The 72,089-nt window shown below is 36.0% G+C and overlaps 1 protein-coding gene and 1 long non-coding RNA gene across 3 annotated transcripts; one reads left to right on the top strand and one right to left on the bottom strand.

Annotated features, from left to right (window-relative positions):
* Positions 1–44,170: 44,170 nt before the first annotated feature.
* LOC144376413 (uncharacterized) lies at positions 44,171–59,774 on the top strand. 2 transcript variants are annotated; one of them, XR_013436878.1, is made up of 3 exons: positions 44,171–44,460; positions 53,792–53,946; positions 54,068–59,774. It is a non-coding gene; the product is annotated as an uncharacterized LOC144376413 (long non-coding RNA). The 2 variants fall into 2 exon arrangements; XR_013436877.1 differs by having other exon boundaries at positions 44,175–44,460; positions 53,792–53,941.
* Positions 45,830–70,174, bottom strand: Cd200r1 (CD200 receptor 1). Its single transcript, XM_078044226.1, has 7 exons — positions 68,924–70,174; positions 54,388–54,438; positions 52,437–52,757; positions 52,067–52,315; positions 47,652–47,751; positions 47,082–47,145; positions 45,830–46,359 (listed from the first exon to the last, which is right to left on the bottom strand). The coding sequence occupies exons 1-7, from the start codon at positions 68,988–68,990 to the stop codon at positions 46,234–46,236; spliced, it is 978 nt and encodes a 325-aa protein (XP_077900352.1). The 5' UTR covers positions 68,991–70,174; the 3' UTR covers positions 45,830–46,233.
* Positions 70,175–72,089: the final 1,915 nt, after the last annotated feature.

Below are 72,089 nucleotides of genomic sequence, written 5' to 3'. Positions count from 1 at the left end.
CGAACTCCTTTAAAAATGAGCATCTCAAAAAAATAAAAAACGAGTATCTTATTGGTAAAGATTTTCTTTTCAAAATAGAGGAGGCAATGATCCAAATCCATTGAAGTATATATTTATGAAGATTTCTCTTTCTATTCAACATGGTCTTCTTTTTAGTTCACTGAATGTTTTCCACATTGTTATGGTAAACCATAAGATACTGCTGAAAAGCTCACTTTTCTGAACAGACATAGACTGTCTTTTTATTTTAATTTTTTGTTGTTGTTGTAGATGGACACAATACCTTTATTTTATTTATTTACTTTTATGTGGTGCTGAGGATCAAACTCAGAGCCTCTCACGTATGAGGCAAGCCCTTTACCACTGAGCCACAACCCCAGCCCTATAGACTTTCTTTTTTATAACAGTTTTAGTTCACAGAAAAATTTGAGTGGAAAGTACAAAGCATTCTGTGCTCCTTTCCCACACACAGGTGCAGCCTCCCCCATCATCAGCATTTCCCACCAAAGTGGTATATCTGCTATAACTGATGAGCCTATGTTGATTCTCGATTATTCCTCAGTGTACAGTTTATGTTGGTGTTCACTCTCAGTGTTAAATACTGTGAAGAAATTTGTATCTCCAAATTAGAATTGTTTCAGTTTCACACTTTAAGATCAAGTAACAATACTTCTTATTTAAAATAAGATTTCTAGATAAAAGCATTTTTGTGAAATTGTTTTTTTCTCCTTTTAATATACATCAATAGAAAAGTATGCAGCTGATATTAATATGTTTGTTTATGATTGGTGGAATTGTAAGCACTTAGGTTTTCTGTATTGGTTGAAATATAGGTATGTTTCATTTTCAAAAAAATAAAATGTCATTTTTTTAAATGCTTAAGCAATCCCGATAAATATTCCCTCAATAAATGTTAATGCTGATTTATAACATATTTGGCAAAATTGTCTTAGAAATTTATCTTGAAAACCAGTAAGAAACTTGAAAGACCCCAGAAGAAGATATAGTAAGCTTTGCAATTTGAGAAGATAAGAGCAATAAGAGCAATAAGTAGAAAAATCCAAATGTTTACTAGGGTTAAAATTGGGAAACTATTTTCATCAATCATGGCCACTGTTTAAGGCAGGTTAAACTTGTTCCACAGTGTGCTAGACTGCATAAATAATCACAGTGGCTTACGCACATCATGTGTGTATGCAGAAGGCAGGTTATTAAGGTTGAAGAATGTGCAAATTAATAACAAGAAAAAAATGAGGGCTGGGAATACAGCTCAATTGGTAGAGTACTTTCCTCGCATGCACAAGGCCCTGGGTTCAATATCACGCACCACAAAAAAGAAAGGAAGGAAGGAAGAAAGAAACAACTCACAGGCCCATTCACATAAACCAATTAATGTTGTTGATAAATTTTTATGACTTTCCCACACTTGAAAATATTCTATAAGTTTAAAGCAATGTCTCCAAAGTTAAAATTAATTTAATCTTAGGTGATCATAACATACATGGTGGAGGGGACAGTGCTGGGGATTGAACTCAGGGACATGCAACTACTGAACCATATACCCAGTGCTTTTTTTGTATTTTATTTAAAGACAGGGTCTCCCTGAGTTGCTTAGGTCCTCAATAAGTTGCTAAAGCTGACTTTGGATTCTCCATCCTCCTGCCTCAGCCTCCTGAGCCACTGGGATTACAGGTATGCACCACCATGTCCAGCCATAATATACATTTCTTTTTTTTTTTAAGAGAGAGAGAGAGAGAGAGAGAGATTTTTTTTAATATTTATTTTTTTAGTTCTCAGCGGACACAACATCCCCATTTGCATGTGGCGCTGAGGATGGAACCCAGGCCGGGCGTATGCCAGGAGAGGGCGCCACTGCTTGAGCCACATCTCCAGCCCTCATAATATACATTTCTTATCAACTAAAACAACTGATGAAATTCTCTTTTCCTTTAATTTCAGATTTCTTTAGCATGTATGGAAATTGCACAACAAAACTCATTAATTTTTTCAATCGATAGGTTTAAAAATTAAATTTTAAAATTGAAAAAGTGAGAAAAAGAATTTTGTACTCTTAAAGTATCTTGAAGATCCAAAAAAATGCACCTAGAAAACACAAAATTACACAAGTATGTACTCTATAAGACATTAAAGCAATAATATGAACATGTCATGTAGGATCTAGAAAATGATTGTGCATTCAGAAATAAATTGTTAAAAACAAACAAACCAAACTCTTAGATCTGAAATGTACCAAAATTCAAAACTTTTTGAGAATCGGCATGACACCCCCAAGTGGAAAATTCCACACATGACCTCATGTGACCAGTTGCAGTCAAAACAGGTGCACTAAAAATATTGTATAAAAATAACTGCAGTCCATATGTATGAAGTGTATGCGAAACATAAATTAATTTCATGCTTAGAATTGGATCCCATTGCCAAGATAGATCATTATATATAGGCAAATATTTCATAATCCAAAAAAATCCAAAATCTAAAACACTTCCAGTCACTTCCAGTCACAAGCATTTCACCTGAGAGATGCTCAACCTGTAATAACCATAGTGTGTGTCAGTTGTTCATTCAAGTAAGATGGTATTCCGGAAAACAATAATAAGCAGTTCATTCAACTCAAAACTCAAAAAGTAACACAAGCATTTGTGTTAAATACAACCATCATATTTTGAGAGGTATCACAAGTGTTTTATGTATACTTCACATTTCACCAAATGGAATATTTTAAAACATCCATTAGGAGTTGACATTTAATAAAAATCAATATTTTAAAAAAGACAAACAATATCTTAACATTATTGTGAAAACAGAAACAACCTTAAGGACTGAGATCTCCCAGAGGACCATCTTTGGTCTTTGGATCACATTTTTACTACAGCTAAGCTAAAACAAGCTTGGAAAACCAAAGTTTATTCTTTCCTCTTGAGTGTCAAAGACATTAGAAAGTTGGAAAAGAAAGACCATGTAATCTGATTTTAAATAGTTATTCTCTGCAAAGCAATTGTAAATTAAACTTATTTCCACTTATAAAAGGAAATTCGTTTCTTTTTATATTATGTTCCTCCACAAAGATTACTGACAATTGTAAATTTAATAAATTTCCACTTACAAAGGGAAACATGTTTCTCTATGTTATTTTCTCCCACAAAGATCACTGCTACACCCTAACATATCTCAAAAATTATGCATATAAGACATAAAAACTTTCATACAAATAATCAATTCCCTTCAATCTTTTGTTTCATTATTATCATGAGAAAAAAAAACAGGTGAAATCTATAAGAATTTGGTGGTTCTAAAACAAATTAGTTAAATAGAATAAAAACTTCTTCGGAATGAAAACTGCTCCTTATGATTCTAATTTTTCCTCCTTAATGTTCAAAAGACATTATTGATACACTAAGCCACTCAATGATGACCTAAAGATAAACAATAGCATAGACATAGGTCTCTGCTATCCAAATTTATGAAGAAATCTGAGGTCAATGCCAATCCAAGCTAGGTTAGTCAACTTTGCATTATTGTGACCAAAATACCCCAAGAGAACAATATAGAGGAGGGAAGGTTTGTTTAGCCTCATGGTTCCAGAATTTTAGTCCATGATCGGACCAGTCTGTTGCTTTAAGTCCAAGGTAAGGCAGAAATGCATGGTAGAGGAGAGCAGCTCCATTCTGGGCAGCCAAGAAGCAGAGAGAGGGAAGGGGTTACCCTTCCAGGATACACCCCTAGTGACCCACCTTCTCCGGCCAGTCCCCACCTGTCTACAGTTACCACCCAGTCCATTCAAACTACATTGGACTGATTAAGTCACAGCTCTCATAATCTAATCATTTCACCTCTGAATATTTCTGCATCAACACAGGAGCTTTTGGTGGACACCTCATATTCAAATCATCACACAAGATTAAGGGTCTGTCAAATCTACTTTTTCCCTCATGATCCCACAAATAGTTGATAAATTTAACCAAGAGAGCCAGTCATGGTGGTGCATGTCCGTAATCCCAGCAGCTCCAGAGACTGAGGCAGGAGGATTGCAAGTTCAAGACCAGCCTCAGCAACTAAGTGAAGCCCTGAGCAACTTAGTGAGACCCTGACTCAAAATAAAAAAAGTAAATAAATAAAAAGAAGATGTGGCTAGAAATGTGACTCAGTGGTAAAATGCCTCAGAGATCAATCCCTGGTACCAAAAATAATTAATTAACCAAGAGAGTATGCAGGACATCTGGGTTTGGCATCTCATAGTCTGGAATATCTGTACTTAGTGATTCAATGAGATTTATTCTTCATTTAGTTGACCAAAATCTGTTTGTTTCTAATCCAGATAAATCAAAGACAAGGATAAAAAAAAAAAAACTATAACAAAAATAAGACTACTCATCACTATGTTCATCCCTCTCTATGCAAATGTGTGTGTTTACAGTCACACACAATACAGGGGTTGCACATAAAATCTGCTTACACAAGCTTTGACGGGGAAACTGGCAGCAAGAAGATTAAAGACAATCATGAAACTACACATGTAGAAATAAATGCATGATCTGTTTGCCTTACCAAAAAAAAAAAAGAAAAAGAAAAAGAAAAGAAAAGAAGAAGGAGGAGGAGGAGGAGGAGAGGAGACTAATACAAACACATGAACTATGGCAATATATATTGTTTAAATCTTTGATGTGAATCATTCAAAAAATTTTCTTATTTACCATTTGACATCTGGAGTAGGTTTCCAAGTTTTGAATATATAAACCTTATGAAGAGATCAAAATTAAATCAGTAGCAAAGAATTCATAAACCATTCCTGTGTCGTACTCTTAAAGTTGGTAACCAATAGAGTATAGGATGCAAATTTCTAGTTCAGTTTGAAATAATTTTTAGACAGGTTATTCAACAATGGAATAGATGGCTCTGAAAATGCTGTAATGAAGAATGATAGTTGGGCTGGGGCTGTGGCTCAGTGGTAAAGTGCTCGCCTAGCACATGCAAGGCCTTGGGTTTGATCCTCAGCACCACATAAGAATGAATGAATGATGAAATTCATATGGAAAAATAAAAGACCCAGAATAGCAAAAACAATGCTAAGCAGGAAGTGTGAATCAGGCGGTATAGCGATACCAGACTTCAAACTATACTACAGAGCAATAGTAACAAAAACAGCATGGTACTGGTACCGAAACAGGCGGGGGGACCAATGGTACAGAATAGAGGACACAGAAACCAACCAAAAAACTACAACTTTCTTATATTTGATAAAGGGGCTAAAAGCATGCAATGGAGGAAGGATAGCATCTTCAACAAATGGTGCTGGGAAAACTGGAAATCCATTTGCATCAAAATGAAACTGAACCCCTTTCTCTCGCCATGCACAAAAGTTAACTCAAAATGGATCAAGGAGCTTGATATCAAATCAGAGACACGGCGTCTGATAGAAGAAAAAGTTGGCTATGATCTACATTCTGTGGGGTCGGGCTCCAAATTCCTCAATAGGACACCCATAGCGCAAGAGTTAACAACTAGAATTAACAAATGGGACTTACTCAAACTAAAAACTTTTTTCTCAGCAAAAGAAACAATAAGAGAGGTAAACAGGGAGCCTACATCCTGGGAACAAATCTTTACTCCTCACACTTCAGATAGAGCCCTAATATCCAGAGTATACAAAGAACTCAAAAAATTAGACAATAAGATAACAAATAACCCAATCAACAAATGGGCCAAGGACCTGAACAGACACTTCTCAGAGGAGGACATACAATCAATCAATAAGTACATGAAAAAATGCTCACCATCGCTAGCAGTCAGAGAAATGCAAATCAAAACCACCCTAAGATACCATCTCACTCCAGTAAGATTGGCAGCCATTATGAGGTCAAACAACAACAAGTGCTGGCGAGGATGTGGGGAAAAGGGTACACTTGTTCATTGTTGGTGGGACTGCAAATTGGTGCAGCCAATTTGGAAAGCAGTATGGAGATTTCTTGGAAAGCTGGGAATGGAACCACCATTTGACCCAGCTATTCCCCTTCTCGGTCTATTCCCTAAAGACCTAACAAGAGCATGCTACAGGGACACTGCTACATCGATGTTCATAGCAGCACAATTCACGATAGCAAGATTGTGGAACCAACCTAGATGCCCTTCAATAGATGAATGGATAAAAAAATGTGGCATTTATACAAAATGGAGTATTACTCTGCATTAAGAAATGACAAAATCATAGAATTTGGATGGAAATGGATGGCATTAGAGCAGATTATGCTAAGTGAAGCTAGCCAATCCTTAAAAAACAAATGCCAAATGACTTATTTGATATAAGGGGAGTAACTAAGGACAGAGTAGGGACGAAGAGCATGAGAAGAAGATTAACATTAAATAGGGATGAGAGGTGGGAGGGAAAGGGAGAGAGAAGGGAAATTGCATGAAAATGGAAGGTGATCCTCAGGGTTATACAAAATTACATACAAGAGGAAGTGAGGGGAAAGGGAAGAATAATACAAGTGGAAGAAATGTTTTACAGTAGAGGGGGTAGAGAAAGAAGAGGGGAGGGGAGGGAAGGGGAGGGGGGATAGTAGAGGATAGGATAGACAGCAGAATACATCAGACACTAGAATGGCAATATGTAAATCAATGGAAGTGTAACTGATGTGATTCAGCAATATGTATACGGGGTAAAAATGGGAGTTCATAACCCTCTTGAATCAAACTGTGAAATATGATGTATCAAGAAATATGTAATGTTTTGAACGACCAACAATAAAAAAAGAAAAAAAAAAGAAAAAAAGCTGAGGGCCAGCCTGCCAACTAAAAAAAAAAAGAAAAAAGAAAAAAAAAGAATGAATGAATGAATTAATGGATGAATTTTGAATAAATAAAAATAAATAAAATACATTGTGTCCAACTAAATGTAAAAAATATTTTTTTAAAAAAGAATAATAGTCAAGGAACTAACTATGTTAGTGTTGTAGGAACTACATTATTTAAAAAAAACTTAGTAAAGGAAATGTGGGGATGAAAATTTAGGGGAGGAATTGGTAATAATTTTAAATTTGTTAGTCAGTTTATATCTCCAGCTAGCTGGGCTGGTGACCTATGCTGGGTTCACAAAATCTGGCTATATCAATAGCAGAAAATGGCAAAGAAAGCACACAAGCACACAGAAATACTTTTTCAAAATCTGGATCAGCTCTAGACCTTAGGAGTCTGTTGGAAAGAAAGAGTGTGCACCTGGATTCCTTATTTTTATGGGGGGGGAGGAGGGGGAGCACAAAAGGAGGTTCATAGAATGTTCTTTCCAAATAAGGCCGTGGGTTGAGTCTAGCTTGGTGATTGTGATCAGTAGATCAATTGACATCTTGGCAAGTCACACCCATCTCAGTTTTGCTGTGTGGGAACACAGGCAGAGCAAGAGGAAAGTGCACGCATGTGTTGCTTGGCCTAAAGAACACACAACACCAAGCCAGTCCTCCCATACATTCAAAAGCGAATAGTTCACACACACACACAGCCCAAGGAAGGCCTGTGGCAAGGTTAAACTTCAGTTAAAATATTACTTTTTTGTGTATTTATACAGTGGAATGCATTATAATTCTTATTACACATATAGAGCACACTTTTACATATCTCTGGTTGTATACAAAGTCTATTCACACCAATTGCTGTCTTCATACATGTACTTTGGATAATAATGATCATCACATTCCACCATCATTAATAACCCCTAGTCTCCTCCCTTCCCCTTCTACCCCTCTGTCCTATCTAGAGTCCGTCTATTCCTCCCATGCTCCCTTAAGATTACTTTTGAATGGAAGTTTGAAAAAAAGTGAAGAAGTTACCCTGTGAATATCTGGAAGAAGAAAAAAAGAAAAAGAAAAACACAGCAATCCAAAAATCCATGAAATAAGCAGTTGCAAAATCCCATGAATGTTTGAAGGAGAGAAAAATAGAGTGGCCAGGGTAAGTGGGCGATGGGGATCCTAGTAATTAGCCAGGTGAGGACAGAGGTGCCAAGGAGTGGAAGGCAGATCCCATAAAGCTGCGGGGAACACCAGAAGCTCTAGGTGAAGTGGGGATCCACTAGATGGTGAAAGAGGAGCAACATCATCTACGTATGTTTTAACAGCCTCCCTCAGGCTTTTGTGTTACAAATAGTTTATGTTTGAGCTGAGGTGGGGGCCAGTTACTCAGCAGTTCATGTCTGGTTTTGGCTTAGATCAGGATGATAGTAGTAAAAGTATTAAGAAGTGGTAGGAATCTAGAAATACTGTGAAGACAGAGACTGCAGGAGTGGCTGATGGATTACTTCTGTAATATGCCACAAAGTCAGTGAGGTGGCACACAGCTGTAATCTCAGATACTCAATAAGCTAAGGCAGGAGGATAGCAAATTTGAGGCCACCTGAGCAGTTTAGTGAGAGCCTGTACTCTATATATGTAATATGAATTGTAAGACATTCTGTTGTCATATATAACAATTAGAATGAATATTTTAATGCGGCAAAAATAAAATAATAAAAAGGGGGGAAATAATTTTTTATAAGAGCTATCAATTATTTTGCACCAGCCATTTATAAGATGTTCTGCTAAGTATTTGTAAGAGGCATCTCATAGCAGTCTGGTGACACAGCTGTCAGTATGCCCATTTTAAAGATGGCAAAGCTGAAGCTTACAAGGTTACATTACAGGCTCCAAAAATGCTGCTCTTCTCTCAACCCTACTTACTCTTGAATTTTTTTCCTTATTTTTAAAGGAAAAAGATTAGACAAGCAGATGTCAAAGAAAACATATGCTGAGAATTAAATGGTGGAAAATTCAGTAACATCCTAACCAAATAATTCATATTCTTCCTAATAAAAAAGCTAACGTAATTTTCTGAGAACACAGAAAAATGCATGCAATTGAAAGCTAATGAGAAGTGGAGGTTAGGAACAGTCACTGGGTGACATATGCCGGAGAAGTCAAAAAAATATGCATTTTTAAATAGATGATCTTTTATCTCTTTCAGAAAATAAAAATATCCCTCTAATATATTGTGCATAAGCTCCTGGACAGTGTCTTTCACTACGTAGTCACTACATTTTTAGTCAAATGAATTACTTATTTGACACTAAAAACTTTGGTTTTTTATGCTGGGGATCAAACATAGGGCCTCCTACGCACATTTTCTATCACTAAGCCACATCCCCAGCCCCACTCAGAACTTCTTAGTTTCAGATTATAAAACGGAGTTTTTTCTTTTTTTTAAAGTCATACCATACTGTTTTATTGTCTAGAGAAATTGATTTATTCCTTAAAGTTACTTTGAAATTATTTTTGCAAGAGACAAGAATATTTTTTTCAAAACATAATTATATTTTGAGGAATTAAGTGATAGAGCCAAAAAAAAAAAAAAAACCAGACTGAGGATATAATTCAGTGGTAGAGCACTTAACTTACAGGTGGTGAGCTGTAGGACTAATCCCCAGTACAGCAAAAAAAGAAAGAGATATAAAAAATTTAAAGATGATTTTAGGAATTTAGTCCCCAGGAGTAAAAGAACAGAGTTGCCATCAACAAGGAGTAAAAATCTGGGAGTGGGGCATGTTTGGAAAGATAAGGGGAGTTGTTTGGGACATATCCAATTTGAATTGTTAGATGTCCAAGTAGAGCTTGGTGGGTGGTCAAGCCCAGGGACCCAGATCTACCCACACCAGCCTCTACGGAGCCCAGGCACACAGCAGGCCTGGTCCACCCCTTTCCCAGTGGGGCAGACACCACCAGAGACTAGCCTTTGGTGCAAGACTACCCCATCTGACCAGCAGACTACTGCAGGAAGTCAAGCCCAGCAGCCCAGATACACCTACTCCAATTTGCACAGGACCTAGATCCAGGGTGCAGTAGCACTATTGAGGGACGCCAGAAGGGTCTGGAAGCCCAACATCAAGGTGAGGTACAGACAATCTACATGGGTACCACAAGAATATAGGGAATAAACTGTAATATCTCAGATTCACACTGCAAGAAAGGAAGACACATAGACAATATGAAAAAACAAGGGAGGAAAATGCCCCAAACAAATCAGGACACTATAGTAACAGAACCCATGGACAATGAGATTGATAAAATGTCAGAGAAGGAGTTCAGAGGTTCATAATTGAAATGATCTGTGAATTAAAGAAGGACCTAAGTGAGCAAATACCAGCAAAAAATTGATCACTCCAACAATAAGACAAGAAAGTAAATACAGTAACAAAAGATTACTTCAGGAGAGAGATAGAGAGCCTAAAAAAAATAGTTCAGAAATCCTTGAAATGAAGTATACAATTAATCAAATAAAAAACTCAATAGAAAGCATAACCAACAGACTAGATAACTTAAAACTTCAGATAATGAAGACAAAGTATACAATCTGGAAAATAAAGTTGATCCCACAGTGAAGAAAGTCGGAAACCATTAACAGAACATCCAAGAATAATAGGACAGCTCAAAAGACTAAACTCAGTCATTGGGATAGAGGAAGGCACAGAGTTTTAAACCAAAAGAATGCACAATCTTTGGTGCATAAGCTCCTGGACAGTGTCCTTCACTACATAGTCACTACATTTTTAGTCAAAAAATATCAGAAAATTTTCCAAGCATGAGGAATGAATTGGAAAACCAAATACAAGAGGCTTACAGGACACCAAATGTACAAAATTACAACAGATCTACACCAAGGCACATTATAATGAAAATGCCTAGCATACAGAATAAGAATAGAATCTTAAAAGCCACAAGAGAGAGGAATCAGATCACATATAGGGGGAGACCAATTCATATTTCAGCAGATTTTTCAACCCAGACCTTCAAAGCCAGAAGATCATGGAACAACATATAGCAAGCTCTGGGAAAAAAAAATGGATGCAAACCAAGAATCTTATATCCAGCAAAACTAAGCTTTAGATTTGATGATGCAATAAAAACCTCGATGATAAACAACATAATTTAAGAGAATTTTCAACGAGGGCTGCTGGAGTTATGGTTCAGTGGTAGAGCTCTTGCCTAGCCTGTATGAGACACTGAGTTCTATTCTCAGCACCATGTGAAAACAAAATAAAATAAAAGTGTTGTGTTTATCTACAATTAAAAAAATATTTTTAAAAAAATTTACAATGAGAAAGCCTGCACTACAGAACATCCTCAGCAAAATATTTCAAGAAGAGAAAATGAAAAACAATGATGAAAATCAGTAGAAGGAGGTATTACACTAAAGGAAAACCTAATCAGTGGAGAAACCAAGTCACATTAAACACCAAAAATAGATTAAAAATGGCTGGGAATACAAATCATGCCTCAATAATAACTCTGAATGTTAACGGCCTAGACTCACCAATCAAAAGACATAGACTAGCAGATTGGATCAAAAACAAAACAAAACAAAAAAATATCCAACAATATGCTACCTCCAAGAGACTCATCTCATAGAAAAAGACATTCACAGACTGAAGGTGAAGGGTTGGGAAAAATCATACCACTCACATCGACTGTGGAAGCAAGCAGGGGCTTCCATCCTCATATCAAATAAAGTAGACTTCAAAGTAAAGTCAATCAAAAAGGATAAAGAAGGACACTACATACTGCTCAAGGGAACCACATACCAAAAAGACTTAACAATTATAAATATATATACCCCAAACAATAGAGCAGCTATGTTTAATCAAACAAACTCTTCTCAAGTTCAAGAGTCAATTAGACCACAACACAATAAATTTGGGTGACTTTAACACACCTCTTTCATCATGAGGTAGATCTTCCAAACAAAAGCTGAACAAATAAACTATAGAACTCAATAATACAATCAATAACTTAGACTTAACTGACATATATAGAATATTCCATCCTTCAACGAGAGAATATACTTTCTTCTCAGCAGCACATTGATCCTTCTCTAAATAGACCATATACTATACCACAAAGCATCTCTTAGCAAATTAAAAAATAGAGATGCTACCCTGCATTCTATCAGATCATAATGGAATGAAATTAGAAATCAATGATAAAATTAGAAATAAAATCTACTCCAATACCTGGAGACTAAATAATATGCTACTGAATGAACAATGGGTTACAGAAAACATCAAGGAGGAGATTTAAAAATTTTAGAGATGAATAAGACACAAACACAACATATTGAAATCTCTGAGACCCTATGAAAGCAGTTCTAAGAGGAAAGTTCATTGCATGGAATTCATTTCTTAAAAAGAAAAAATCAACAAATAAATGATTTAACACTACATCTCAAAGCCCTAGAAAAAGAAGAACAAATCAACACCACAAGCAGCAGAAGACAGGAAATAATTAAAATCAGAGCTGAAATCAATGAAATTGAAACAAAAGAAATAACTGAAAAAATTTGATAGAACAAAAAGTTGGTTCTTTGAAAAAAATAAATAAAATTGACAGACCTTTAGCCATGCTAATGAAGAGAAGGAGAGAGAAAACTCAGATCACTAACATGCATAATGAAAAGGAAATATCACAACAGACACTACAGATATACAGAAGATAATTAGAAATTATGTTGAAAACTTGTACTCCAATAAAATAGAAAATATTGAAGGCATTGATAAATTTCTAGAGTCTTATAATTTGCCCAAATTGAATCAGGATGATGTACACAATTTAAACAGATCAATTTTAAGTAACGAAATAGCGGACGCCATTAGAAGTCTACCAACCAGGAAAAGCCGAGGACCAGATGAATACATAGCTGAGTTCTACAAGACCTTTAAAGAAGAGCTTATACCAATACTCTTCAATTTATTTCAAGAAACAGAAAAAGAGGCAGCACTTCCAAACTCATTCTATGAGGCCAATATCACTCTGATTCCAAAACCAGGCAAAGACACATCAAAGAAAGAAAACTTCAGACCAAGATCTGTAATGAACATAGATACAAAAATTCTCAATAAAATTCTGGCAAATCAAATACAAAAACATATCAAAACGATTGTGCACCATGATTAAGTGGGATTCATCCCAGGTATGCAAGATTGGTTCAACATAAGGAAATCAATAAGTGTAATTCGTCACATCAATAGACTTAAAGATATGAATCATATCTCAATAGACGCAGAAAAAGCATTTGACAAAATACAGCACCTCTTTATGTTTAAAATACTAGAAAAAGTAGAGATAACAGGAACATATCTCAACATCGTAAAGGCTATGTATGCTAAGCTCCAGGCCAACATCATTCTAAATGAAGAAAAATTGAAGGCATTCCCTCTAAAAACTGGAACAAGACAGAGGTGCCTTCTTTCACCTCTTCTATTCAACATAGTTCTTGAAATACTGGCTAGAGCAATTAGACGAAAGAAATTAAAGGGAAACACATGGGAAAAGAAGAATTGGTACTGTTTGCTGATGATATGATTCTATACCTAGAAGACCCTAAAAGTTCCACCAGAAAACTTTTAGAACTAGTAAATGAATTCAGCAAAGTAGCAGGATATAAAATCAACATCCATAAATCAAATGCATTTCTGTATATCAGTGATAAATCCTCAGAAAGGGAAACAAGAAAAATTACCCCATTTACAATAGCCTCAAAATATAAATATATATATTTGGGAATCAACGTAACAAAAGAGCTGAAAGATCTATATAATGGAAATTACACAGCCCTAAAGAAAGAAATCAAAGAAAACCTTAGAAGATGGAAAGATCTACCTTGCTCTTGGATAGGCATAATTAATATTATCAAAATGACCATACTTCCAAGAGCACTATACAGATTTAATGCAATTCTGAACAAAATCCCCATGACATTCCTCATAGAAACAGAAAAAGCAGTCATGAAATTCGTCTGGAAAAATAAGAGACCCAGAATAGCCAAATAAATCCCTAGCAGGAAGAGTGAAGCAGGTGGCATCACTATACCAGAACTTAAACCATACTACAGAGCAATAGTAACAAAAACAGCATAGTATTGGCACCAAAACAGACTGGTAGACTAATGGTACAGAATAGAAGACACAGAGTCTAACCCACAAAACTACAATTATCTTATATTAGACAAAGGTGCCAAGAACATGCATTGGAGAAAAGATAGCTTCTTCAACAAATGGTGCTGGGAAAACTGGAAATCCATATGCAACAAAGTGAAATTAAATCTATTCTTTCACCATGCACAAAACTCAACTCAAAATGGATCAAGGACGTAGGATAAAACCAGAGATCCTGTGTCTAATAGAAGAAAAAGTAGGCCCTAATCTTCATCATGTGGAATTAGGCCCCAACTTCCTTAATAAGACTCTTGTGGCACAAGGATTAAAATCAAGAATCAACAAATGGGATGAAATCAAACTAAAAAGTTTTTTTCTCAGCAAAAGAAACAATCAGTGCGGTGAATCGAGAGTCTACATCTTGAGAGCAAATCTTTACCTCTCACACATCAGATAGAGCATTAAACTCTAGGGTATATAAAGATTTCAAAAAGCTAAACACCAAAAAAAAAAACAAATAACCCAATCAATAAATGGGCCAAGGACCTGAACAAACACTTCTCAGAAGATAATGTACAATCAATCAACAAATACATGAAAAATGTACATCATCATTAGCAATTAGAGAAATGCAAATCAAAACTACTCTATCATTTTACTCCAGTCATAATGGCAGCTATTAAGCATACAAACAACAATAAGTGTTGGTGAGGATGTGGAGAAAAAGGTACACTCATATACTGCTGGTGGGATTCCAAATTGATGCAGCCAATCTGGAAAGCAGTATGGAGATTTCTTGGAAAATTGGGAATGGAACCATCTCTTGACTCAGCTATCCCTCTCCTCGGTCTATACCCAAAAGACTTAAAAACAGCATACTACAGGGGCACAGCCACATCAATGTTTATAGCAGCACAATTCACAATAGGTAAACTGTGGAATCAACCTAGATGCCCTTCAATAGATGAATGGATAAAATAAATGTGGCATATATACACAATGGAATGTTATTCAGCAATAAAAGAGAATAAAATCATGGCATTTGCAGGTAAATAGGTGGATTTAGAGAAAACAATGCTAAGTGAAGTTAGCCAATCCCAAAATACCAAATACCGAGTGTTTTTTTTTTTTTTTGATATAAGGAGGCTGATTCATAGTGAGATAGGGAGAGGGGAGCATGGGAGGAATAGATGAACTCTAGATAGGGCAGAGGGATTGGAGGGGAAAGGAGGGCATGGGGTTATTAATGATGGTGGAATGTGATGATCATTATTATCCAAATTACAGGTATGAAGACACAAATTGCTATGAATATACTGTGTATACAACCAGAGATATGAAAAATTGTGCTCTATATGTATAATAAGATTTGTGATGCATTCCACTGTCATATATAAATAAAAAATAAATAATTTTTTTTTAAAAAATAAAAAATTTAAAAATGTAAAAAAGAAGGAAAATCTTTGCAGGGTGGATGGTTGGAGGTATACATAGATATATAAATGGGGAATCTGTTAGCATACTTTTTTTGGCATCTTGTTAATACTATGATATTACACAAAGAAACCTGACATGTTTCAAAATGTTTCCAGATATGTTTCACAGTAATTCAAAGAAGAAAAACAGAGGAGTTAGTCCCTGTCATTCCGACATAGTGCTGCTACTCTTCACAACACTCTATTGAAATTGTCTTTGTGCTGGTCAATCTGAAGGGTATTTTAAATTACTATTCCACCTAATCTCTTTAAGGAACTTGAAATACTTGCAACTTTTTTCCTTCAAACTCCATAATTGGTTTCCATTGATTTTTATTTCTCCACGAAGTAGAACTGTACTTCCTCTCTTGTTTTAGTCTCTCTTCTCTGTCCCACACCTTAAAAATGTGACATTCTTCAGATTCCATCCTGTGTCTTTCTCTATCCAATGCAATCTTCTTCCCAGGAAATGTTCATTTACTCGTATGGCTTATCCATAACTTAGGAGAAAATAACTTACAAATCGGAATCTCATTCATTATTTCCTATGCTTCAAACCTGCATTTCCAACTCATCTCAAAATCTATTTATCCAAACTGTGTTCTTTTGGTGATCAATGGCAATGTCACCCACATTGAGGAAAATATCCCTGTCATCAGCAACCCTTACTGAACTTCCATGTTTAATCGATATAAAATTTTTATTGAGCCTATAACTAAAATATCGTCTAAGTATTCTGAATATTTTGTTTTCTGATTGTTTATATCCAAGCCCAACACTTATCATACTCATCTCAGACTATTAAAATAGGCTCTACCCGGATCTCCTTGACATTATCTTGTTTTAATTCTAGTCCACTAAAAAATAATAATAATAAAACAAGCAAAATATCTTGTGGTTATGCCATTTCTTTACTTGAGATCCTCCATTTCTTTCAGTTGCCTACTGAGTAAAATCTAAACTTCTGAGAACAGCATACATGGCTTTTTACAATTGTACCTTTATTTGTCATGTTTTATATCCAGGCCAGAGATTTAAAAGATTGGGCTAATCTGAACTATATAGATCTTTATATTTGTTTTGAGCTAATATAATTTTTTAAGTTAGAAAAGATTTATATAAAATATAGATGTCAGGTTGTCTTGAGAAACAAAGGTCTGGTAATGCCAGGTTCTCATAGTCAAATGTAAATCATCAGCTGGAGCTGAAAAATTAAATTACTCTTGTACCTTCTGTCACCCTTTCTACCTAGTATATGGCTCTGCATTTCACCACAGTCCCATTTGGACCCTGGGGCTCATCTATGGTATCTGTCTGCTTCTAAAGCTCCTTGTTACCTCTGCTCTACTCACCACCCACCCACTGCATTATGTTCCTTCTCTAGCCAACATGAGATTTCACGATTCTCTGTTTGTATATACAAAAATCTTTACTTACAATGTCCTCTTTTGACTGTGTCATCCTGATTAACTTTTTTTTTTTTTGAGAGAGAGAGAAAGAGAGAGAGAGAATTTTTTAATATTTATTTTTTTAGTTTTCGGTGGACACAACATCTTTATTTTTTTCTTTTTTATTTTTATGTGGTGCTAAGGATCGAACCCAGCGCCCTGCGCATGCCAGGTGAACGCGCTACCACTTGAGCCCCAGCCCCCTGATTAACTCTTGAAATATCTACCTACCCTTTAGGCCTAGTATAAAATTCATCTCCTTTGCAAAGTACTCTTTAGGTTCTTCCCAACCTATTTACCATACAACAGTCACTGTCCGCTCTATAATTCCATAATTCTATTACAGCAATCAAGAGGAGAATTGGCAACACAAAAACTAGAAATAATGGGGCAGTATGAAGACCATCATCAAATAACATGATTAAGATAATTTTAAAAAAGAAAAGAAAGCAAACTGAAAGAACTAAAACATAAAGTCACTGACATTAAATCTCAATGATGGATTTTAAAAAGTGTAGATAGTTAAAAAGAAATAGTAAAGTGAAAGATTGATCTGAGAACAATCTTACTGCAACAATAAAATATAGCAAGGAGGAAACTATAAAAGAGGTAATAAATTGAAGGACAGAATATGAAAATCCAACATAATTCAATTAAAATTTCCTGAAGAGTAATTGAGTGAATGAAGTTTTCAAAATCAGAGCAGTAACCATAAGCGTACTTACCTCCTGTCAGACTCTTGTTCCTAAATGTAAAACAGAGCAGGTTGCATGAGACACATTGCCACCCACCCAGTGGTATGTTCTCCTCATAGTCACCATCCTGTTAATCTGAGGTTCATGCTCAGTGATGCAATTTCCTCCTGGGGCCCAGAATATCTATTCCGCTGGTTTTGCAGGCTTCAGTTTTATTTTCCCTTGAAAGAAGGGACACTTCTGAAGACCATTGATAAGACAGAAAATTGATTCAAGTTTAATTTTTACAAAGCAAGAGTTTATGAATGGTTAGTGAGGATTGTTGGTGAATATCAGTTAAGGGAATGCCTCTATAATTAGATCATCTGACTTCATATGTTGCCACTACTGTTTCTTCGCTGTGCAGTCTTCTCTGTGCCCTGTGAAAACACTGGCAGTAAAAGGGAATTAAGTGTAAGTCAGAGGTTAGGCAGAGAATAAGGTCAGAATGTTATTTCTGTGGGGATGCCATGGGTTTCTATATCTCACTACTTTAACCACTGTCTTATAGCCAGACCTCTCTTTAAAAAAAAAAAACATACAAAAATCCTACTTTCTCTACATTCCTTTATCTTGAAACTTGATGCTAAGGAGTGGAATGTCTTGCAGAGGTGGCAAGCTTCACCGACCTTCAGTATCTCTTATTATTTTTCCTAAACATTTACCATATCTTTGTAAAATAAAACACCTCTTTATTAAACTCCTCAAATTACCCAGTTAGGGTGTGTAACTTGCTTCCTGCTGTGGCTCTGACTGATACACATCTCATTTTGGAGATGTTAACGTGTAAAAAAACAATCTGCATCTTAGATATAATGAAATAGAGTGCTTAGCCTCTTTGTGCCTCATTTTCTTTTCTGTAAAATAAAGTTAATCATTATTATTATTATGAAGATTAAATGAATCAATGCACTTGAATACCTAGATAAGTATCTGAAATGTAATAAGTATTCAATAAATACCAACATTAGCAAATTTGAATCATTGGAATAGGTGATATGAATCATAGAAATAAAAGTCAAAAGACAAATCACACTTCTAAGAGTCTTGGGCAAATGTTATCATTCCATTCCAGACCTAAGCAGGTGTATCATTCTGCCAATGGATGTGCTTCTTTACCCACACAAGAAGGTCATGGCCATGTTGGAAATTCCAATTGAGCATTAAAAGAATAAACACTCAACATCCATGAGTGATGGCCATTTGACCACTCTGAAGGGTAGGATTCTGGTCCATCTGGAGGCCCAAGTTATTCTCCTGTTAGCACAGTTCATTTCTATCATGTCACTTCTCTCTTACCTGCAAGCTCTGCTGCAGGAAGGTTTGTCTCTAAGGACTATTTCCCATGTTGTCAGCATCACAATTGTCAGAGGCATAAGAAGGGCAAGAGGGCACACAGCCTTTGTAGCTACTAGTATGAACAGGTAAATATTAACTAGATGTATTAGTCAACTTTCTGTCTCTGTGACAAATAACTGAGAAAAGAGAATTTTTAAAGGGGGAAAAGTTTATTTTGGTTCATGGTTTTAGTCCATTATTAGCTGGTTCCATTGCTTTGGGCCCAAGAACAGGCAGAACTTTATGGCAGAGGAGCCTGGAAGAGGAAAGCTTCTCAGCTCATGGCAACAAGGAAGGAGAGAGAGAGAAAGAGAGAGAGACAGAGAGAGAGAGAGAGAATAAGGAGGCAAAGACAAGATAAACCCTTCCAGGACATGCCTCCAGTGACCTACTTCCCCCAACTAAGTCCCACCGCCCAATAATCCATTCAAATAATTAATCCATCAAATTAATCCTTACCAAATCCACTGGTAAGGTTAAAGCCCTCGTGATTCAATCATTTCTTACAAGCCCACATCTGGACATCAGTGCATTAGGGACCAATGCTTTATGTTTCTGAGTCTTTGGAGGATGGTCCAATTCGGACCATAACACTGGACATAGAAAGAAAGTATTGATAAAGATCTCCATGAACCTGTCATTTTAAAAGGTGCTATTCAATCTGTCTCACTAATCACATCTTTTACCTAAAACATTTTTATTGTATAAAGATGAATACTAAATAATATCCTTCATAGATCCACCTGATATAAATACCAGTGTCCATATGCATATAACTACAGAATTTGACTGCTATGAGTCACCTATCTCTTCTCTACTGAGTAACTAAAAACCTAAAATTTAATAAGCATTTAATTTACATAAATAACTCGGTATTGATTATCTCAAGTCAAACAGAAGATGACTTTAGTGCTGAATCTTTGAGGGCTCGATATTGAAAGAAGAGTTGTGTGGGGCAAGCTTACACAGAAATAAAGGATAAACTAAGTCCTTGGAAGCAATTTAGCAGGGCCAGATGAGAAGGGCACACCTGGTAAGAAGAGAATTGTGTAAAGATGGGTTGGTTAACAGAGGTCTAGAATTCAGTGGCAAAAAAAAATAAATATTTTATCAAGTGGACAGAATAAGTAGGGAGCTCTTGAAGAGTCTGGAAATATGGGGATGGTTTTGTCAGACCGGTTATTTGATGAAGCGATTTGGTTGCATTGTGAAAGGTGTCTCTGAAGAAGAGTCTAAGCATAGGGAGATGGGTTAGATCAGATACTCCAGGGGGAGGATAATAAGTTAGCATGAGTCCTGTAAAGGAGATGGGAGACATGGCACCTTTCTGGATAGAACAGCTGACACTTCTGTCCTGTATATCTGGTCACTACTGGTGCAAGCTGTATCTGAAGGCACATTGCTGAGTGCTGGGAGATTAAAACAACAGGATAACTAGCTCCAGGATTTTTTAACACGAATGAATCACCAAGGTGCAAATGCAACAAGGCTTCCTGGAGGATAAGGGTGAGAAAAGACTCTTACACAGCAGATGATTGAAAAGAAAGTTGCATTTTATTAAGAAGAATCTCTCACTTAAATACTTCACCCCTTGGTTTAATAGAAGTGAAGAAATACCCAAAAGATAAAGACCCAAAGAGATGGGAGATAAAGAGGAAGTAGTTAAAATGAATGAGGAACAGAACCTGGTAAATGTTAGCTTTCCTCCTTAGCTTTTTGGCATTTGCTTTTGTTTGTTTTCTTGGTCCCAAACCCCACTTTGTTTTATATTTCCCTTTGGTCTACAATTAGGGTAGATTGCAAACTAGGACACAGACTTGTCACTTCAAAATCTTTCTAATTTTATTTGTAAACTCTTTCTATTGTATCTTTATCTCATGAATATCAGAGAAAGGAGAGGGAAAGGGAAGGAGGGAGATGAGGGAAGGGAAAAAGAAAATAAAAAGAAAAACTAAAAGATGAGTAGAGAAATCTCTAAATATCATCTTCTACTGAATAGTAATCATCTTCCTGTATGCACATTCTCTAGATAACCCAAGTACTGACACTTGTTTAAGGTGGTATTCTTCTATTCTCGATAATGGTACTTAGATGTTGGGAAGTTATAGATTATTTTTTTTTAAATTAATGGAAATGTTTTAAAGTAAAAGCACTTGAAAATCACTGGCACCTTCTATTTACTTTTTAAAACAGTATTTTAACATCAAAACTCAGAAACTTAAGATTTATACAATTTTAAAATAAAGGTGATTTCTTTCAGTTAATGAGTTTTGGTTTACTTTATTGTTTTGCTTTTATTTTTATCACTTCTCCTTGAATTCATTTCCCCATGTATCATGAAACACTATGCTAAGATTAAAAAAAAAACTTTTGTTATTAAATCACTGTGTAATCACCACATGGATGCAAGACCGATGATCATTAATCTCAATAGTTCAGTTTTCTTCATTGGTTAAAATTATATGAATTGTTCTCTATTAAATGGGGGAAAATATAAATATGTCCCCTAGGAAATAAAATGCATGTGTATAAACTTGTACCAAACTGTTCAAGAATATTTATGATGAAGACAACCAGGAGGAAGTAAGCAAACTAAGCAAAGGATACTTAGTGGTTAATGGTAGTGATTCATTATTCTCTAGCATGGGGTACTTTTATATTTATTTACACTTACTTTTACACCATCCCATTGAGAGAAAAAACATTGTCCTCATTTCATTGAGGAAATTGATGTGAGATAATTTGACAAATATTATTAGTAGCAGATAGCTCTAACTCTCAAAGTCCAATTTAATACCAGTATTATTCTCACTATCCTTGATTGTTCAAAATCACTGAAATGAAGATCACTGTAGCCTAGAACAAAGTATTCATAAAATACTTTTTTTAAAGAGAGAGAGAGAGAGAGAGAGAATTTTAATATTTATTTTTTAGTTTTCGGCGGACACAACATCTTTGTTTGTATGTGATGCTGAGGATCCAACCCGGCCGCACACATGCCAGGCGAGCGCGCTACCACTTGAGCCACATCCCCAGCCCCCAAAATACTTTTTTTTTTCAAGAGAGAGAGAGAGAGAGAGAGAGAGAGAGAATTTTTTAATATTTATTTTTTAGTTTTCGGCAGATGCAAGATCTTTATTTTATTTTTATGTGGTGCTGAGGATCAAACCCAGCGCCCCGCGCATGCCAGGCAAGCGCATTACGGCTTGAGCCACCTCCCCAGCCTCACATAAAATACTTTTTAAACAAATGAAAGTTTATTAGCTTGCATTACAGTAATAAAACTAAATTACTACACTGTATTGTTCAGAATACAAGAAGAAATGATAAGCAGACATAAAGTTGGTTTGAATGTAAAAATGTTAGTTATTTATAAATATAGAAATAAATTCTTCAAAAGATATGATGAGAAAGAGAGAATAATTACTGAGCACCTACCCTGTGAGAAGCATTTCTGTATTCATTACTAAAATAAACTCTCTATGAGGGCAAAATAGTTATCCCATTTCACAGATGCAGTCTACCTCCAAAGGAACAGAGCAGATTCAAACCCAGTCAGTAAGAGGGAGCACAGAGAATGGCCAGGGCTTTTCTACATCACACTGCCTCCTGAATACTTCTGTAAGAATAAAAAAATAAACAAACTAATTCCCGCTAAAGTGGATTAAATAACATATGCCCATTTATAAAGAGATTTGCATTTATGTAGGAATTTCCTCTTAACTCTTTACTTTTTTTTTTTAGTATGGTGTAATGATATATCCTAAGACTTATTGTAAAACTGTCTTTTCAAATAATAAGACTTCCTTGAAGCCTTGCTATTCAAAGATAGGCAGCATCAGCATTACCTGGAAGCTTGTCAGAAACACAGAACACTCAATGACTGTTCTAAAATTTTTAGCCAAGAAATTAAAGATGAGAAGAAGAAAATAGAGTATTTTTAAATACATAAAACATTCTAGTGTGAAATGTTCTAGTGTGAAATGTTCTAGTGTGTTTTCTCATCATGATTTTCTCTCTAATCCACCACAAGATCTCTTACCCCTGACAGACCTGCCAGCTATGACATGAAGATAAATTGGGACCCATATCCCAAAACCTGAAGCCATCTTCCAAAAGGAATTTTTGTCCTGTGCTTACCTCTGTAACCTCTACATTCTGTTCCACCGTATCCTAGGCAGGCTGTGGTCTTTTACTTTTCTTTGCTGCATCATTAGCACTGGTGAAAAAAATCCCTCACCTTATTAGCCCTTTGTAGTTTTGCTTCATGAGCAATATAAAAATAAATGTTTTCTGTTTGTAGAGTTGAAGTGATAAAGACTGAATTTCCTTGTCTGTACTTTCTTACATTTATTTATTTTTAAGACATATATATCTTTTTCGTTATTGATTTATTTATTTATATGCAGTGCTGAGAATCAAACATTTTCCTACATTTCTTTATCTCTAGAGAAACATTCGCATCTGACTCATGATTCATACTCAATTGAAATGATATTAACTATGTCAAAATAATTATTATAAATCATGTATCAATTTGTTTGTTTTTATAAATAAGGAAGTAGAGAGAAAGTTTAAGCAGCTTATCTGAAGTCAATCAAAGACAGTTCAGTAGAAGTAGGAGAAAAATCAAGGTCTTTTCATGGGTAGTTTCCCTTATCTTTCATTGTATTTTGTGGGTGTGCTTCTATGAATGTTTGTTTGGTAATTTACAAGAGAAGTTAAGCATGATCCCTCCCTCCGAGAGTATGAAACAGTGAGACACAAAGCATTTAAAAGTAAGTATTTAAAAGATAGTGCAAACAATTCTCTACTTAAATGTTAACTTCTACTTTATACTTTTTTTTTGGCTTTTTTTCTGGCTAAATCAATTTGAGTTATGCTGTCTCCTACCACAACTCAAGGTTTTTTCAATAGAGTGTGAAGTGAAGGAGCTGATCAGTAAGCTAAAGTTTCTGCTCATAAATTGTCCTTACACGCCCAAAGCCCAGACCCACTGTGCCCTGAGGAGAGGAATACCCCAAACCACCTCCATCTTGGGACACTACAGCCACTGTCATACCCATTCCCAAGTGGTAAGCTCCACCATTGGACAAGGGACTGGACCAGGAGGCAGCTACCTGTTGCAGCATCTCCCACCACAGTGCCACAGTGAGGTGCCCAGCACCATCGCACAGCCCATACTTTCAGCCTCATCTCTGAAAGCGGTTGCCTCCATCTTGGGACACCTCCACCATCATCTTAGGTTACCTCTGCTGCCACCTCACCCATCCTTAGTTGGGGCAGATTCTATCTTGGGTCACCCACTGAGGCCTGGAAGCCCAATAGCAAGGTACCTACAGGCTTGACACTACTGCCACCACCAACTAGTGACCTGGTCACTTCCATCTAGGGACAACAAGTAGGATCTGGAAGACCATCACCAAGGTCCCTGTGAGCCCAGTTACATCAGAGGTATCCCTACTAGGAGGGCTAACAGTCACCATCCTGTTGCAGAGGCAACAAGAAGCTTTGCATGGGGTCGCCTCTCTCTCTCTCTCTCTCTCTCTCTCTCTCTCTCTCTCTCTCTCACTCTCTTTCTCTCTCTCTCTTTTATTTTTTCTCCTGCTAACAGCCAACTTCTTTTTGATTTCACTTTCACTCATCCTATAATCCAATACCTCTATATTTTCACATCCTACCTCATAAAAATCACAACCTTCCCACCCCCTTCCCTCTTTGTCCTCCACTAGAAACTATAAGCCCCTATGCAAACCTACTGGCTACCTGTTAGAAGATAACCATAAACTTCATTTCTATTTATATTGACAAAACCATAAGGTTCTAAATAGAAGCTTGTCACCAGCTGTCCATGGGCTGTGTGTGTGGACTCTTGTGCATAGGAGCCAAATGAGGGGATAGGTCTGGCACTGTGAACTCCCTATCAGGGATTGATTGCATAATGCAGGTGAACCTACCCCTCAACCTCTGCACAGACCCCACACAACACCTGAGTTGGGTGCGACCTGCTAAGATATTAATCTGCTGAACACAAGCAAGACTCCAAGCAAGTTTTCAAACAAGACTTGAAAACTTATCTCTGCCTCTGATGTCCCTGTTATAAAATAAAACAAACATGGGCTTAGGCCCTATGTCATTTAGGTGTGGAAGCAGGACACTGCAGAGCCGTCCTGCCCTCAATTTAAAAATTATTTCTGTGTTGTGGGATTTTCACCGTCTTCTTCTTAGCTTAATATTGCAGCCAGCCCATTTAACCCAGTTTGCCTCATCTGCATGGGTCATGGCCAAAAGAAGCTAATTGATTTATGGCTGCATATTAGTAGCATTGGGTGCTGTAAACATTGATCTCCCCATTAAAGGTGGAGATCATAACCTGCAGGGACACTACGAGATTATAGGGTAGAAACTGCAATACCTCAGATTTGCACTATAAGAGAGGAAGACACATAGACAACATAAAAAAACAAGGGAGAATATGCCCCAAACAAACCAATATACTATAATAATATAATCCATTGACAGCACAGTAGAGGAAATGACAGAGAAGGAGTTCAGAATGTACATAGTTAAAATGATCTGAGAATTAAAGAATGACCTAAATGAGCAAATACAGGCAAAAATTGATCACTCCAATAAAGAGATAAGAGAGGAAACACAGGCAGCTATTGATCACACCAACAAAGAAATAAGAAAGCAAATACAGGTAGCAAAAGATTACTTCAAGAAAGAGTAGTGATTTTGAAGAAAAAAAAACAGAAATCCTTGAAATGAAGGAAATAATAAACCAAATTAAAAAAAATAATAGAAAGCATCACCAACAGACTAGATCGCTTGGAAGACAGAACCTCAGACAATGAAGTCAAAATATACAATATGGAAAATAAATTTGACCACACAGTGAAGATGGTAAGAAACCATGAACAGAGAATCCAAGAATTGTGGGATAACATAAAAAGACCAAATCTAAAATTTTTTGGGATAGAGGAAGGCACAGAGTTTCAAACCAAAGGAATGTACAATCTCATCAATGAAATAAAATCAGAAAATTTCCCAAATATGATAAATGAATTGGAAAATCTAATACAAAAGGCTTACAGGACACCAAATGTACAAAATTACAACACATCTACACCAAGACACATTATACTGAAAATGACTAGCATACAGAATAAGGATAGAATCTTAAAGGACACAAGAGAGAAGAATCAGATTACATATAAGGGAGACCAATTTGTATCTCAGCAGAACTTTTAACCCAGACCCTCAAGGCCAGGAGATCCTAGAATAACATATAACAAGCACTAAAAGAAAATGAATGCTAACAAAGAATCTTATATCCAGCAAAATTAAGCTTCAGAGTTGATGATGAAATAAAAACCTTCCACAAGAAATAAAAGTTAAAAGAATTTACAGAAAGAAAGCCTTCACTACAGAACATTGTTGGCGAAATATTCCATGAAGAGGAAATGGAAAACAACAATGAAAATTTGCAAAGAGAGGAACTACACTAAAGGAAAGGCCAAAGGAGAAACAAAGTCAAGTTAAAAACCAAAAATAAATGCAAATGACTAAAAATACAAAATATATTTCAATAATAACCCTGAACGTGAATGGCCTAAACTCATCAATTAAAACATAGACTGGGAGATTGGGTTTTTTTAAAAAGACCCAACAATATGCTGCCTTCTAGACTCATCTCACAAGAAAAGACATCCACAGACTGAAGGTGAAAGGATGAGGAAAAAAAACAAAAAACATATCACTCATATGGACCACATAAAGAAGGAGAGTATCAGATAAAGTGGACTTCAAACCAAAGTCAGTGAGAAAGGATAAAGAAGATATAACAATCTTAAATATCTATGCCCCAAACAATGGGGCATCTATGTATGTCAAACAAACACTTCTCAACTTCAAGAAACAAACAGACCACAACACAATAATACTGGGTGCCTTTAACACACTTCTCACCACTGGATAGATCTTCCAAATGAAAACTAAACAAAGAAACATTATAACTCAATAAAACAATCAACAATTTAGACTTAACAGACATATATGGAATATTTCATCAATGAGCAAATGCAGCACAGGGATCCTTCTCCAAAACAGATCATATGTTATGCCAAAAAGCAAGTGTTAGCAAATGCAAAAAAACAGGGATACTACCCGGCATTCTATCTGACTGTAACAATGAAATTAGATATCAATGATGAAATAAAAAATAGAAGTTACTCCAACACCTACAGACTAGATAATATGCTACATGATTCATGAATAACAGAAGACATCAGTTAGGAGATAAAAAAAAAAAAATTCTTCCGGGTAAATGAGAACTCAGATACAACATATCAAACTCTCTAGGATACTATGAAGGCAGTGCTAAGAGGAAAGTGTATTGCATTAAGCTCATTCATTAAAAGAAGAAAAAATCAACAAATAAACAACTTGACGTTGCATCTTGAAGCCCTAAAATAAAAGAACAAACCAACACCAAAAATAGTAAAAGAAAATAATTAAAATCAGAGCTGACATCAAAGAAATTGAAACAAAAGAAACAATTCAAAAAATTGACAAAACAAAATCCTGTTCTTTTAAAAAATGAACAAAATTGGCAAACTCTTAGCCACTCTAATGAAAAGAAGAATGAAAACTCAAATTACTAAAATTTGTCATGAAAAAGAAAATATCACAACAGACACTATTGAAATATGGAAGATAATTGAAATTATTTTGAAAATATATCTCCAGTAAAGTAGAAAATCTTGAAGTCATCAATGAATTTCTAGAGACATATCATCTACCTAAACTGAATCAGGAGGACATACACAGTTTAAAGATCAATTTCAAGCAAGGAAGTAGCAGATGCCATCAAAAGCCTACCAACCACAAAAAGACCAGGACCAGATGGATTCTCAGACAAGTTCTACAATAAGTTCTACAAGACCCCCAAAGAAGAATTAATACCAATACTCCTCAAATTATTCCATGAAATATAAAAGGAGGAGATCCTTCCAAACTCATTCTATGAAGCTAGCATCATCCTGATACCAAAACCAGGCAAAGACACATCAAGAAAGGAAAATTTTAGACCAATATCCCTGATGAACATAGATGCAAAAATTCTCAATAAAATTCTGGCAAATCACATATACTTAAAAAGTAGTAAACCATGATCAAGAGGGGTTCATTCCAGAGATGCAAATTTGGTTCAACATGCAGAAATCAATAAACATTATTTGTCACATCAATTGACTTAAAGATATGATTATATCAATTGATTCAGAGAAAGCATCTGACAAAATACAGCACTGTCTCATGTTCAAAACACTAGAAAAATTAAGGATAGTAGGAAAATATCTCAACATTGTAAAAAGCCATCTATGCTAAACCCAAAGCCAACATCTTTCTAAATTGAGAAAAATTGGAAGCATTCCCTCTAAAAACTGAAGCAAGACTGGGATGACCTCTTTCACCAATTCTATTCAACATAGTCCTTGAAACCCAGCCAGAGAAATTAGACAGAAGAAAGAAATTAAAGAGATATGCATAGGAAAAGAAGAACTCAAACTATCATTATTTGTCAATGACATGATTCTATACTTAAGAGGACCCAAAAAATTCCACTAGAAAACTTCCTGAATTAATAGATGAATTCAGCAAAGTAGCAGGACATAAAATCAATACCAATTAATGAAATGTATTTCTATGCATCAGTGATGAATCCTCTGAAAGAGAAATTAGGAAAACTTCCCCATTCACAATAGCCTCAAAAAATAAAATAAAATACTTGGGAATCAATTTAACAAAAGAGGTGAAAGATCAGATCTCTACAATGAAAACTACAGAACACTAAAGAAAGACATTGAAGAAGATCTTAGAAGATGAAAGATCTCCCATGCTCCTGTATAGACAGAATTAATGTCGTCAAAATGACCATACTACTCAAAGCTCTATACAGATTCAATGTGATTCCAATTAAAATCTCAACTTCCTTCCTTATAGACATAGAAAAAACAATCATTAAATTCATTTGGAAAAATAAGAGACCCAGAATAGCCAAAGCTGAGAAAATTCGATTGTGTATATATGCCACATTTTTTTTTAATCCATTCATCCTCTGAAGGGCATTTAGGTTGGTTCCACAGTTTAGCTATTGTGAATTGTGCTGCTATAAACATTGATGTGGCTATGTCCCTATAGTATGCTGTTTTTAAATCCTTTGGGTATAGTCTGAGGATAGGGACAGCTGGGTCAAATGGTGGTTCCATTCCCAGATTTCCAATGAATCTCCCTACTGCTTTCCATGTTGGCTTCACCAATTTGCAGTCCCACCAACAATGTATGATTGCACCTTTTTCCCCACATCCTCTCCAACACTTATTGTTGTTTGTATGCATAATAGCTGCCATTCTGACTGGAGTAAAATGATATTTTAGAGTATTTTTGATTTGCATTTCTCTAATTGCTAGAGATGATTAGCATTTTTTCATATATTTGTTGATTGATTATATATCCTCTTCTGAGAAGTGTCTGTTCAGGTCCTTGGTCCATTTGTTGATTGGGTTATTTGTTTTTTCAGCGTTTAGCTTTTTGAGTTCTTTATATACCCTAGAGATTAGTGCTCTATCTGATGTGTGAGGGGTAAAGATTTGCTACCAAGATGTAGACTGTCTATTCACCTCACAGATTGTTTCTTTTGCTGAGAAAAAAAAATTAAGTTTGATTCTATCCCATTTATTGATTCTTGTCTTTAATTCTTGTGCTATAGGAGTCTAATTAAGGCAGTTGAGGCCTAATCCCACATGATAAAGATTAGGGCTTACTTTTTCTTCTATTAGATGTAGAGTCTCTGATTTAATTTCTATATCCTTGATCCATTTTGAGTTAAGTTTTATGCATGGTGAGAGATATGGGTTTAATTTCATTTTGTTGCATATGGATTTCCAGTTTTCCTAGCACCATTTGTTGAAGAGGCTATCTTTTCTCCAATGCATGTTCTTGGCACCTTTGTCTAATAGAAGGTAATTGTAATTTTGTGGGTTAACTCTGTGTCCTCTATTCTGCATCATTGGTCTACCAGTCTGTTTTGGTGCCAATACCATACTGTTTTTGTTACTATTGCTCTGTCGTATATTTTAAGGTCTGGTATACTGATGCTTCCTGCTTCACTCTTCCTGCTAAGGATTACTTTAGCTATTCTGGGACTCTTATTTTTCCAGATGAATTTCATGATTGCTTTTTCTATTTCTATGTTGAATGCCATTGGGATTTTAATCGGATTTAAATCTGTATAGTGCTTTTGGTAGTATGTTCATTTTGATAATATTAATTCTGTCTATCTAAGAGCAAGTTGTATCTTTCCATCTTCTAAGGTCTTTTTGATTTCTCGTTAGGGTTCTGTAGTTTTCATTGTATAGATCTTTCACCTCTTTCGTTAAGTTGACTCCCAAGTATCACTTTTTTTTTTTTTTGAGGTTATTGTGAATGGGGTAGTTTTCCTCATTTCCTTCTCAAAGGCTTTGTCACTGATATACAAAAATGCCTTTGAGCTAATTTAAGTTCTTCTTTTCCTATGTATATCCCTTTGATTTCTTTCATCTGTCTAATTGCTCTGGCCAGTGTCTCAAGAACTATGTTGAATAGAAGTGGTGAAAGAGGGCATCCCTGTCTTGTTCCAGTTTTTAGAGGCAATGCCTTCAATTTTTCTCCATTTAGAATGATGTTGGCCTGAGGCTTAGCGTACATAGTCTTTATGATGTTGAGATATGTTCCTGTTATCCCTAGTTTTTCTAATGTTTTGAATATAAAGGGATGCTGTATTTTGTCAAATGCTTTTTTTGCGTCTATTGAGACGATCATATGATTCTTATCTTTAAGTCTATTGATGTGATGAATTATATTTATTGATTTCCTTATGTTGAACTCAACTTGCATCCCTGGGATGAATCCCACTTGATCATAGTGCACAATCTTTTTGATATGTTTTTGTATTCGGTTTGCCAGAATTTTATTGAGAATTTTTTGCATTTATGTTTTCTTTCTTTGATGTGTCTTTGCCTTGTTTTGGAATCAGAATGATGTTGGCCTCGTAGAATGAGTTTGGAAGTGCTGCATTTTTTTCTATTTCTTGAAATAAATTGAAGAGTATTGGTATAAGTTCTTCTTTAAAGGTCTTGTAGAACTTGGCTGTGTATTCGTCCGGTCCTGAGCTTTTCTTGGTTGGTAGACGTTTGATGGCGTCCGCTATTTCGTCACTTATAATTGATCTGTTTAAATTGTGTATATCATCCTGATTCAATTTGGGCAAATTATAATATTCTAGAAATTTGTCAATGCATTCAATATTTTCTATTTTATCGGAGTATAAGTTTTCAAGATAATTTATAATTATCTTCTGTATTTCTGTAGTGTCTATTGTGATATTTCCTTTTTCATCCCATATGTTAGTGTTTTGAGTTTTCTCTTTCTCTTCATTAGCATGGCTAAGGGTCTGTCAATTTTATTTATTTTTTCAAAGAACCAACTTTTTGTTCTGTCAATTTTTTCAATTGTTTCTTTTGTTTCAATTTCATTGATTTCACCTCTAATTTTAATTATTTCTTACCTTTTACTGCTTTTTGCTGTTGATTTTCTCTTCTTTTTCTAGGGCTTTGAGATGTAGTGTGAGGTCATTTATTTGTTGACTTTGTCTTCTTTTAAGGAATGAACTCCATGTAATAAATTTTCCTCTTAGTACTGCTTTCATAGTGTCCCAGATATTTTGATATGTTGTGTCTAAGTTCTCATTTATCTCTAAGAATTTTTTAATCTCCTCCTTGATGTCTTCTGTGACACATTGTTCATTCAATAGCATATTCTTTGGTCTCCAGGTGATAAAGAAATTTTTTATTTTTTATTTTGTCATTGATTTCCAATTTCATTCCATCATGATCTGATAAAATGCATGGTAGTATCTCTATTTTTTTTTGTATTTGCTAAGAGTTGCTTTGTGTCATAGTATATGGTCTATTTTAGAGAAGGATCCATGTGCTGCTGAGAAGAAAGTGTATCCACTTGATGCAGGTTGAAATATTCTATATATATCAGTTAAGTCTAAGTTATTGTGTTATTGAGTTCTATAGTTTCTTTATTCAACTTTTGTTTGGAAGATCTATCCAGTGGTGAGAGAAGTGTGTTAAAGTCACCCAAGATTATTGTGTTGTGGTCAATTTGACTCTTGAACTTGAGAAGAGTTTGTTTGATGAACATAGCTGCACCATTGTTTGGGGCATATATATTTACAATTGTTATGTCTTGTTGGTGTATGGTTCCCTTGAGCAGTATGTAATGTCCATCTTTATTCCTTTTGATTAACCTTGGCTTGAAATCTACTTTATTTAAATGAGTATGGAAACCCCTGCTTGCTTCCTCAGTCCATATGAGTGGTATGATTTTTCCCAATATTTCACCTTCAGTCTATGTATGTCTTTTTCTATCAGATGAGTCTCCTGGAGGCAGCATATTTTTGGGTCTTTTTTTAAATCCAATCTGCTAGACTATATCTTTTGATTGGTGAATTTAAGCCATTAACATTCAGGGTTACTATTGAGATATGGTTTGATTTCCAGCCATATTTGTTTATTTTAGTTATTTTACTTGAATTGGTTTTTCTCTTTGATTAGTTTTTCCTAATCCCTCTGTTGATTTTTAATGCTATTTTTCATTTCCTTTTCATGAAATATTTGCCAAGGATGTTTTTTAGTGTCAGTTTTCTAGCTATAAATTCTTTTAACTTTTGTTTATCATGGAAGGTTTTTATTTCATCTTCAAATCTAAGGATACAAGATTCTTGGTTGGCCCCCAGTATATTTCAGAGCTTGATATATGTTGTTCCAGGATCTTCTAGTTTTCAGGGTCTGTGTTGAAAAATCTACTGTTATCCTAATTGGTTTTCCCTTATATGTAATCTGATTCCTTTCTCTTGTGGCTTTTAAAATTCTCTCCTTATTCTGTATGTTGGGCATTTTCATTATAATGTGCCTTGGTGTGGGTCTGTTATGATTTTTTACATTTGGCATCCTGTAGGCTTCTTGAATTTGTATTTCCAATTTATTCTTCATGTTTGGAAGTTTTCTGATATTATTTTATTGAATAGATTGTTCATTCCTTTGGTTTGAATCTCTATGCCTTCCTCTATCCCAATAACTCTTAAATTTGATCTTTTTATGTTATCCCATATTTCTTGAATGTTCTGCTCATGGTTTCTTATCATTTTCGCTGTGTGGTCTATATTCTTTGCAAGATGATTTATTTGATCTTCATTGTCTGATATCCAGTCTTCTAAGTGGTCTACTCTATTGGCGATGCTTTCATTTGAGTTTTTAATTTGGTTTATTATTTCTTTAATTTCAAGGATTTCTATTTGTTTGTTTGTTTGTTTTTTATAACCTCTATCTCTCTGTTGAGGTAATCTTTTGCTTTTTGGATTTGTTTATGTAGCTCATTGTCAAAGTGATCTTTCCCTGCCTGTATTTGTCCTTTTATGTTTTTTTGAGATCCCATAACATTTTAACCATGTATATCCTGAAATCTTTCTCTGTAACTCTTTTCTGCTGTAGCTGCCAATTCTTCTAATGATGTGTTGTCTTGATTTGTTTGTGATACTTTCTTCTCTTCTCTTTTCATGTTGCTCATGTGTCTTCCTTTCCAGCTCTGTGGATCTGGTATGCTGTTGTTTTTACCCTATAGATTTGTAGTGCTCTTGTAGGGTTCCTAGATCTCTCCTTTGTGGGGAAGGACAATGTGAACAGATCCCAATATCAACAATACATCACCTATGAACAAATCGTTGTTATTAAGACATTTACTATTTAGTCTCAATGTCCAGAAATATTGGATTCAATTATTATTTAAAATATAATCAGTAGTTTCATAAAAAGGTTTACAGTTTCTGGTGGTAGATAATGAACTGGGTGTTAGGATAGGACAATATGTTGAGGGGAGAAAATGTGAGGACATATAGTTAATATATCTTAGGAAATGTGAAGGAGAAATTTAGTGAAGAGAGTTAGTAGCAGGAGAATAGATAGGAGGTAATTTGAGGTAGGCAATTATGTGGGAAGATAGTGGAATACATAAAACAAACACATATGTTTTTAGAAAAATACCAAATGTTAAAATAGTATAATTTGGAGGGTGAAGGAAGAAGAAAGAGAAAAAAAAGGGAAAGAAGGAATTAAAAAAGAAAAGAGAAAGAAAAAATGAGCATATGCAATTCCTCTATATTATATTATTTAGGTAATTCAGTCCTCAAAGTCCTATTTTATGCAAAGTTCTTGGTTTTACAGATGTTGGAATGTGAGTGCCGAAGGATAGAAGGGTAGAAGAGAAAGAAGAGGAGAAAAAAAAGTACTGTTAGAGATTTCTTTCTTCCTCTTCGCATCCAGTAAGTGGGTTGTCTCATCCAGTAGATGTCTCTGCCCTCAAGATGGTATAGGTAACCAGGGTGTGAAGACTGGACCTGGTGTGGAGCATATGGAAGTGGGGAATGCCACCCATCAGTCCCAGCAGGGAAATAGTGCCTCACAGGTCTTTTTTTGTGACCACTCAATTGACTTGAAGCCCTGGAATCATCTCCCTCTCTTGCCTGAAGATTTCCCAAATCCTGATCTCTCTGTTATGCTCCAGATTTAGTGCCCTCCCCTCTATTATTTATCAGGTCCCAACTTCGGAACCTGTCATCCCCAGGCTCACACCAGGTGGGTGGTGCCCTGTTCACACTGCACTCCTGTCCATCTGAGAGCTATTCTTGTGTTGGTGGCCACTGTGCCGAGTTAACACTATTGGGGAGGGAGGAGGAATTGGAAATCAGGTACCCGCTCAAAAGGAGATCCAATCTGGTAGCCACACCCACCACAAAATGGTGAGGAAAGTTTTCCAAGATGGAGTTGGTCTGCTTCCAGTGCCGGGGTGCCTGGTTGTTGGGAAAAATATAAACGGCAGCCGCACCCCAGAGAAAAACCCCAACGTGGCACCTAACAACCTTCTCTTCCTACTTTCCCTTCTTTTCACTGGCGCCAAAAGTTCCCACCAGTGCCAGTTCTCCTGCCAGTGCCAATATTCAAATCCCACGGGCAGGAAACCTTAGCCCCAATAAGAATTAACTTCTTGGTTCCGGAACTGACATATGGAAGAACTTGCCAATAAATGGGTGACCCGTTACCAAAGCCCTGCCACCTCTCCTTAGATCTATATAAGCCCACAGCCTTTTGTAATAAAGCGGAACCTCTCCAGTGATTTGTGTCGTGTGGTGTCTTCCATTCGTAGTGCGGTGCAGTGTCTTACACTGGTGATGTGGGGGGAGTTGGGTGATGGCCTTGTGCTGTGGGTAGGTAGCAGCCGAGTAACCTGCATGAGAGTGGCGTATAGTCTGAAGTTCTGCAGAGGTGCTGATAGGTGTTTCTGCTAAGCCACTTGTGAGCTGTTCGAGAGCTAGAACTGCAGGCTTTGGGTCCAGAGTCCGGAGACTTACTCAAGCCCAGAGGCTTTGATTTCTGTGCGGGTGGTCACAGCGCTGGTGATTTCTGCAAAAATCCACTGGCCCCTGGAGATCCGATCTGGGAACTGCCTCCACCTAATATGGCAGGAATGTTGAGCCAAGATGGCAGGGGTCTGTTTTCAGCACTGGGTATCTGGTGAGGTTGGGGGAGCTGGGCGATGGCGTTGTGCTGTGGGTAGGTAGCAGCTGAGGGACCTGCGAAGGGAGCAGAGTGAAGTCTTGGCTGTCTGCAGATGTGTTGGTAGGTGTTGGTAGGGGTCACGGTGCTGGTGATTTCTGCAGAGAGTAGCTGTACAGGGGTACCTCTAACACTCTCAGAGATGCAGTGTTCCAACTAGGTGAGATCTGGATCACAAAGCAACACAGAATGCTACTTCCCTCTGGTCTGCCATCTTGAAAACCTCCCATAATTTTTTAAAAACATTCTACAAGCTAGATACATAATAAAGATCATGTATGAAAAGCCCACAGATAACATGGGCTTATATAGAGATTTTATATAAATTTTATATAGAGAAAACACTAGAGATTCAACATACAGACAAAAGCTGTTAGAACTAATAAATGAAGCTAGTAAAATTACAGGATACAAAATCAATAGGCTTCTTCCACCTTCTAACAGAAATTCTGAGTCATATTTGCACCCAAACAAAACTCATAGAGAACATCTCTTTAAATAAAACAAGGGATCTATTGTGGCAAATTTGCAGATTGAAGAAAAGCATCCATGGCTACAATGGATGGGAAGGAATAAAAAGGCACCATTATCTCATGGGTTGGATGGTGTTCTCCCCAGTATTCATGGTTAAAATCTTAACCACTAGTATCTTAAAATGTAACCTTATTTGGACTTAGAATTATTATAGAAATAATCAAGTTAAGAAAGATGAGATCATGAAAATGGGCTTTATTCCAATATGGCTGGCAATAAAAATGGGAAATTTAGAAACAAACATGCGTACAGGGAGAATATTATGTGAACATAAAAGTGACCTTCTTCAAGACACAGAGAGAAACATGGAATGGATCCTTTCCTCCTAGCTCTCATAAGGAAGAGACCCTGCCAACACCTTGATTTGGGGCTCCTAGTGAAGGATATGGTTACCTCCCTGTCCTCCATACATGCCTTAAATTATCCTGCCACCAAAACTCCTCCCATCTCCTGGCCCTTCTCCCTGACCATCAAAAGGGCCTGCCAAAAGTAACTAACTCCTCCCAGGGCCTGGCTCTACAAAGGTTATATATAAAGCCTAGAACCTGGTGGCCAGCAGCCATTTTATCCCTGAAAATGAGCCACATCAGGTGTTTGTCTGATTGACCCCATCACTGAATAAAGAGGAGATTATTGATGTGAGATCTGCTCTCCGTCTGCATCATTTGTGAGCCATGTGCTTACACCTAGCCTGTAGAAATGTGAGACAATAAACTTCTGTTGTCTAAGCCATTCAGTTCTATACTAGTTTATTACACCGGTTCTAACAAATATACCATCTCACATAGGAGATCCACTAAACTGCTCTGTAGTTAGAGTAATCACAGCACCCTAATGGAAACTGGTCCACAGTCCCTGTCTTTACTTTGGGGAAGCCTGGTTATTGGACTGCTTTCACTCACACTCACAGGAAGTCCTGTGGCTAGTATAGGGTTCAGCTCACATTTATACAAGACATGCTACTAAAATCCATAGCATCCACCACACACTGGTAGATGTTTACATTTTAATTTACCTAATCCTCAAATACACCATTTGAGTACTATTGAGCACTTATCATTATCATCTGCTCCATATCAAATAGCTAGGAAAAGGAAGAGATAAGAATCAAATCCAATCTAACTCTAGGATGTACTCTTAATTACTAAACTCCTCAATCTCTCTCACCAGCTGCTTAAGGAAACCAATACCATGAAAAGAAGGACTCACATACAGAGAGAGAGAGAGAGAGCAGAGCAACTGATCTCTGAGAGTGCTAGTATAGGAAATAGATAAAAATTATTATTATTTAGGACTTCTATTTCTGGATATTTCTGGATATTAACTGTATATTCTGGAAGATAGTCTACTAGAAACCCCAAAAATGAGAGATAGGATACCAAAATGTTGGCTTTAAAGCTTAATTGAGCTCACATGAAATTAAGGAGAATTTCTGGAATCCAACTGAAAAGAAACAAGAATATGGACTGTAAAGATGGAGATAATTCAAAGAATATCCTGAAAGTGGTAGATGGAATCTATAAACGTGAATTTTAATGGCCTTATAGGAAGAAGAAGAGCCTGGGATCCATCCAGGGTAAGGAATTAAAGCTAAGATGCTGAGAGCCATAGCCAAGTAAGAATGACGCATGACATTTTTGGTTGAAAGGTGACCCTGCTCAGGGATTAGGGTGGCTCCAGGTTTAGGGTGGATCCTGCTGGATTAGAGTGGCTCCAGGTTTAGGGTGGATCCTGCTGGGAATAGGGCATATCCTGCTGCCTCAGGCGCCCGCTCCTTGAGTTCCCCTGGAGTTCTCTGGGGTTCTGAGAGAATTGGTACGCAGAGCCCAGTGGAGGGAGTGTATTTTCCCAGAACGTGCGTGTAGAGTGCCCGTGAGAGTTCGGGAGTAAAGAGTTGCTGTTGGAATCTACAAGGCTTTTGTGGTGGCTCGGTTATTTTGTGCCCAGCCAGACTGCGGCACTAAGATACATGCCTCTCTCTCTCTCTCTCTCTCTCTCTCTCTCTCTCTCTCTCTCTCTCTCTCTCTCTGTCACACACACACATACACACACACACACACACACACACACACACACACACACACAAGCCAGAATAAACTTTAAATAAATCCAAGTATCAGGAAAGGAGGATGAAGTTATTTGTCATAAATTAAGATCTGGGAGAGGAGAAAAGCTCTGGAAAAGGTTTTCTATCATGAATGCATCACTATAATACTGGTTTAAGAGTTTAATTTTTACTATCTATGTTATCTAAGAAACTCTAAGCTGAGTGATCCCAAATTTGTAGCACTTGGTAGGAAGAGTAAGTCTTTTAAAAGAACCTTCCCTCACCCCATTTGCCATGTGATTCTCACAGATATAGAGAGCCAAACATAAAATCACAATATTTGTTTAAAATCCAAAATTTATTTAAAAAACTAAAAAAGACAAATATCCATAGTGGGAGGTGACAGAAAGTGAAATAAACCTGTCAAAAGATTTAAGTATTATAACTTGCAAATGAATTTGGACAATACATATTTAATAAGTTCACAAAATGACCAAGTTTAACATGTTTGAAGAAATTCAAAATGCTATTCAAACATGAAAAAATATTTTAAAGAAACTAAATAAAACTTATAGAATCAAATTTAATATTTATTTATTTAAAACTTATTTAAAAATAATGAACAACAACTCAAACAGTAGATTAGACAAAGGTGAAAAGACACTGGTGGTCTCTAGGGAGATCTGAATAAATCACAAAAGTCTGCTACACAGAAACACAAGGTGTAGAAATTATTTAAAAGATATTTAGTCATGGAACAGTGAATGTGAAAACTTCAGTAGATTTCAAAAAGAGAGAGAGAACAGGTAAAAATGGTGAAATTTAATATTACAAGGGATTATAACTACAGATTTTCCAGTACTAATTAAAAAAAACTAAAACTAAATCCTCAGATGCAGATTGCACAAAAAAATTAAACAAAAAAATAAAGAGGGTCTAGCTTAATTACAGAGTACTTGCTAAACATGCACAAAGCCCTGGGATCCATCCATAGCACTAAGAGAAAGAAAAAATAAAGAAAAAAAGAAAGAGAAAGAGAGAAACCCAACTAAAAAGTATATATGTATTTTTTATAAATAAAAAAAAATGAAAACCTGTTTTGTAGACAAACAAAAACTTGACCTTATTAATTCAGACCTTTGCTGCATGAACTTTTGAGCAATATGCTTGAAAACAAGAGAGAAAATGGAAAATGAACCCAAAAGGAAAGTCTAACACTGAGGAAGAAATATTGTACCAAAAAAATGGCAAATGATTGGGTAAAGCTTTTTAAACCACTGGTAAGCTGATATTTGGTTAGGTAATATCAAGTTGGTCTACAGAACGGTTTTAATAGATGATAAATTTTCAATATTATATAACAATAACTCCAAAATGAAGGAATAATTGGAATTAAAATGTTGTCAGGTCATTTAACTGTGTAGGTAAGAATAGTATCAATTAAACTTTGATTTTATGTACGAATGTTAAGTTTTGAGTGATAACATCAAAGGAACAGAAGATGAATGAGTAATTTCTAGCACAAGAAAAATTGAATTTTAGAGGCTCTGTACATTCAAAAGGAAGCAAGAAATGAACAAAGGAAATATATAAAAAATTCTGAATAAATATATAGTATATTAATACTTAAATATTTTAGCATATAAACATAATAATATCAAAATTGTCATATTTGATTTTTAAAACTCAGTTATGTGATGCTTAACAAAAAACTCATCTAAATCTTTGGAACATGTAAAGATAGAGATTAAAAGGGTAAAAACGAGATTAAAAGACAAACAGTAATCAAGAGAAAGCTCATCCTAAAAACAATGCCACTCCAGAGATAATGAGCATACTCCAGTGTCAATGAGCTCACCCAAAATCTAGACAGTGATTCTTAACACCATTTCCCACCAAAAGGAGCCAGGGCTCTGAGAGAAATGACTTAGGCTAGATCAGAGGCAATGAAGATACAGGAGAAGCCTAGGACATTTTACTGTTCAAAAAAAGCAACCAAAAAATTCCAGGGAGCCAAGAGCAGTGGTCATGTCTGTAATCCCAGAGGCTCAGGAGGTGAGACAGGAGGTTCACAAGTTCGAAGCCAGCCTCAGCAATGTCGGAGTGCTAAGCAACTCAATGAGACCCTGTTTCTAAATAAAATACAAAATAGGGCTGGGGATGTGGCTCAGTGGTTGAGTGCCCCTGAGGTCAATCCCCAGTACCAAAAACAAAACAAACAAACAAATTTGAGGGGAAAATGGGCAATTTTGGAGAAATGACATTTCTCCAAAGAAGACATATAAAGGGTAAATAAACAAAAGATTTTTACATCACTAATCACTAGGGAAATGCAAATCAAAAGAACAAATTACCACTTAACACCTAAGTGTTTTTAAGGATAGAGAAACTGAAAAACTTATACACTATTAGAGGGAAGGGAAAATGGTGCAATCACGATGGAAAGAGGAGTGTTGGTTTCCCAAAAAATTTTAAATTTAAAAAACAATAACAATGTAATCCAGTCATTCCATCTCTGGGTACATACTCAAAATATTTGAAAGCAGAGATAGGAACAGATATTTGTATATGTATGTTTATAGTAGCATCCATACCTGAACCAAAAAAAGGAAGTCTGACACATGCTATCACACTGATGAAACTAAAAGATAATTATGAAATAAAAGTGAAATAAAAAGATAAATACTGCACAATTCCACTCATATGAGGTAACAATAGTAGTCAAATCTATAGAGTTAAAAAGTAGAATGTTGGTCACCAAGGGGAGGGGAGAGAAGACAATAGGAATTGTTTATTGGTACAGAATTTCTGTTCAGGAAGTTGAAAAATTTTTTAGATGGAAAATGGTCATGATTATACAACAATGAGAAAATACTTAGTTTCATTACATCCTGCAGTTAAAATAATCAATTTTATGTTATGTATATTTATGACAATAAGTTTAATTACAAGACATTCAAAGAAACCAAAAAGTAGAATCCACACTAAGGCAAAAACTGGCAAAGGTTTAAAAATCAGCAGACAAGGGCATTAAACAATCTTTATGAATTTAGTCCATATGTTCCAAAAGCTAAATCAAGATATAGAAGACATAAAGTAAGATCCAAATTTAATTTTTAAAAATAAAAACTACAGCAATGAAAACCAGTTTATATATTACAGAAGAAAAGGTTACTGAACTTGATAACAGTAGAAACAAAGAAGAGGTCAGGGGGCTGGGGATGTGGCTCAAGCGGTAGCGCACTCGCCTGGCATGCATGTGGCCTGGTTCCATCCTCAGCACCACATACAAACAAAGATGATGTGTCCACTGAACACTAAAAAATAAATATTAAAAAAAAGAGGTCAGCCCATTAAAAACCCAAAAAAGAAGATTATTTTGACCATCTTAATAGACAAAGAAAAAGCTTTGATGAAATTTAACATCCATTCCTGTTTTTAAAAAAACTTTCAGAAAAGTAAGACTAGAAGGAAACCTTATCAATTCAATAAAGGGCGTGTACAAAAAATTTTCAGATAAATTACTATTTAATGGTAAAAGTCTTAATGCTTTCCCTCTACAACCATAATTAAGACAAGTTAAGTACACTTTTGCTACTTCCAAACAACCTAATTCTAGAGGTTTTAGCCACTGCATTAGGTAAATAAAACAAATAACGTCACTTGGATAGGAAAGTGAGTCCTCCCTCTCAGATGTCAGGGTCTTTTATGTAGAAAATCTGATAGTGGTTACAAAAAAAGCTGTTAGAACCAATAATTACATTTAACAAGGTTGCAGGATATAAGGTCAATACAAAATTTAATATTATTTTTATGTCATATCAGGGAAAAGTTAGAAACTGATGTTTTTAAAACATGCCATTTAGAATAGCATCAAAAGGTATAAAATGCAATTAAAATGCAATATTTAGGGATAAAGCTGACAAAAGATGTGCAAGGACTATACACAGAAAAGTACAAAACATTACAGGGAAAAAGTGAAAGGCCTAGATAAATGGGAGGTCTGCTATACTCATGGACTGGATGACTCGATGTTGCTGAGGAATCCATTTCCTCAAATTGATGTATGCTTTAACACAATTCAGTCAAAGCCCAATCAGACTTTTTTGCAGAAATTGACAAATTTATTTCAAAATTCATATGGAAACTAGAATTATTTAGTATAACTGAAAGTACTTTGAAAAATAATGAAGTTGGGGGTCTAATACTACTACTTTCAAGTCTTATAAAGCTATATGACAATGTGATGCAGACATTAAAATAGACAAATTGTTCAATAAAACAAAGCAGAGCATCTACAAATAGACCTATATGTGTAGTGATGAATGATTTTCCACAAAAAAATTGAAAGGTAATTTAGTGATGCTGGGATATGTGCATGCAAAAAAATGAACTTTAATCCATATCTCACACCACATACAAAAATATTTTAAAGTAAGTCATAAATATAAGTGTATAACCTAAAACTATAAAACTTCTGGAATAAAGTTGAGGATAAAGTACAAATTAATGCATAGTTACAGAAAGCAGATCTTTGTTACCTAGGGAGCAGGGAATGGGGGCAACACGAATAGTTTGGGCTTACAGTTATAAATGAGACATAAGAAAACTTTTTGGAGTGATAAACAAGTTTATTATATTGACTATCCTGATGATTTCTCAAGTGAAAACTTAATAATGTGTAAACTTAATAATGCATATACTATCAACCTTAATAAAGCTGTTTATAGATGTCCATAAATAAAACATAACTACTAATAGAGGTATGTTATAATGGGTTACTAATGGATAACTTTGAAAGTATTAGAGGGGGTAGGGTGGAGGAAAGAGAATTTGCAATTCAGTAAAACATATAAAAGAAAAAATAATAAAGTACAATGTGAAAATATGACCAAAATTGTAAGTAGTCACAAGAAATATGTGTGGTTTAAACTCCCATATAAAGTTCTCAAAGTATTTAATAAAAGTCGGTTGCATCTTTTTTATTTAAAAAGTGGTAGTTTCTTTATAAAAGTACAACTACAATAAAATTCACTGAAGGGTTGAAAATAGCTTACCATAGTCATGTAAATGGGCTGTTCAGATTTCACATCAATTAAAAAAAAAATTAGCAGTCCATTGCAAGCAGTGAGTGCAGTTAACTGACAGTCCCCAGTTGCTGACATCTTCAGCAGCCATTTCAGCCTCTGAGCCAGGCTGTGCTCTTCCTGGACAGCCCCCAGCTGATGCCTATGAGGAGTTGATCAACTCCTCTTATGAAAGACTGCTTTTACTCCAGCTGCCCATTGGTTTGGTCAAGACTTGGACAATACTTATATTGTGATCTGAGGTTCTTCTTTCTCAAATGTGCTCCTCCCCTCTTTCCTTTCACAGGCTTCATTCAGATCTGCACATCGTGGTCTGAAAGCTTGCCATCCCTATCCTCCTTGTCCTTCAATCTTTCAGAGGTAAAACCTCCTCTCCCAATTAATTTTTATCACTCCTAATTCCATCTCAGCCTCTGCTTCCTCAATTAATCCTTATCTTTCCTGTTCAGCAGATTTAGAGTGGATTTGAGAAATCTGTATTTTTAAAAAATTCTCCACAATTCTATCGTTCAACCATGCTTCGCCTCCACAGTGAGCAATTTTCGTAAGTTGGTTCCTGTACAATAAAATTGAACTTTAATGAACTATCTTAGAATCTTTACTATGGTGCATTTTCTATTCCTGTTTTGACATTGTCAACTTTTGATTTATTTTTCAGTATTTAAACAGTCTTCTACCAATTTATGAGCCTAATCCCAAATACAGATGGATAAAAATTAATAAATGTCAAGAACAGGGTCATGTTATCTATTGTGCATAATGCTTGTTATGGTTTGGATATAAGATGTTCCCCAAAAGCTCACATGTGAGACAATGCAAGAAGGTTCAGAGGAAAAATGATTGGGTTGTAAGAGCCTTAACCTAGTCAGTGTTTAATCCCCTGGTAGGGATTAATTTAGTGGTAACTGAAGTGGTAGTGTGCGTGTGAGGAGGTGGGAATTGGGGCGTGGCCTTGGGGTATATATTTGTATCTAGCAAGCGGGAGTCTCTCTCTCTTCCTGATCACCATGATGTGTGCTGCTCCCTTCTGCCACACACTCCGCCATGATGGTCAGCCTCATCTCAAGCTCGAGAAATGGAGCCAGCACTCTGTGGACTAAGACCTCTGAAACCGTGAGTCCTTCTAATAAACATTCCCTCCTCTATAGTTGTTTTGGTCAGATCCTTTAGTCACAACAGTGAAAAAGCTGACTAAAACACTGCTGGACAATATTTCTAAGCAAAAACAATGGACTAGAGTTTTCTTTGGTGAAGTCAAAATGGTTTGATGAAAGTGTCATGAGTCCAGTATCCTTAAATAGATTACAAATCCCTTTAATGATAAAGCCTAAAATAACTAAATGTCTGAAGGGAGGAAAACATATTAATAAACAAATAATTGTCTTAAATGACTCAGATGAAACAACTGATTTTGTTTTAGTTTCTATCATATCATGATGAAAAATCTTTTAATGTTTGTCCTGCTACGGAGCAAACAGGCTTATTCTTCATAATTTTTATAGCTAAAATATTGTTCATGATATTAAAAATAATCAGTATACATCTTCCAAACATTTTGCTCCAAGGAAAAATAGGATTGTGTAATTTTTTGTTGTTATTTTTGTAGTGCTGGGGATTGAACCCAGAGCCTTTTGCATTCGAGGAAAACACTCTACCAACCTGAGCTACATCCCCAGCCCAAGGGTCATGCTTTCTATGACCATTCTCTTAGCATACAGATTCCCCAAACCTCCATAGCATATTTAGCTGATTATATCATCCATAGACATTTGTTATTTGATAAATATATCAGAATAAAATGCACAGCATAAAAATACATAATGCCAATTTATAATGTCTACAAAATTTAGGCATTAGGTATCAACACTTCTCTAGAGATACAATATGTTCAGAAGAACACAAAGTTTTCACGTGTGTTTTCTCCTTTGCAAACATGAAAAAATACAAATCTATTATTAAAAGGTATGATTCTTATTTTAAATCATATTAGACCACTGGTTAATGAAAAGAAAAAAATGGAACTGAGGAATTGAGGATTTCTCTTATCACAATAAGAGTATTAGGAATGGCACAAACACTGTTGAAAGGAAAGTAAGTTCAAACAATTTGACATAAAAACAAACACCAATTCATTCACCAATTGCACTCAAGAAAATTATTTCACAGACACACTTAAACAAATGCAAAGAGATATATCCAGATAAAACATTTGACATTATATTGTTTATACCACAAACAAAACTTAAAACAATTAAATGTTCACCGCTAGGGCAGGGGCTAATTAAATTATCATATAGTGGAATTTATGTAGTCTTTACAAAAGAATGAGGTAGCTTTGCTTCTGCTGATAAGAAAAGATCTCTAGGTTTGCATTATTAGCTTTTTATAAGAATATAACAGCATTACAGTATGTTCCCATTTGTATCTTGACAAGAAATGTGAAAATATATATATGTATATACATATAGTACAAAACATATGTAAAATGACATATAAATGCATACAACCACCACAGGCATATACACATGTCATATGTACATAGAAATTTCTAGAAGAATACATAAAAAACTATTGATGATTCTTCCTTCTGGAAAATTATTTCTTGAGGAAACATTTCACTATTCATTGTATTGCACCATTCAAATGTTATCATGAGCATGCACTTTCTTTGTGATAATAACGTCAGTTCTTCAAAAAATAGCAGCTGAGTCTAAAATTCCAATTGCAGAAGGATAGACATGCAAATTCATTAGAAAATCTCTGTCCTCCAAGAACCTTAGGAAGACTAATTTTAAAATAGGTCTTCTGTTCAAGAACTGTAAGAAAAGCCAAACCGTAGTTGGACTGTATCTTGACTTGTTTTTCTTGGTGTTAGAGTCCAATAATTTATAAAGTATGGAGGCCCGTGCCATCAACTTCACTTTGTGACACCTGAGGTATCTCCACCTTGTTTATAGTATCATAAAGTGGATTATTCTTCTCTGTGTAGCTGGCATAGGGCTGCATTTCATCCTAAGAAAGAAGTCAAAGTCAAAATCAGTTCGGAAAGGCCAGAAATCATTATAGAAATTACCTGCATTTTTTCTAACAGATGCCCACAGCTTTAGTGCATATCAATAGTGCTTATATTTGTGTCTCTGAGCTTACATGAACATTGGAGCAAGGTCTTGCTCTAATACCCTATCAAAAGTATTTGTTGATTACTTACATCTGTGTGTGAGGTGATAGCTGTGTGGAAGAAGAAATAGACACTGGAGTGACATAAGAAGTGTTTTTCTTTTTTTATTAAAGTATTATACATGGTAGTTGGAGTTATAAGAAGTACTTCTTCAAAGGAGAGAGTTTAAGACTTAGTAAGCTACTGCATACAAGAAATTAAGGAGCAAGATAGGTTTTACAGGAAATGATAATTGTCTTGAAAAAGGGAAGTCAAGAATTACAGATGGTTCCCTGGGAAAGGAAACACCAACTCAGTTTCTTCAAAGTCCACAGGAGGCAAATATTATATGATTAGGATATAGTTTATGAGATGAAAATGTGGATTTGGGTGATGCATAAATAGTGCTTGATAGATAATTAACAAAAATAAGTACACCTAAATATCAGCATTGCAAAATCAGAGGTTTTCTTAGTTTTGATGGAAACTCAACTGATGTAAATTACAAATGATATTGCTAAATTTTCAGACTATGCACCTTAAAAGCTTATAAATATTCTTTTTTGTCTTATCTTACCTCCTCAACAACTGTAGTAGCTTCTGGTTTTTTCAATTTACATTTTCTATAAAGATGAAATAAGCTGAAATGAATGCAGAAAATGTCATTGTTTAGATTGAAAAATGCAAAAGCCAAAAAGTATACCAAAGTTCATTTTCATAGAAACCATAATAAATTGCGAATGAACTACCAGAAATGAGTGAAGAATACTGCTTGTGCTTAATACACTCAATCGAGAAAATTCTGAATTTTAAAAAAGGAAGTAAAATTATGCAACAGAAACTTGAAGCAATAGAATATATGTGGCACATTTTTGGGTACATTAAAGGAACTATTATGATTATTTTCATAAACAAAAAAATTAATATGCACTGTGTTTCCCAAGATCCTGCCCAAATAGCCTAATTCCCCATGCTTGCATGCCTGAGTACTTTTCAAAGTATACATATCTAACACCTCCAAGAGACTCTTTTGACTATGAGAGAAAGGCTATTAATATTCTAAGTTACCCAGTCTGTCAATTCTGTATGTCTGACTCTTTTCTGGTCCAATAAAGCTAAGACCAGAAAAACATTCATCAGTCAATACCTGTAACCGCTGATTTTCAAACAACAAATGAATCCCCCAATGAACAAAATAGCAGGGATGAAGATGTATAGATAATACAGGTTTCCTGATCCTTTGGCACCTGAAACATAGACACAAAAATGTGTGATTCAAATGTGGCAAATTCAGATAATGGAATATTATTCCGTGATTTAAAAAAATATATCAGCTATTAAGCCATGAAAATACGTGAAGAAAACTTAAGTGTATATTGTTATGGTTTGCATATGAGGTATTCCCCCAAAAGCTCCTATGTTAATACAAAAATGTTCAAATGTGAAATGATCAGATTATGAGAGCTGTAACCTAATCGGTGCATTCTAATTTGAACAGATGAACTCGGAGATAACTGAGGCAGGTGGGGAATGCCTGGGGAAGGTGGATTCCTGGGGGTGAGCCCTTGAGGACTCTATCCTATCCCCCTGGACTCCTCCCTTGCTTGCTCTCTTTTCTCTTCTCTTTCTCCTCCTTCCCTGCCCTCCCCCACCCTCGGCTTCCTGGGTGCCATGAACTCAGCAGCTTTCCTCCTTGCTGCCCTTTCATCATGATGCTTCACTTGACTGTGGGCCCAGAGGAATGCAACCCACCAAGCATGAACTACGTCTCTGAAACCATGAGCAAAAATAAACTTTTGCACCTCTAAGTCGGTCTTGTCAGGTATTTTGGTCACAAGGATAAAAGGCTGACTAACACACATACTATTAAGTGAAACAAGCCAAACTGAAAGTCTATTTATTTTATGATTCCAACTATATGGTATTCTAGAAAAGGCAAATCTGAGAAGACTGATTTAGTTTTTTGTTTTTTTTTCACTGCTGTGACCAAAAGACCTGACAAAACACTCAGAGGAGGAAAAGTTTATTTGGGTGCTCAAGGTTTCAGAGGTCTCAGTCCATAGACAGACAACCGCATTGCTCTGGTCTGAACAGGAGACAGTACAACATGGTGGAAGGGTGAAGAGGACGGAAGCAGATGGGAATATGGCAACCAGGAAGGAGAACGAGAGATTCTCCTCATCATGGACCAAATACACCCAGAGGCATGCCCCAGTGACCCACCTCCTCCAGCCATACCCTACTTGCCTACAATTACCACCAGTTAATATCTAATTAGGAATTAATGTATTGATTAATTTAGGGTCTCATACTCCAAATACCTCACCTCTAAGCTTTCTTGCATTGTCTTACACATGAGCTTTTGGGGGACACCTCATACCTAAACTATAACAGAATCAATAAAAAGATCTGTGATTGCCAGGAATAGAAGGCAAGGAGGAAGCACAGAAGATTTTTATATCAGTCAGACTCTACATGGCAATATACATTTGTCCAAACTCATAAAATGTACACCATCAAGAGTGAACCCTAATATGAACTGTGGACTTTGGGTAGTGTGCCAATGTAGGTTCATAGATGGTAATAAGTATAATACGTTGTTTGGGATGCCTAAAGTAGGGGGGACTGTGCCTGGGTGGACCAGGGGTTATATGAAAATTTTATGTATTTCCACCCAAATTTTCTCTGAACCTAAAGTGCTCTAAAAAATAAAATCAATTCAAGTATACAATATGTATGGCGTTCAATGATGTCTCAAAGTACATGAAATTCATTTTTTAAATTTTAGTTTAAACACTTCTGACCCATTGATAGTTCAAATAATTATTATAATTAAATTGTTTTATCAGCTTAGACTTTAGAGCTTCCAGAAAGACATAATCTTAGTGAAGATTTGCTGTCTTAAGGTTCACAAATAATGAATTCCTAGAAAGACACAAAATTTAGGTATCACTGTTATAGTAAGAGCAGAGTGCTTCTCACCTTCAGCATTCAGGAAAAAATGGTTCATTATAAAGGAAGGCAATTGGGAAAAGAACCCTAATTCTAAAGTCACCTTTCTTCTCAGGCATTGAAACTAAGATGAAGATAAAGTAGCAACCTTAAATGATCTGTTAGCTTCGGGCCACAGTATAACTCAGTCGAACTGCACAAGTCAAAAAACAAATTGCCAGATCAAGAAGCATTGTTTTCAGTCTGGAGATTCCTTAGAAAACTTGAACTGTAACCACCATTTGACTCAGCTATCCCAATCCCAAAGGACTTAAAATCAGCATACTACAGTAATGCAGCCACATCAATGTTTATAGCAGCTCAATTCACAATGGCTAAACTAAGGAACCAAACTAGGTGCCTTTCAACGGATGTATGGATAAAGAAAATGTAGTATATATACACAATGGAATATTATGCAGCCTTAAAGAATAATGAAATTATGGCATTTGCAGGTAAATGAATGGAGTTGGAGTATACCATGCTAAGTGAAATAAGCCAATCCCCAAAAAACCAAAGGTCAAATATTTTCTCTGATATGTGGATGCTGATCCATACTGAGGGGCAGGGGAGGAGGATCTAGGGAAGAATGGAGGAACTTTGGATTGAACAGAGGGAAGTGAGGGGAGGGGAGAAGGTTTGGGGTGGGGAGGGTGGTGGAACGGGATGGATATTATTAGCCTATGTACATGTGTGACTGCACAAACAGTGTGACTCTGCATCATGTACAGCCAGAGATGTAAGGAATTGTGCTCCATTTGTGTACAATGAGTTGAAATGCATTCTGCTGTCATGTATAACTAATTAAAACAACAACAACAACAAAAGAAAGAAGCACTATTTGCAAAACTGTGCTCCTGTGTTTCATGAATGTGGCTTGAGGGCAGCAGAAGGAGGAGGAAGTGGAGGCTGAGCAGGCTGGGGTCCAGTCCCTTCAACTTCCTTCAATAGTTCACGTTTTTAAAAGCTGAACTTCTCAGTATTTTATTTGAAAAAGAATACTTGGCTTTTATTGTTAAAACAATAACATTGTTTTTGAAATTCTCTTTTCCAAACTAATGAGCTATCTCTTACTGGATATGCAAGGAAGGCAGACTAGATCTGTGCACTATATTGAAGTTTGAACTAGATGGTCCCTTCAATTCTATAGTCTATAAATATGGCGTCTTGTCATAACACTGGATGGTGGATTTTATGTATCACCGAGACACAATTACTCTTCTCAATAAATACTGCTAGACTCTTTTAAAACAAAACAGGAATGAATATTGAAAAATTGTGATTTAAACACAGACTTTGCTCTTCTCCCTTCTTAAAACTTACTAAAATATCAGTAAGAAAAGATTTAAAATATAGACTTCCAAAGACAAAGAGAACAGGAATGAAGACAAGAACAGATGAAAGATTACAACCTGTTTTTGGAAGAATTGCAAATGATTTAAACAGTGAAATAAATGAAAATCTTAGTGCCCACAAACCTCCAGAAAGAATAGAAAGCATCAAATATTCTAAAATCACTAGAGGATTTTAAAATGGTCTTTCCATGAATAAATGATAAATATTTGAGTTGAGAGATATGCTAATTACTGTGAAAGATCATTTCACAATGTAGAGATGTATGAATTTATCACTTTACATCCCATAAATATATAAAATTATTATGTCAATTACAAATAAAATAGAGCTTTAAAAAGAGATAAATGTGTAAAAGCAATAGAAAAAGTAGTACCTGGCAGTGGACTAAAGTAGGGCTAAAAGTTGGGAGCATCTCTGAAAGTCTGTGTTAGAGCAGGTAAACTGCAGCCAGGCACAGTGGTGCACACCTGTAATCCCAGACACTCAGGAGGCTGAGACAGGAGGATCGGGAGTTCAAAACCAGCCTCAGCACAGAGAGGCGCTAAGCAACTCAGTGAGACCCTGTCTCTAAATAAAATACAAAATAGGGCTGGGGATGTGGCTCAGGGGGCGAAGTGTCCCTGAATTCAGTGCCCAGTACCCCTCTCAAAAAAAAAAAAAAGAAAAAGAAAGAAAGAAAAAGAACAGGTAAGCTGCCAAGTGCCCTGCCACACCCTTCCCTAACCAACAGTAAAAGGGGTGTCTGTTCTCAGAAGGTGATCTAGAGTCAAGGATCCAGATATCATGGAGGGTGGAGATGAGGTGCCAGACTGCAGAGCAATACTAGAAGGAGGGCTGGGCTCTGAAAAGTGCCTTCAGAAAATAACCCTCCAGTCTCCTACCTCAGAGGGAAAGCCTGACCGTCAGTGGTCTGGGAAGGGAGAATGAAATACTTCTATTAAATACATGTGTGTTCTTTTAAAAATATACTACTCAACCTGATTTATGATCAGTATAGAAGTGAGCTTTAAAAGTAGAATAAACTATATTCTAAAATATTGCTTTTTACAACAATGTATGTGATATTCTTCTAGACCTATCTTTTTATTTTGGAAACTAGAGATTAAAGTGGAGGCTAAAGTGGAGTATCTATAAATGAAATTTCTCTGTACATTCTTTTTTCCTTTCTGACATAATGCCTCTAAAAGAATGGGGGGGGGGACTAGAATTACTAACCAGGAAGCAGATCTATGGATTGACTCCTGTTGCCAGTCGGGTGGGAGACCAAGCAGGTCACGGTGGACAGATTGCCATCTGGATAATGGCACCTACTCCTGGTCGTCACTGTGCCATTGTCCTGGTATTCTTTCCCAGTGACACAATCCCCCTCTGGGGCCCAAAAAATCTGTGCAGCTGGCCTGCCTGCAATTGCTTCGCACTCCACAGTTCTGTTCTTCTCCAGAGACAGGGTCACTTCAGGGGGCACTGCAGAGATGGAAGGAAAATCATGCTTCAGTCTCAACATACGGTCATGGGATTACAGAGACATCTGTTTCAGTCACAAATCCAGTTAACCCAAAATATCACAGTAGACGACATTCTTTACCTAACACTTGGAGGTGATATGTATGTTCAAAATTTCCATAAGTTGCTCCCATTTCACACCTATAATCCCCTTCATGTGAGATGGACACTGGATGGATCTGAAGTTCAGGATTCTGGTCAGGTCTGGAGGCCCAGGAGATTCTCCCATCAGTACAGTTGTTGTTCCCGGTCTGATTTGTTTCTCTGTTGAGGGAAATGGTGCACGAAGGCTTGTCTCTGAGGTGTATTTTCCATGTTGTTATTATCAACACTGATGTTGGTGGAATACGAGGGCAACAGAGCACAGCCTTTGTACCCATCTGCACAGACAGCCAAGTGTTATCTGGACACACACAAGGAGAATGAGAAAAGAGGCATGATAAAGAACTTTGTGTTTTCGATTTTTCATGGTACTATCTTGACAATGATACTCATAAATTACTAAAGAGTCTCCACTTATGAAACACCTAAATGTCAACCATTTTATACAAGAGAACCCTGCCTCATGGAAGATTACATAAAGTTGTACTAGAACTTTGCTTTCCTGGTGATCTTATTCCAGATTTACACAATAAGTTAACTTTCACAAAAATATATAATATATCAAACCAAATCCAAATGTTGACCAATTTATTCTAACTTATTCATTAATGTAGAAAGAATATTCATCATGAGAATATTGGAATTAGATCAGAACTTTGATATATAGAAACAGACAAAAAAGAGAATTATAGATTAAATGACAAAAGCAGTGTCCTAAATCTAATGTTTTGGTGATGAGCAATGTTGGATTTATCATATAATTTATGATGGAGTAATTGGTCATGTGGTTGTCTCCCCTTGAGTTTTGATAAGTAAAAAATATCAGTAACTTCAAATCTAAATGCCAATCCTTAACTGTTGACACAGATGTGAAAAGTATATGGTACTTTCATTAAAAGTAACTCAAATGGAATTCAGGTTGAACTAGCTAGAAACTTTATGTTTTCAGGCAATAAAAAAAGTCAGGGGAATTAATAGAATTTAGAATAATCTGCTGTTTCATCAAATTAGTAATTACATGAAAATTAAAAATGATGTCTAGTGATAAGAGATGTCTAAAAATATTTATTTCTGATGAAAAAACAGTGTGGCATATAAATTAAGAAACAAAGACAAAAAATTATTTTTGGATTGCCAAGGTGTGATATTGTTAAACACAGCTTTTAGATAATTTTCCCTTTCTTGCAGTTCAGTTAAACATACACTTCCAGAGAGTGCAGCTGGCCTGCCTGCAATTGCTTTTAAGTAAATTTTGATCACAGATTTGGTTTCTGTATGTTCAATCTAGTTATCAGATTTAATACAAAAGTAGATTCTTTTGTACCTCTTTTAAAGGAAAAAATTAAGCTCTGTGACCTTCAAGCAATTTTTAACACAGACCCTCACACTTCTCATAAACCAACATGAGCTGTCCATGACTGAGAGTGGTTTGCCAAGAGATGATTACTCAACCAATGCATCTGCCATAGCTCATCTCTAACAAAGGTGAGGTCAGTGTCATCAGCACTTTAACATGGGCAGAAGCAGCTATGGTGGGACAAACTTTTTATGTGAATGAACCTTGGTTGTGCTGAACTCTGTACTCAACAACATCTCTCCTTTCCATTATAGGGTCACTTGTCTCTTCATGGTCAGCTAAAGATCACATAACTAGATGAAGAAAGAGAGAGGACTTGAACTTAGAGCTGACAGGAAGTTCAACCCATGCTCTTTCCACCACTCCAACTTGACAAAGTTGTAGAGGCAAGTAAGACTGAGCCTTGTTTGGGGAAGCAAGCAGTGGTTGAATCATCAGGGTACCTCACACCACAGCACTGAGATCACCATATTCTATAGTTAGATGTGAGGGTGGCCCACTGTCAGGCCATCAGCCACTGTAACTAACAAAGTTCAACCCCTCAATGCTGGCCCTCGATAAGAAAGCATATTACCTTCTGTAGGAGACAATGTCTGATTTCCATCCATGCATGAACTACTTGAATCTAGAAAATATTTAGAGAGGCATAAATTAAATGAATTTTATATTCTCAAATATATGGATCTATTATCTCTCAAAAAGTCTCATTTACAGGAAAGACAATCAGTTAACCATCACTAAAATTACACAGAAATCATTGCAAAATAGAAATTAGAAGTGTGCCACGTAGGGGTAAAATCATGGTACTATCTTGACAATGATACTCATAAGTTATTAAAGAGTCTCCATTTATGAAATACCTAACTTTGTCAACCATTTTATACAAGATAAGCCTGCCTCCTTTCTTCTACTCCTAGCCCCCTTCTCAGCCCCTGGGAGATTGATCCAGTGTAGGCACTTCACATGAACTGATCTGGTTAAACTCTTTTCCCCATGTGCCACTCCGTACTTAAAGTTGGTCCAATGACAGGCACCTCACCCAAATGGACAAAGCAGAGCCCCTTTCCTCAAGGATTTTAGAATCAGAATTGACAAGAGTCAATCCATCCCTCTTCTTTCCCTATTGTTCCCTATTTTGGAAGAAAATAAAGGAAAAATATGCAGAATCAAAAGGAGGAACCTAGATTAGAGTCCTTATAGACTTCAGCTTTCTAGTTCAATAGTTTCTGAGATCCACATGCTTTTCTTCCTTTGGGTTCTATAGAATTGCTTAAAGTCAATTTAGACCTCATGAACTTCAAATTCAGTTTCTGAAAGATTGCTAAATTGCATTTTATTTTATTTATGTGTGTATGTATTGCAAATGTTTATCTTCTATTCCATGCCTCATTTTTCAATTTCATGATAGTGGTTTTTTTAATTGATTTTTTTTAAATACACAAAGCGGAATGCATTACAATTCTCATTACACATATAGAGCACAATTTTTCATATCTTTGTATATAAAGTATGTTCACACCAATTCATGTCTTTATACATGTACTTTGTTTTTTTTTTAAAAAAAAGCATTTTATTTTAAAAGCAATTACACAGAGGACAGGTTGGAAGAATTAAGACTAGTTTTTTTTTAAGTCCTCATATTACCCATGAAATACTATTGTATTGGTTGAAAGTGAACTTGGACCAACTGTAAATATATTATAACCCCTGCAAGTAAAAAAGCACAACTGATATGCTAAAAAAAGAAAAAAAAATCATACAAAATAATTAAAACCCATGAAAGGCATAAAAATAAATATAAGGAAAAAAGAATATGGGCAACAAATAGAAAATAGTAATAGCTATGATAGATATTAATTCAAATATATCAGTAATCACTTTGAATATCAATAGTCTGAATGTACCAATTAAAGGACACATTATCAGGATGGATTAAAAAGCAAGATGAACCTGTATGTTGTCCACAAGAAATTCCCCATAAATATAAAGACACATATAGTTTAAAATGAAGAGAGAAAGGTATTTCATGTGCTAGCCCTAATCAGAAGAAAACAGTAGTTGCTGTATTAACTTGGAGCAGAAAAGAGATAAGACCAAGGAATGTCATCGAAGACAAAGAGAACTACATAATGATAAATGGGTCAATTCTACAAAATGACATGACAATCCTTAACATGTATGTGCCTAAGAAAAAAGTATCAAAACATATGACACAAAAATTGATATAACTTCAAGAGAAATATATGATCCACTTATTATTGTTGGAGACTTCAACACCTCTGTATGAGAAATAGATTCAGCAGGCATAAAATGGGCAGAATTTAGCTTAACTTAACAAAATTGTCTATCAACTGGACATAATGGACCTCTAAAGAACATTATGAATAACTCTATGCCCACATTCACATCAAGCTCATCTAACAGATGACCAAAAATAAACCATATTATGAAGCCATAGGATATATAGTAGCAAATATAAAAGAATAAAAATCATACAATGTCTGCTCTCAGCACAGTGAAATTAAAATAGAAATCATTAACAGAGAGTTAACTGGAAAATCCCCACAATTTTAGAGATTATACCACACATACTAAATAATGTATGGATGAAAACAGAAATCTCACAAATTTAAAAATATTCTGAAGTAAATGAAAATAAACTTTTCCAAATTTGGAGGAAATAACAAAAGTTGTGTTTACACAGAATTTGTAGCATTGAATGCCTATATTAGACATAAAAGATATAAAATCAGCCAAACTCCAACTTTAGGATACTATAAATAAAAGGTGAAATTAAATTCAAAGAAGCAGAAGGCAGGGGCAGGGCATAGTGGTGCACTGTAATCCCAGCAGCTCCGGAGGCTGAGGCAGGCAGATCATAAATTCAAAGCCAGCCTCAGCAAAAGTGAAGCTCTAAGCAACTCAGTGAGACCCTGTCTCTAAATAAAATACAAAATAGGGCAGGGGATGTGGCTCAGTGATTGAATGCCCCTGAGTTCAACCCCCGGTAAGCCCCACCCCCGAAAAAAAAAAAAGAAGCAGAAGAAAATACATAATAAAATTAGAGCAAAATCAATGAAGTTGGAAAAACAATTAATAGAAAAAATTAACAAACCATAGATTTGTTAATAGATTGTTCTATGAAAAGAACAATAAAATTGATAAGCCCTTTGCCATACTTAACAAAAAGAAAGCATGCAAGGTATAATATATGAATGAAAGAGGGGACATCATTACAGATTATATGGACATTAACAGAAAAATAAAAGAACATTATGAATAACTATTCCACAAATTTGATAACTTGGATGAAAGACAATTTTGTAGAACTCATATAAGAAAAAATAGGCAATCTTAATAGGCTTATATAAATTAAACAAGTTGAATCAATAATTAGTAACCTTCTAAACAAAAAAAAAAAAAAATCAAGCCAAGAAGTGTTCACTGGTGAATTCTGCCTGCTAGTTAAGGAAGAAATTATTCTGGTTCTGTGCAATCTCTTTCAGAAGATATAAAATGCTCTACAAATTTTAGAAAATGAAATACAAGAATGTAAAAGGGATTATACTCCACGACCAAGTGGGATTAGTCCCACATATGTAAGGCTAGTTCAACATCCAAATACCAATTAAATCAATTTTTAAAAATCATCACATCACTAAAAAAGAAAAAATTACATAATCATATTAATATAGGTAGAAAAATCACTTGACTAAATTAAATCCAACACTTATTCATGATTTAAAAAAAAAAAAAAAGCAATCCCAGTGGCTCCTGAGGCTGAGACAGGAAGATCACGAGTTCAAACCCATATTCAGCAACAGTGAAGTGCTTAGCAACTCAGTGAGACCCTGTCTCTAAATAAAATGCAAAATAGGGCTGGGGATGAGGCTCAGTGGTTGAGTGCCCCTGAGTTCCTGGTACCAATAAATAAGCCAATAATAATTAATGGTGAGAAAACAGAGCTTTCCTGCTAAGATCAGGAACAAGGTAAGGACAATCACTTTCATTATTGCTTTTCAACTGCATGTTCTCACGAATGGAATTTAGATAAGAAAAGGAAATACAAAAACTACAGATATGAACACAGATACAAAATTACTTTTATAGTTTATATCCACATGAAAACCTACACACAGATATTAATAGCAGCTTTATTCCTTCCCCCTCCTTCTTTGGTAGTCCTGGGGAATGAACCCAGGGAATGGCTCAAGCAAGGCACTGAACTACAACTCCAGCCCTTGAGAGCAGCTTCATTCCTAATTTTCAAAACTTGGAAGCATCAAGATATTCTTTAGTAGGTGAAAGGATAATGGAATGAAAGAAAATGGAATATTACTCATTGCTTAAAAGAAATGAAATAGAAAGTCATGAAAAGACATGGAAGACATTTAAATGTATATTATTAAATGAAAAAAAATCCACTCTGAAAAGGGAGCATACTGTATCATTCCAACAACATGGCATTCTAAAAAATGCAAAACTATAAAAACAGTAAAAGATCATGAGTTGCTAGGGGTAAGAGGTAAGATGAATAAATGAAGCAAAAAAGATTTTTAGGATAGTCAAACTACTCTATGCAATACTATACTGGTAGAAAAATGTAATTAAGCATTAATCTAAATCCATAGAATATAAACACAAGATTGAACACATAACAAACTAGGACTCTGTGTAGTGATGATGTGTCAAATGTGTAGATTTATCAGCTGTAACAAACGTACTATTCAAGTAGGGGAATGTCAATAATGGGGAAGGCTTGGTATGTGTGGGGGCAAATCACTCCCACCCCTTAAGACTTGGTTGTTTAAAAGTGCTCTAGGATAATACTCTTAGGTTTCATTCACACTCCATTTTTAAAACATGGGATATTAAAAGTAGTATCAGAAACATGAGGATTTAACACACATAACATTAGAATGTGTATCCACACAAACACAAAACAAAATACAAACAAAAACTCCTGACACTGAAAATAATGTTAAAAAAAAGAAAAAACTCCTTTTCCGTTTAAGTCAAAATCATCAGCAGATGTAAGAATGTTTTGTGATTTTACTACTAGTGAAACCTCTCAGTAACTTTGAGCAACAGAAGTTTCCTTTTCCATGTCATCACTGTCATACGCCTGAGCAAACACATAACCACCCACTCAGCAGATGTTGCATAGCCATGACTATGCAAACCCAGACTCCATGAAGCTTCCTCCAGAGAGAGGAAAGGCTCTCAGAAACAGCGCGTGACTTTCTTGTGATGTTCAACAGTTTTCGTCTGTTGTAAAAGGCTGTACTATGTGTGCTATACTCTAAAAAAAAAAAAAAAAAATCTAGAAATAGCATTTCTGAAATTTCATCATTCCCAATAACAACTCCAGATTCAGTAACTGTTACTGACCAAATAGAGTATGGATTATGCCAAACTAAAATAGTTAATATCATTGTTAACATTTATTTATTGTTTCTAAAGTTTAGAGATAGTAAGCAAAAAAAAAAAAAAAAAAAAAAAAAAAAAGTCCTGCCCTTTCATTCATTTGCAGGTCTTCTGATGGAATACAAACAACACAGTTAGGGAACTGATGAAACTGTGGACTAAAAAATAGTAATAGTAATGCTACGATTTCATAAGATAACAATATAACCCAAGAGAGAATAGTGTATTATAGTTTTGTTTTTACACTTCTTTTAATATTTCTTTACAGGTCTGGGAGCCTCTAAACTAGTAGTAAGCTAAGTAGAATTCATTCTTATTGCTTATTATGATCTTTACAAATTGTCATCTTTATTATTATTTAATATTTAATAAATTTACTACTTCTGAAATATAGGATGCAAATAAATATATGTTGAAATCTATGAAAACATCCTGACATTATATGAGGAAAATAAATAAATAAATAAAATTATTTCTTTCTTCATTTAGTGGTTCTAGCATTCAAATTTCAAAACTGTTTTCTTGCAAACTTCAGTTAAAAACTTCTGTATGACCAAAACTTCTGTATGACCAAAAAGAAATTGAGTAATAAAATAATGCTATCAAGCAAAAATCTGGAGAATTTTTCACATTTATTTCCCCACCCCACCCCCCCAAAAAAGAAAGAATGGTACAGAAAACACACAAACAATAAAAAAGAAATAGACAATTCAATTGAAAGAAAATTGGACAAAAGATATGAATAGACTGATAAAAGAAGAAATAATATGTTGAAGGTTACTTAGCTAGTAAAATAATTCTACTCTTCAGTTACAGCACAGAGATAAAAATAAAATAGCCACATGGTTTATAAAAAGAAACTATGAGACATGTTTAAGGAAAGTAATAAGTTCTAAAATACAAGAACTGAATAATAATCAATGGGTGAATAAAATTACAAAAGCAAAAGAGAATCCTGGTAAATAATAAATTTCATCCTAGTTTCCAAGATAATATAATCATAACATCTGTATCAACTGGTAGGTCACAGTGCTGACAAGAGCCATCTTGCTGTACCTTTTTTTTTTTATATATATTTTTCCTTTTCTTGAGGTATTTTCTGTCATTTAACCTAAAACTTGTTAATGGAAACAGACTTGTTGTACAAATATGTATCCATAATCACAAAGAATAATGTGTTCAGTGAATGTATTGATATTGAATATATATGCACATTCATATATCTAAGGATATGTATGCTAAAATATTGATTCCAGCATGGTTTTTAGTTTTTAAAAAACTGAAACTAATCAGAAAGTCAACCTGTAGGGAGCTATTTAAACATGAAGCATGTACAAAGTCTTTGAAGAAAGCAAAATAATAAAGTTGCCATTTTTGCAATGTTTATTAATGCAAACATAGTGCAAAGTACTTCATATGCATCATTTGACTTAATCCTCACAGCAACAGTAGATTAGAGATTTTAGATAAAAAAACCACTCCCAATTTTTTTTTAATTGGCAGCTAATACACATTTTTAAAAATATTGCGTGAGCCAACTAAAAGTATCCATAGCCAGATCTATCCGACGGGCTGCCAGATTGTTTCTCTGATGTGGAAATTAGGGGAAAGACCAAACCTAGAGTTTTGAAAATTTTTATACACAGGGTTCTGTTGGAAGCAGTACAGTTAACAAAAACAACGAAGAAAAGTAGACAGTAAATGCAGAGCCATGAAGCCAGGGTAAGAGAATTCATGAGAGGAAAAATCAAGATCAAATCATGGGGAAAGTCTTAAAGTAAGATCTAAGGAGTTGTATGATTCTGTACTAAGAATGTCAATAGATGACCTTTAGGATCTGTAAGAGAGCATTTTCAGTAGAAAGGTAGCAGTGGAAACCAGACCGAAAGCGGATGAGCAGAGGCAATCCAGTCAACAAATATAGACCCAGGCTTTCAAGAATTCTGACTTAGAAAGAGGGCAAAATGGGACAGTGGCTTCATCCGTTCATGTCAGATTTGAAAGAGAGACCAACGCCTGGAGCGGTGCGGATTGAGGATGCATTTGAGAACCAGGGAGTGAGGCTTGTTTGTAGACAGGAAGAGGGAGAGGTAGAATTTCAGGGGTGAAGGAGGAGGCTAACTGGGAAAACAATCCTAGGGCTACTGGAGGGCCAAGAGACATGGAGGGTTGCTTGTGAAAAGACAGATATTTCATCTCTGAGAGGAACAAAACGATTAAGAATGATCACAGACACTTGAGACATTTTGAGGAAGTTCAGGCTAACAAACATTACTGGAGTAGCTACTCAGTGTCAAGTAGCTGTGTAAAGTTCTGGGCATGACAGAATCCGTGAGGCAAGCTCCCAGCTCTGAGGAGCCCTACCAACCGGGAACATAAAAAAAAAAAGTCCACATTGAATGATGGGTCAATTAGGAGGTGAGCAGCCATCTGATGGGTAAGAGGGATGGAAGGGATAGTTTGAGTTAAAAAAAAAAAAAAAAACAGTGCTTCTAATCCTTGCTCCTATCGGAACCACCTGCAAAGATTCATGAAGTCTACCTGCTTAGACCCTAGAAAAGTCTGAGTACATAGGTTTGAGATAGCACCCCAGGATCTTTAATATTTTAGGCTTTGTAGAAGATTACTGGCTTAGAACAACCACTGGGGAACATCTAGGAGGGAGTCAATTAAGGATAGATAGAATGATTTTTCTTGGAGACTGAAAATAACTAGAGTTCATTATTTGGAATCCACAAATATTTACCAGTTGGATATTTTTTTTCAAGAAATTGTCAATACGATAAAATGAATTATAAAATCAAAATATAGTCAAAATATTCCCTTAGTATATAATGGATAAACCTCTGGGGCAAAGGAGCATTCCATGGTAAAGTAAGAAAATGTCAAGAAAAAAAGAAAAATCACTAACCACCTTAAAACAGTATGAATACACACAGATTGGAAAGACACTTTTACTGAGTCACTAAATTTTCTCAAATAATTTCCTTCAAGCACAATCAGGTTTCCCCTGTGTTGACAGAAAAAAAAAATAGATGTTGCTTTCCCCTTTTAGCTAGGATCCTTTCCCCTTTCTTTGCTACCTAACTTCTAGAATGAGTGGTCTGTGCCCACAGCCTCAATATCCTTCCCACGCACTCCCTCAACAAGAGCAGCAATCTGGCTGCTCCCACACTTTCTACTCAAAATGCAATTTCGAAGGTCACCAGCATTGTAGAGTCAAACTTTTGGCCCCTCTGCAACACTTGTGCTCTGCTTGGCAGATTTTGGTACCATGAAAGTTGTTCGAATTAAAATGAGGTTGTTTGTATGAAGGCTTAGTGTGTGTATGTTTTGGTGCTGGAGATTGAACCTGGGGCCTCGTGCATGCAAGGCAAGCACTCTACCAGCTGAGCTATATCCCCAGCCCAAAGGCTTAGTTTTTAAAAGCAGAATAAAATAAATAGAGCCAGAATTATGAAGGAGGAAATTCCATATTTAAGTCTGATAAGAACAATTATAAACATGGCATAAAGGTTATTATAACGGTACACAAACAATATTTCTTCGAGGACATCTGGCCAACAACTGTCTTTATTCTTAGACTGCCCCCACCCCTGTTACTGACATCATAGACAAGAATTATTGTTTCAAAATTTCTTACAATACCCCCTCAGTTTGCCTTTAAAAACTTCTCCTTGCCTCAACCTCTTTGATACACACATGATTTCCTATGACACATATGTCCCCATTGCAATGTACTCTTGAATCCACTTATGAATGCTTGGAGAAGGCATCAACAACAAATCACTTTCTTCTCCTCCACCACACCAATATGTTTGCCTCTCTCTATCTCCTTCCCTGTCTTCACCAATTACTCCATATCTTCTCTGCAAGCTGTATTTTCCTCAGAAATGCAATTGTGCTTTCAACCTCTCCCCAAAGTTTCACCTGCTCCTCTTTCTCTTTACATCTTCTGTCATCCCTCTCTCTAACCCCCAGAACTTCAAATTGACCTCTCCACACTTGATCTCCTTGTTTCTGCCCCTGTGGTCATGGCTTAGCTTTCTCCGTGCTTCATACGAGCTGTTTGACCTGCCTGGAATGTTCATCTCACAACTCGAGCTCTTTCTGTTTGTCTTAAATATCTTTCCCAGGGAAGCTTTCTAACCCCCAGACCATCTCTAACTCATGAGTGAAGTGTTTCTACATCAGACTATATTTTCCCTTTCACAGTCTTCATTATTAAGGTATTTGCAACAATGTATTAATCTCTATCTTCCCTACTAGATTCTAAGCTCCAGGAGAGTGGGATGTTGTGTCTCTCTTGATCAAGTATCCCCAACATGAAGCACACGACTTTGACTGACACATGACAGACACTCCTTGTAAGGTATGAGTGACCCACATTTTAGCTGTAACTTACTTTTCCTAAACAAGAATCGCAAAGCTCTAGCTGCTATTCCTTCTGATTTCTTGCTGTCATTTCAAGTGCATCAAAATGTCCTAGATTTCCCCCCACACACTTGCTGCATCTCTTTCCCCTCTATTTTTTGGTACTAAGGAAGTGTTCCAAAATCAGCTCATCCACCATAAAGTTAAGTGATAGATATTATTAACAATTTCTTAAACATGCCTGGGCTTTATTTTCCTACATATAAAATGAAATAATTTTATTTGGATGTTTCTAAAGTTCTTCCTTTCTGAAAACTCTACACTTCTTAATAGTGTTGTACATCTCCTTCATTTCACAAATCAGTAAATTACTATCTAAGGAGGCTAAGCAATTCCTTAAAGATGAAAATAATCATACAAAATGGACATTATAATTGTTGAATACAATAGAGAGAGAAAGGTTGAAAGCAGCCAGAAAAAAAAATAACACATTATATTCAGGAAAACAATGGTGTATAAGGCCAACTGACTTCTCATCCAAGATAGTAAAACATTTTTAAGGTACTAAAAGAAAAAAAAAGTTCAGCCCCAATTCTCCATCCAGCCAAAATATGCTTCAAGAATGAAAGCAAATACTTTTTTATATAAAAGAAAACTAAAAGAACTCCTTGCCAGAAAACTTACACTTCTAGAAATGACAAAAGAAATTTTTCAACCTAAAGGGAAATAATACTATACTAGATAGAAACTGGGAAAATCAAAAAGGACTGAAGGGTACTGGAAAACCCAACTATGGTAGATGTGGACATGCCCCAGGATCTCCTTCAAGCAATGATTCCACAGCTGTTATTGGGAGCACTAGTAGAACACAGCATTCCATCTCCAGCGTCTTCAGCGATTTGTCTCAGTTTTCCTGCCCAAAGTCAGACCTTTCCTAGAACAGTCCTCATCCAATAACCAGAAGACTGAAAGTACAAAGGACCAGCCAATTTGAGAACGAAGGTTCTCTTTAAGGCCATTATATCTCTGAAGCCCCCCATAGGGTTAGGAGTGGGTAACAGCTGGTTGAGATCCCAGGAAGACTTTTCCCTCTACCAGTAAATATTCTGCACATAAAACTACATCAGTCTGATTCCAAGATAACCTGCAACACCATCACTAACTCAAAGTACTAGAGATTTTTGAAGAAAATTATATCTTTAGAAATGGAAAAACTTCCAGTCCTGCTTCAGTCCTGGGACTCTTCTATAGTGCTTCCCTTAAACACAGATTAGATTTTGTTCTCAGAATGGGGTCTAGGTTTTCAGATATGCAAGGCCTATAAATTCTATTTGGGAAAAGTTGGAAATTGTTTTCTTGGTGTTGATGCCTGAATAATATTTGGAAGAGAAGGCAAAAATATATTAATGACTATTACATTTTAATCACTGTATAGATGAATATTTTGATACATTATAAAATCATATTACCTCTGTTTGATTTTATTAACAAGCACTATTTATTAAAATACTCATAATCTTATTGGGAAGCAGTTTATACAATAAACACTTTAATTTTCTCACATCTCCTTATTGCCATCCCCCACTACCACCAGAGATTGAACTCAGAGGCACTTTATCACTGAGCCACATTCCCAGCCCTATTTTGTATTCTATTTAGAGACAGTCTCACGGAGTTGTTTAGCGCCTTGCTTTTGCTGAGGCTGGCTTTGAATCCTCAATCCTCCTGCCTCTATCTTCCTGGGACTTCAGGCATGGGCCACCATGCCTGGCCTCCTTATTGCTATTTTTAACTTATTAGTCTTCCCACACCCAACTTCTCAACTCATTCTTCAATTTCAGCAAAAGTATCTTTCCTCCCATTTAAGGTTATCTACACAATTCATAGCTCATCATGTGTGTCTTCCTATCTCTTCTTAGATCTTGCCCTCTGTTATAAAGAGGAATGAGAAAATTAGGCTCCTTAGGATCCAATCCAGAAATCTCTAGTGCTTATTCTGTTATGTGTATTTTGATGGGTAGTCTTTTTGTGGAATTATCCTCTTCATAAATTGTCCACAAACCCTGGATTTTGCTACATTTCCAAGTACATACAGGAATTTCCCTCCTCATTGTTCTCCCTCCCTAAACTGATCTGAATACCTTCCTCTACAAACTCCCTTCTCAGCCAACAATGTGGATCATTGAATACTGGGGTAGAATCTTTTGGCTCCTGTTTCAAAATAAATTTTTTACTTAGTGCTACCAACATTCAATGGGACTCTGCTGCTATACTATTCTCCCAAAAAATATTACCTTATTACATTATTTTCCTGTTCACAAAATAATAGATGACCCCTCCTTGTCTAATGCACAATTCTCAGATTTCTCTACTCAGTTACCAAAGACCCCTGAAACCCAGCCTTATTTCCTATTATCATACAGCACACGATATCTGTGCCATCAAACTAGATTTCTTTCTCCCCCGAAAACCCTTGACTTTGCTCACATTACATGGCGCCCCCTCCCAATTTCCTTCTCTGCTTTCTGGTTAGTAGACAAGATTTAATAAGAAAATACCTGAGGGGAAAACTGAAAATAATTTAAATCATCCACCACCAAGTCAAGTTCCCAACCTTGTAACTGGTCCCCCTTCCTTCAACTCCTCATCTCTTACTTCTTCCTCCTTTTACCCCTTTCATCTTCTAGGTTTGGGGTATGTGTTCGAATTATACATTCCTGCTCCAGTTAAAATCATTCCACCTTTTACAAAGTTACTGACTTTCCTAAACCTATCAGTCAAGGCCCAATTCCAGATACTTCTCCTCCACGAAGACTTCAGCAAGGCAACCCACCATCATTTCAACTTTCTTCAGATTGTTCCTGGGCTCCAAGACAAAAAAAAAGTCAAGATGTACTAATTTTAAATCTTTCCCAAAGACTTCATCTCAGCTTTGAATACACTCCATGCTCTTAATAAGGCCTTCCAATATATTTATTAATTGCTTAAACAATTATAGGAAAATATACCTATGAATTATTTTAATATGTAAATTCATAACTATCTCAAACTAAAAAAGAAAGGCTAAAAATAAAGAAAGACAAATCTTTTCTTTCTTTCTTTCTTTCTTTTTTTCACAACTGCTTTTAATCTCTTTCTCCATCTTTTGCAATTCTGCTCAAATTACCCGATAGCTCAGTCTTGATTTTTATCTACTTCCTCTGTTGCCTGCTTGCCCTCTAGTGGAAGGTGATATAAATGAGTAAAAATTATCCCCCCAAAATAAAGATGAGGGTTCCTATTCAGCAACTCATTTTGGTGAAATCAATAACTTTTGTAAAAGGTACAATGCTTTTAATTGAAATGGGAAAATAAAATTTGAACACATACAAAAAAATCTAGAAGACAAGACTCAAAAGATAGGAGCAGCAGAGAATATGGAGCAGTGGAAGGGAGGATGACTTGGTAGGGAGGATGAACTTGGCTTTGGAATGGACAATCAAAATTACCTTTAGTTTCACCCTCAGGTATTTTGTTATTAAATTCTGTCTACTAACCTCCACATTGCTTAAAGTTATAAGCAAATATGTAGATAAAAGTAAACAGTTAAGCATGTAATTCGAAGCCAGGAGCTCCCTTGCTCCTTGGTGAATGTGTCGTGGGCACAGTGAGTTGCTTCTATTAGGCAGTATTGATAACAAAGCAATATCAGTAAGAAACATAAAGCCATCACCACAAGTGGTTTTCTTCTCACTCTCCTAAATCATTTCTTGGTGAATTTATCACACCAAATCACTGCACATAATTGGATTTTTTAATATCTTGATGCCTAAACATTTTGACAACTTTATAATGATACAAGAACAGACTTCAGAGATTTGATGTATGCAATATCTCCTCGTTGTGCACAAAAATCATTTTAAATTTTACACCATTCAACATTCAAATTTCAAATTATTATATTTTCATCTTGTTATGTTTTTCCCTTTCCCAAGAGTAATAGTTCGAATCAACATAAACAGTACCTCAACTATCTGGCTTCCCCTGACCACCTTGGGCACTGCACAGCCTTTTAGAAGAGCTTTCTAAAACAAGATTCCAACTGTGGAAAGATTCAGATCACTTTTTTTTTTAAGTGAATAACAGTCCATAGTGAGTTAATAACAAATTTTTGGCTTTCCCTTTTTCAGTGGTATTTAAATAGTGGTGCAGTGAGAAACAGAGAGTAGCACAAGGGTTAAACATTGAAGAAAATCACTCTTTCAAATGTCTCCTGATGTTTACTGACATATATTATAACTGAGTATGAACACATACTAGTTGTTCTAACCTTGAACAAATCATTTCATCTCTCTAAGCCTCAGTTTCTATCTTTGTAAAATGAAGAGATGTCTTCCATGCGTACTTTACTGGGTTACTGTACAGATCAAAAGAGAAAAAAATATGTGAAAATTCTCAGAAAGGTACAGTAGTGGAGGATGGTCATTTTGTGTGTACCTACCAGTAAGATAAACCTGTGATATTTTTTTTTTTTTGCTGAAAGATAGACAAAAATGACTTTAGAGTTATTCCAATGAGGGGAAAAAATACCTTTTCTCTTTCAATTATCAAATTTATAAAATTTAAAACTAACTTCATTGTTCCTTTGCCACTGTTCCATCTACTAAAAGTGAAACCTGCAAACTCCCTATCACATCAACTCCTAACAACCCTCTGTAGTGAAACAGGACACCCCCGCAGTAGCCCCCATGTTCTCTTCAACTCCTACAGGAACCTAAGATGAGGAGTGTGTCCTCTAATTCAGAAAGTGTTTCCTACAGCCCACACACCTTCAAGAAAAATACAGACACACATCACAGGTGTTCCAGCAAAACTGCATGCATATATTATATTTCAAAAGTACCTAGTCATTAAAACCAATAGAAAGCAATAAACTTTCCTAATCTATGCTATCAACATTGTGGACTTAAATGGGATAAGATAATTATTTATTTTTTTCCTAAAGAAGCAAAGAAGATAAAGAGAACCCAGACAACTTTGATTGCTGCTAGTATGTGTTTAATTTTTGCCTGCCCTGTCGGAAAAAGGGGAATGAGGGATAAGGAAGGGGCAGTAAGGCAAATCATAGAAATGTACATATTGTGGTAGGATAAAGTAAAATAAACAAAACAGAAAGTAAAGATGATAAAATCAAATAAACCTGTGGGTAACGTCTTACATCTATGGCTACAATGGGCTTGCAGTGTCCCATAAGAAAGGCAACGAAAACCCCAGAGGAGCTAAGTCCAGGTCTCTCACCAGTCATTCTCCCAAAGAGAACTCAGACTCACCCGACACGAAGAAGGAGGTCAACATCAAGAGTAGCCCTAGGTCATGAGTTCTGCAAGGGCAGAGCATTTCTGTTTTGTTTTCTGCCCTTCACTCAGTACTTTTCCTCCTGACAGGTAGAGGAGCAGCTGTGAGCATGGCGAGGCTCCCTCCGGTCGACTTCTTGGTGCTGGTTCCTCTTAGTCCAGCAGCAGCAGGGGACTTCTTTCCTCCAAGCCCTTTCCCCTACTGGATGTGTTTTAGCCTGATTAGTAATTTGGAAGAGAAGAAACTCTTCTCTGGAACTTGACACAGCATTAGATTTCCTGTACAAGGCGCTGAAGCAAAGACAGAGGAAGCAGATTGATTGAGTTATCTTTCAGCTCATTGGTTCCCCTCTCACTTCTGCTGCTCACAGATAAACTTTACAGTAAGACATTGAACATGCCCAAGAAAAACGGATTTGTCTAAACTTACATTAAAAACTAAGACAGGGTATTTCTCTGTTTGGGGTTCATGGCTATACATTTCCCAGTCATGATACCTTTTAGAAGCTTTCTCCAGATTGAAGCGTACAGTCTTAGTATTCAGATCTGGAAGAAATATTTCTGCTTGAAAAATCCTGGATAAAATTGCTGTGTAGGAAGGAAATCTGCATACAAGTCTGGAAGTGTCAGTTTTCCATTGTTATTCTAACAAATAACCACAAACTTAGTGGCTTAACACAATGCAAACTTAGTATCTTACCAGGTAGGATGTCAGAAGTTTGGAATGAGTCTTATAGGACTAAAACCAAGGCGTGAGCAGAGCTACAGCTTTTCTGGAGGCTTATGGAGAGAACCTCTTCCATGTCCTTTCCAGCTACTAAAGGATGTCTGCTTTCTTTGGCTTGTGGCCACATCATTCTAACCTTTCCTTCACTATCACATCTCCTTCTCTGATCATGACTCCCTTGCCTCCCTCTTATAAAGACCCTTCATGATTGTATTGAATCCATCAGATAATTCAGGATAATCTCTCTGTCTCACAATCCGTAATCACATCTGTGAAGTCCATTTTGCCCTATTAAGTGACATATTTTCATGAAGTAGACACTGGGGGAGCATCATTTTATGTCACAGTTCAGTACTCATTGGCAATTACTTTCATCTTTGAAGAGTTACACTGTCATTTTAACAAAATTAATAGACACTCATCTTTTAGTTGACACCCATCTGGAATTCCAACTTTCCAGGAAAACTCTGCCTAATGTTGCCAGTTAGTCTGCATTTAGATACATCTGAGAGAGAAAAAAAAAATCTTCTTTGTGTTAAGAATTTCCTAACCCATGGCAAAACCCTCCAGGAAGGGGAAGAAAACATTGCAAACAGGAAAAAGATTAAACACGATGCATTTTTTGTTCTAAGTTAGCAATTCCATCTTCCCTCTTTCCAAACATTAAACTATATATATTTTCCCCTCCCCCTTCTCTGGCTTTCTTCCCAGTGAATTGATTTGGCTCAGACAGTAAAACAAGGTCTCTAACGGCATGGAAGACTGAGAGAATGAGTTATGACAATGAGTGGATTATAGCAATCTTCTCCTCTGTCCAATGTTTAACCAGGTGTCAGAAAAATAAGTGAGAAAATGTCATTTAAAATAAAACACTCTTGATTTCCACCACATATAGAAGATCAGATCATGGATTCTGATAACAGACAGACCTAGAGTTGTCTCTGCTATGCAATTAATAGTCCAATGTCATGAGGCACATTTCTTAATCAAGTCTATAGCCTTTTTTTTCCACTTAATATTAAATTGACAGGAACTTTTTCATAAGTCATAAAAAAAATTCTTGATGATCATTTATTTTAATATTTGCTCAATGACACAACCAAAACTCACCACAGAAGGACTAAATGATCTTCTGCCTGAAGTCTCAAAGTGATTTGGTAACACAGTTGAGAGTGAAATATTTCACGTTTGGTAGTCCGAGAGGCACACTCCCATGTGCTCATCTGAGACCAGACTACAGCCTGCTATCAGCAGTTCAGGAGTCAGCTGAGTGGTATCAAAAACAACAGATTCACCAAGTTAATTTGGCAGAATGAGACTGTTTTTCTTTCTATTTCCTATCTCTTCCACCTTCAAACCCCTACCTTTACTTTGTACAGAGAGCAAGTGTTCAAAATAATAAGGGGACCAAGGATTAGTTAGCAAAATTATCCACCTAAAGTATGCCCCAAAACTCAGTATAATAAGAAAAAGATATGTGTGTCTGGTAAATGTATTTTTCTGAAAAAATCTAAAGGCCCCAAATTCTTCTTGGCTATGCCCCATGGGCACAGGGACCCAGAAAACAGCAGAAGAGCAAGAGAAAAGTTTTGGTCAAGCCAGAAACTCCAACCTTTTATTCTACCAGTCTTTTCTTCAATAATACCTACTAAGAATCAGGGTATGTGAGAAGGGAAAAAAAAATGATGTGATGCCAATTAATGGTTGTGGCAGCTAAAACAAAAAAGATTTAGTAAGTTTTAGAGCTCAATTAAGTTACAATGTCCCCAAACTTTCACTGCCTGATTAACTCAAAATTGGTTCATCTGCCTACAAATGCTACTGAAGTAAATTTCTTCTGATCAGGTGTACTTCTCTGTCTCCAAGTCAGATTCAGACTTAGCCACCATCATTTAAGGTAGGACACTGTAGTCTTGCCCGGGGGCTCCTCCCATTATGAACAAACTGAACATGGAGCTTTTATATATACTGCAGTCTCTTTGGCCTTTTATTCCTGACCCTTTGTTCCTTGGGCTCTTTATTCTGCAGGATCACTGCCTAATCATTCACCTTCTATTTGAGTATTGACCACCTGGAATTTCATTATCTGCCTGCTCCCAGGCACATAGCTGAATTTTCTGGATATGTATCCTTGCAAAAACAGTCCAGTTCCTGCTTCTTTAACATCTTTACTTTCTGCAAGCTCTCTAGTTCAGCTATCTGGTCTGATGTACCCTTCCATACACATACACAAACACCCCAGCTAATCACTTAGTCCCATTTCCTTCAATCTACCCTGTGCTACCACTACCCAAGTCTAACTTAGAAATTTCATAGAGGTAAAAGAACAATGCCTAATGGTATGAAGAATTTCAAGAAACCCAAACTCCACAACATTTCATTCTTTATTTCCTCCCTGCCCCTGTGGCACAATTA

The sequence above is a fragment of the Ictidomys tridecemlineatus genome, chromosome 3 (genome assembly GCF_052094955.1).
Source record: "Ictidomys tridecemlineatus isolate mIctTri1 chromosome 3, mIctTri1.hap1, whole genome shotgun sequence".
In the NCBI taxonomy this organism is placed as follows: Eukaryota; Metazoa; Chordata; class Mammalia; order Rodentia; family Sciuridae; genus Ictidomys; species Ictidomys tridecemlineatus.
The sequence above is the reverse complement of the archived record's forward strand: the minus strand, read 5'-3'. Positions and strand labels throughout refer to the sequence as shown.

Bases quoted from the DNA above. Each gene is read 5' to 3' on its own strand.
- Cd200r1 (XM_078044226.1), bottom strand. From the start codon at position 68,990: ATGCTCTGCCCTTGCAGAACTCATGACCTAGGGCTACTCTTGATGTTG. The intron at 54,439-68,923 runs GTGAGTCTGAGT...AATATTTTCTAG, and splicing joins GACCTCCTTCTTCGTGTCGG to ATTCAAGTAGTTCATGCATG. The intron at 52,316-52,436 runs GTAAAGAATGTC...CCATCTCTGCAG, and splicing joins ATATCACCTCCAAGTGTTAG to TGCCCCCTGAAGTGACCCTG.